We start from the raw sequence: 72,089 nt of genomic DNA, 5'->3' as shown, positions 1-72,089 counted from the left end.
TCAATACCACAAAGAAAATGCCCTCAAGTCATATCGACTCAAAACTAGCCACAGGAGACCCTTACTTTTGTAGAACTTAAGAACCTTGCGTAATTAATCTCTTCAAAACCTTGCAAAATTGCACTTTTTGTAGAACTCTAAAACTTTTTTTTATATACTATATAGATTATCGAATTTTAATGGTTGTTACTTGTTATGTAGACTAATTAGCCTTAATTAGCGTTTTCTTAAAACTTTTATATACTATATTTTGTATTATCCTACTATTGATACTACTTGTTTTTATCCTACTATTGATAAGTAGTAGTATATAAGAAGTTTGATATTTATACTTTCTCCCTCTACATTTTATCCTACTAATTAGCCTTAATTAGCCTTAATTAGAATATACTTTTTTCTTACATTTGATATTTATATATATATTGAACTATGCACATTTTATGTGACTGTATATATTGAACTATGCACATATAATGAATATACTTATATTGAACTATGCACATTTGATGAATATACTTTCTCCCTCTACATTTTATGCAATTTAACATGTTAGTTTGATATTTATATATTGAACTATGCACATATAAAAATTATAAGAAGTTAATAATATAAAATTATACGATTAGACGATTCAAACAAGATCCCACTTGACTATATTTTTTCTTACACATAAGCCAAAATATATAAAATAAGCTTAAAAGATGAATAGTGTCTATAACTGTAATATAACAAGTATTTCAGAACGGAGGAAGTATTATTTATCCAATTCCATAAGTTAATTTTCCTCCTATATAATATAGATGAAAAAAATAATTTTGTTTCATTTTCTAAATTTTGATCTTAATCTAATTCAATTGATAAACATGTCAAATCAAATCGACCTATTTAATGAATTGGGTCAAAAGTTTCAATCAAAACCCACTTATTCAAATTAAATTCAGATTAAATTAACAGGTCAAATTAACATTTGTTACGCCTACTTAGATTAAATCATGTGTTTCAAGTCAGTTTAAAATCGAATCTTGTGTCCACATTGATTTTACATAATTCTAAATTCATTATGAAGTTGAGTCAAGTCGGATTTTACAGTAAGATCGAATAAATATCGAATTATCAAATCTGTCTATTTAGAAGACCTCCACATAGATATGATAGATAATTAGGGCACATAGTTTGGAACAAGGGGATTCTCATCCTTAATAAAATTAATTTATCATAAGAAAAGGTAGACCCCACAAAAAAGCAACCTCTTGATAATTATTTCCATGATAATTCCTCCTTGCAATACCCAAGGAGAATGTGTGAGAGTTAGAAAGAGAGAGAAATCATGATAATGATGATGGTGAGATAACATAATGAAAGCTTGGAATTTTCTCCTTAGCCTCCTTCAATAAGTGGGGAAGAGTGTTCTTCAATGAAATTAAAAAAGAAAAAAATAATAGTACAACCTAAATACATACACTTTCATATGATGATGATGATGAATATAAGGCTCCTCCATAACAAAAGAAAATTATCATCATCATTATACATAATGATGTTCTCCTCATACTCATCATATTCCTATGTGTCCTACTCTCTGACTCTTCTTCATCATTATACTCTCACTTATTCTCTTCTTCATCATCATTTCTTCCACCATTTTCTTATCTTTTTCTTCTTATTTCAACCCTTAACTTCTCTTAATATCATCTACATACCATCATCATCATCATCAACATAATGATGGTTTTTCTTGATATATGAAGCAACACAAGAACAAGAACAAGAACAAGAAGTTGAAGTAGAAAAAAAGAAAGAAGTTAAAAAAAGAAAAGGGTTTATTTCTTTCCAGAAAGTTCTTTTTCTTTATTTCTTTCTCTCATTCTTGAGTTGCTTATTACGGGGAATCTAGCATCCTGGTCCGATCGATTATCTTGCCCTAGCTTCTGTTTGATTTTTTTGTGTTTTTATTATTATTAAGGTATGTTGTGTGGGTTTTAATCAGTTGTATGCTTTGTGCTTTTGTATTAATTTGAAAGAGATAATCATTATTAAGTTTTTTGATTGATAATAAATTTAATATTTTCTTTCGATATACAATAACCCATGTTTGATTCATATCAATATGATTATTTATTTATAAATAGAGCGAGGCTATTTTCCAATATAAATAGATAAACAAATAAAGACTATATTAATTGATCTAAAAACTTTTATAGTTTTTGTTAGAAATAATAATTAGTCCTTTTATTTTTTCGTTTTAGAATAAATTTCATATATTGTAATCCATATGTATCATTTATGTGCATGAAGTTTGAGATCATCCATAGGTGACATGGTGTTCTCATCAATCAACTTCCTAAGCATAAGAGTATTACTAATTAAGAAACCCTAATTCCTAGAGTGAATAAACTTATAAATTAATTAAGTTGATCACATGGGTTTTGGTATTAGCAATTCTTTGATATATATGATAAGTTCATCGCCCTCTTTCTTTCTCAAATCCATTCAACTCTTTTGCATTGATGATAACTAAATTTTTTACCTTAAAAAACTCGAACTTAATTCACAATTTATATTATGTTTATAGATAATTAAATTTTTTTTCTTAAAAGACTCGGCCTTCACAATTCATATTTTGTTTATAAATAATTAAGTTTTTTTCCATAAAAAAACTCGGACTTTACAATTTATATTATTATGTTTATAGATAATTAATTTTATCCCATAGAAAACTCGAACTTCACAATTCATATTATGCTTATACATGATTAGGATTTTTCCCTTAAAAAATTCCAACTACACAATTCATATTATATTTATAGAGGGTATAAAATAGCTTGAATTTACAACTATTAGCTTTAACGTTTGGTCAAGTTGATTTCTTTTCAAGCTTAATTGAGCTAGTTAGGTTTTTTCACGATATTAAAATATTTCATACTACACTCTGTCAATGTTTGATTCATCTTAATATCATATTTTAATTATGACTTATATGAGCCAATCTTAGATTATAGATTATGCTAAAGCTATAAGTATCTATGATGTTATGTTATGTGCATGAAGATTGAGATCCCAGCAGATACGGTGATTTTTTCATTAATCAACTTCCTAAGCTTACAAATTACAATAAACCCTGATTCCTAGACTTAATAAAGTTTGAAATTAATTAATTTAGTTGATTAGTGAAAACTATTTTTTATATATTTGGACCTTGATGTACATAGTAATTATAGTATCATAGATCTAGACTGATTTAATCAACCTTGTAAATATATCTCATCAATATATTAATTCTATTTTTTATAATTAGAAGACATATTTGTATGTACTTTTTCTATTTTTTTAAATTTACTATTGAAAGTGATATTTATTCTTACAATATGTATATATTTGAATCGCAAATTCAAAAGTGCATATGCTATTCAAATTGAGAAAATAATTATGTATTTTATTAAGTTGAAGTTAAATAAAATATCTTTTTTATTATTTTTTGATGGGATACTTATATTTGTGCGTAGGGATATGAATGTGGATGAAAAACATGCACATTTCATATCCCATCAACAATTATCATGGCATCATCTATGTCCCTAGATCACTAGATGGACTACATGAGTCATGCATGGAGGAATGGATTTAGTATATACTACTCCATCCCATAGGAATTTTACAAGCTTTTACATTTTTAGTTTGTTAATGTGATTTTAAACCGAATAATACAAATTAAATAAATTATGTGAATGGGATGAAAAAAACTAGTTAAATAAAATGAAATTAAAGAAAGAGCATGGGATCATAGGTAAAATTTAAAATATAGCAAAAATTTAACAATACAGACTAAAACAAAATATTTCTTTCGTTTTCTAATGTTCTTCTCATTTAAAATATTTCACCTTAAGAAGAGAGAAATTTAAATAATTTTTTGCACATATTTAGAAAATAAAATATATCCATGTGAGATCTCGTTAGATTCGTCTTAATGTATACTTTTTTATTTTGTATTTTGTTATAATTTTTTATCATGTGTATTTAGAAATATTGGGATTTAAAATTAGCATTGAAAACTGTGCAAAAAAATAAATGAGAAGAATAAAAAGAAACGAAGGGAGTATGTAGCAATTATATATTATGAAGAAATATGTCTTTTATATATGCATGAGTATAGTATATTTTCTTCCTTCTATTACATTTGCTATATTTTTTAAAAGGTAAATTTAGGAAAGTATGCAATTAGACGATTTCAACAAGATTTTATTTGACTATATTTTTTCTTACACATTAGCTACAATACACTATAAAATAAGGTCAAATGATAAATAGTGTCAATAGTCAATTTCAGAACGGAGCAAGTATCGGAACCATAATATGCTTATCTAATCAAACCTTAAGACTTTTTAAGAGTCATAAAACATGATAAGATTGATAGAATGATGATGTTATTGTTAATTTTCAGGTCTTTCATGATTTGAATCTAGAATAAGTTTTGTAAATTGTAATAACTTTATTGACTTTGGATCGATCGATGGAGACATTTGAACATAAATCAATAATATAATGTATAGAAGAGATAAGATGATGTAAACATAACTAACTAAAATGAGAAATATATAGCATGTCTTGATTATTGTTCATTGCTTTGGATCCCATACTGTTTCATCATTAATTTCTTAATGCATGTATATTCTTCCCATTTCTCTAGCTATTGGATAATTTTAGGAAAAAGTTTAGTAGTTTTTTAATTATTTATATCCCAAAAATTTGTTTATTTTTATTTTTTACTGTATTTTTTTTTCGTGCAAGTGAGTTTATGTGGAAATTCCTGTATGAAGTATCAATATTGATGAAAGTACAAATAATAATTTAAAAAATTATCAAAAACTACCTTATACTATGTATTTTTTAGTAAAAAATATAATTGTTTTTGTCAAAAATTATCTTATTAGAGGTTTTTGTTGGTGAAAAACTATCAACTAACAGATGATGTGAGTTGACTGTTAAGTTTTACTTTTCAATTGCCAAGTATGCACGCCAATTTTCCGATCTACTATATTATTCTACTCTAATACTCTATAAAAGAATAAGAAATGTAGTTATAATGTAAGGATAAAAATAATTAGAGCTTAAAACAAAGATAGAATTATAGATTTTGCAAAGTGCAAGCTCCGACTTCAGAAAAATCAAATATAATTTCACTTAAATCGATATAACTGTGTATAAACTAATTTAATACAATTTACTATATTCGAAACCAGTCCAAAAATTTGAATGTAAACTTTGTGCTTATTTCCCAAGATAAATTTTTTTACTTGGAATACAATCCTAAAACGATGCGGCACTGATTCATCACTTTCAATACAATTTACTGTGGGTGGTGAAATTTCATACATCGTTTCAAGTAACTTTTGCCGGGCAAGCTTACGATAATATTGTTCCCTTGCAAACCCAAGAATTAAAGGTGTTTATTTGGATTATTAAATAGATTTTGAGTCAAGTGGTTCGGATCGAGTCTTGCACAAAGTCTGATGAATATTGGGTCTATTTTAAACAACCCCTCTACAGGCAAGAATGTGTAGTTGATAGTTATACTAATTTGTGTCATTTAATTTATCTTATTTTCCATTTAATTTGTCTAAATATATTCACTTTATTTTTATTTTTGATAATAATCTTTTCACTATTATATTTTATATTCTCTTATTTAAAATATTCTATTAATTTATCTATACTTAATTTCTTAATTTCAACATCAAATCATCAAATGCGTCAAATGACTATAAGAGAGGAGTATGCAAATTACAGGAGGCATGAATGTACTTGTTGGTTACGTTCTTTCTTCCTTTTAGCTTTTTTCTTTTACATTAAACACTTAATATATTATCATTTATCAAGCCCCTCATAAAAGCTTTTGGGTTATAAACTATCAGTTGAGATTTATGGTGATTTGAGTGCACTAATTAATTGTGCATTTATATGTGAACTTATGGGATAGAATTCTATGAAGTGAGTTAATGGGTGTTTTAAGTGAGTAACTTAATGTGTGTTGAATGATGGTGATTAAAGTATGGATTAATTCATGAGTTATGAAGGTGTTGGAGTGTGACTTAAACATGGGAGTTATGAATCTTAATGAAGAAGTGGAAAAGATACTCTACTATGTTGGGTCGAGCAAAGCTGTCAGAATGTCCATTAAAGGCCGCTCGACCGAGCGAGCTCCAGGGTGGGTCGAGCGAGCAGACAAAATTTATCCAGTAGCTTCTTGTAGCACGTTCGACCAGGCCGCTCGACCGAGCGAGCTTTTGCTTTGGTCGAGCGGACCTTCTGACGCTCTTAAGATGCTGTTTTTGACTCTTCAAGTTCTTAAAGTTGTTTCATTGTCATTTATTCATAGCTTTAATGTATTGAATGTTGCTTAGTGTGATCTTCCCCTATAAATAGGGAGCTCATTTGTTCATCTAAACACATCAGACACAAACTCCTAAGCCTAAACACATAGCCTTTGCATTCTCTTACATCATTTGTAATGCTTCATTGTAAGAGTTGTATTTCTCAATTATTATAATATAAACAAGACACTACACACCACAAAGGACGTAGCCTTCATTAGGTGAACCTCCTTAAATCTTTGTGTTCTTTTGCATTGTTTTATTTCCTTAAAACATTGTCATAGTCATTAAAATTATATTGGTTCATCAAAGTTACTTCGTGCCTTTTCGATCTTGATAACATTAGAGTTTAAGTTTCATACTTACACTCTAATCAAGCAATTATTTCACCATCACAAGATTGTAAAGAGTAACTAGTCTTTTGATTGATTTTGGGGATGCTTTCGTTTTTACCTCCTAATCATATGTCATATGTAAAAGAGTTGAACCCTGAGTTCAAGGTGGTCAATAGACTCAATACTAGGTCATACTCATTACTCCCTAGTTCGTACCCACTTCTTGATGGACTCTAGGAATGACAAAATTGATAGGCGGGTGTAACTACCTCCCTTCTCGGGCCCCACCTGGCCCATTACATATTATGAATTACAAATTTTTGTAAGAGACGGTCTTTTTGAGAGACCATCTTTAATTGAGCCGACCCATAAAAAAATGTAAAGTAAGAATAGGCATTAAGCGTTAATAAACTGACTTGAGAGACTTCTCTTAGAAAGACAATCTCTCAGAAAATTGGTTGTATATGTATTCCTACCTCATATATGTTGTATGTGTACATTTAATAAAGCACGTCTCATAATATTCTATCTTTATAAGCACCTCATACCATGTCTGAACTGTAACTATAAATTATGATGTACTTGTTATTGACCATTTTAAAGAGTTTTTGATACTTTAAAATTATTATTATATTCCAATGAGATAGCATCAATTTGATTTTGGGCTTTTTTAAAACTTTTTTGTCCTTAAATGTAACGAATGTGGTATTAAAAGAAGGGAGAGATTCAATTGTTTGTAAGATATTTAAACAAAATTTAGATGTGTGGTTAAGATTAAATAAATGTAGTAGGATTTATGTCCAAATAAAAAAAAATACAAAATAACTAAAACAACTTAAAATAAAAATTAATACAAATTGAATAAGATATAAGGAATGTTATTAAGTAGATATGAAATGGGTGACAGGTGGGTATGAAACAAATATGGTGTGGGGCATGGGGCGAATGGGTACAGCGGTATAGGGTGGTAAAACTTGGTAACAAGTACCAAACATGCATGAAGCCACTATCTGTGGAGATAATACTCATATTCATCTACTATCCATCAAATTTATATTTATACTCGCTTTAATTCGGAGGGATAATGTGCTAAACCTATTAAACTTTACCCATAGTTTCCTATAATATTGACCATTAAGACGGCAACACCTTATGAATAGGTGACAATCAGTCGTTTAGATTGGGTCGTATTGAGGAGATTTTAATAAATAACAGTGATTTGTAAAGTTAACAAATTATCCTTTTGTGATAGATTTTAATAGGATGAGACTTCTATGATTTTACTTTACTTTTTTGGTTTTGTTTAGTTTATTATTTTTTTGTCTTCTTGTAATAATTTACAAATAATAGTTATTGATTAAGAATGGAAATTACACGATGAAATCAATTGAGTAGACTTTTGGACTTGAATTTAATCAATTTGATTCGAATATATTCATATGATTGTAATGTTCATATTGGTTTTAAGATGTGATTAACAGCTCATTTTGCGTTTATGCAATAATTCTACCGTCTCATTTGACGCAAATAAGTGTAAAAATTACTTCTTTTGTAGTTGCTAACCTGGTATATCAAGTGAGTTTAAAAAATTAAGTAAAGAATATTAAAATAATATATTAATTTGTGAAAGAAATTAAAAGAAAGTTATAAAGAACAAAAGAGAAAATAATGAAATTTGACCTAAAATAAAAATTAAGAGGTAACTATAAAGAACAGAAAGAGTACAAGGATACGGCCGGTCATATGATTGTCTGCCAAGTCACATAATTATTTTGTTCTTTTATTTACATTTTAATACACACAAGTATAATTGCATACACACAAAAACAGTATTAAAGTGTTAAGATATTTAATATTGTCCTGGTTTATAATGATATTACAAGCGAATAATGAGACATTAGAAAACAAATTAAAGTTTATACGTAAAAATATCATTAAAAAATGAATCAAAGTTTACAAGTAAAAGTATCGACTTTAAATTGATTTGATTAAAGCTAATCCAACACAAAATCAGATATGTTGGGGATTAGAAATCCCACATACTCGGAATACTCAAAATACCCTTGGTCAATGGTTAAAAGTACAAGTCAATATCGGCCCTTAAAGTCAATAATGGTCAAAGTCACGTGGTCATCCTAATCAGACATTACACAACAGTTTCCCACTTTCACTTCAACAAAAAACACTTCCATGGGTAACCGCCCATCATCTCAAGGTAACCGCCGTCACTATGTCACTTCCATGATCATATTCTTCATGAGACAACACTACAGAGATAACCACCAAGCAGTTACCCTTCTTATATTGAAAGTCTTATAAATAAATCATCCTTTTACAAAAATCGGGTTACGCAATTCTACTCTCATACTCCTACTTACACTTATTACTTACCTTTTCCGGTCTGACCTAAGTATCGGAGGGCTTTCCGGGACATCAGCCCCCGGTTTAGTCTTTCTTTGTCGTTGCAGGTACACCACTCGCGGCAATCAGATTATCTCACCTTCCTTAATTCAAAGGCACTTCTCTCTTAGAGTCCCTTTACAAATTTGACAGTTTTTTAACAGAAACAAGATCGACTGACCAATTTGACAGATTGACATAGAAATAAACAAGTCCATAATCGAGCTAGACAAAACAAGAAAATAGATTTAAAACGTGACTAAATTGGATATATCGAGTTCAATCATCGATCTGCAAAAAGTTTTCGGTTCCAAGTGAGCCCGAAATCAGTTCGTTTTTGAACCGTTGCTCACCCCTAGTTCCAATGGTCATATGAGCATATATGGGATTGGGCTAGCGGATGTTATGTTTAGCTCACGACCTCAGGTTTGCACACGAGGAGGACTGGGCTTGAGAATGAACTTTGTTGGGTACTTCGCCATTGGGCTGTAGGAGTCAAGGCTACGACCATACCAATGGGAGAAGTGTTAGGCCCAACAAGGTAGACCTTGGGTAACTTCACTAAGAAAATCAACTATGAATGAACGTGTTGCTAGATTTTGGGTTGCTTGTTTGGGCTGAAAATATTGGATTACTTTTATAAGAAACTGTGTCTGTAACTTCAAAATAAAGAGCTATATTCTCATAATTTGTACAAGTAGTTCTGTATGAATTTATCTTACTATGAGACAGGTCGATACAAGAAATCTATATCGTAATTAGTGAGATTTCAATTAAATAATGATGCAATAACACTAAAAAAATTTTGTTGGATAATTTTAATACACACAAATTCTTATGAGAGACCATCTCTAATTGAATCGACTCATAAAAAAAATATAAAGTAAGAACATATATTAAGCTTTAATGGGTTAAATTTGAGAGACGTCTCTCAGAGAGTCATGTCAAATCAAATCACATATCATCATATTGAGTATATTTGACCCACAAATCAAATAACCCGCATAAGAGAAATGCACAATTTACAGATACTCAATCACGCGACACACGTTACAACACACATGGTCGAAACCAAAGGACCCTAGCTCGCCCACACTATATACCCCCATATTTAAAAGTCCTTTGTAATGAATAGAAAATAAAAACAACAAAGAAATCTAACAACAGGGCTGAATAAAATAAGAAAACTAACTACTATTGACTAATTAAATAATCCTAAAAAATCTCCATTTTTCAAAACCCATGGCCAAGGTCCTTATTGGAACACTATAGGATATATATACTATGTCAACTTAAACAGAACGGACAACGACATAATAAGAGTTTCCCATGAAATAAGCTCATATAAAATTGTCGAATTTCTCCAACTATATTTAAAAGCTTTGGCAACAAAAGAACGAACACTATTATAAGTCATAAGATGTTGGTTCGAAAAACAAATCTTAAACTCAAATTGAGTATGAGTATGACCCGATCTTACCCATAAATATAAACAACGTATAGGAATTTTAAATTATATGATATAATATTTTATATATTTTGTTTCAAATTAATTTTTACAAACTTTTATATGTACTTTTTAATCTGTTAAACCCTAAACCTAACATAATATAATCCATTTAACCCATTTTTTGAACTCAATTACATTTTTTCATATTGCATTTAATTTTAAATCGAGAAAGCATGTATTATAATTATTGTAAAACACACCTCTTATTAAAGAGTAACATTCAGTGTTTCATTAAAACGTACGTTACCCAGACTAATGTGAACGAAGATAGCGAGTATTGTAAAACACACCCCTCATATAGTAAAGAATAATGCTCACTCTTTCATTGATTCTTACGTTACAACTAATTCGAAACACAAAATGTGATGTTATATATTTATCTTGGATAATTTATATGGCAATTCTGCTTTTTGGCTATTTTATATTGTGGATAAATGTTTTTGTTAATTTATGTGGAGATCCTTTATTTGGTAGGTAAAATGTTAAGATTTTTGTTAAATTTAGATTATTATTATCAATCATAACGACCTTTTTCCATAAGAACAAATGCCCCAATTAGCCTTAAAGAGCACTTTTTGGAAATTAGCTCGGCATGAGAACTTAATTTAATAAAAAAATTTAGCATTTTGTCTACCACGTGAAAAAAATTGAAATCTCAAGATCACCATGCGGATTAAAAAACATATGCCTACCACGTGGAAAAATCAAAACATAGAATTACCACGTGGACTTATATTTAATGTAAAACAGATCCTTTTGATCGAATTAATGTGTACTTTCTCCCAAAGTTTCTACTATATGACGAAAATATATGAGATTTTCTTGAGTTATATAGTGTAAATTCAAAAGAATAGGGAAATATGTTACTACTTACTATCAGTATTTTGAAATACTTAGCTTGTTACACAATTATCTTTGTTATTGTACATCATTTAAGCTTATTTTATATATTGTGGTTAATGTGTTAGAATAAATATAGTCAAACGAAATCTTGTTTGAATCGTGATCTAATAGAGATTCTCATAATCTAACTTTTTAATATATTTAGTTATACATAACTCAATATGTAAATAATTAAAATAGCATACTTCCTCCGTTCTGAAATATTTGCTACACACATATTTTTGACATTGTTCGTTATTCAAGCTTATTTTATATCTTGCGGCTAATGTGTACAAAAAATAGAGTCAAATGAGATCTTGCTTGGATCGTTTGTCGCATATTTTCATAATATTAAAATTTATTAAATTTTCATTATGGATAACTCAAGATATAAAAGATCGAGTCAACAAAATTGGATTGTGTCATAAAGTGAAATGTAGCTAATTTAATGAAACAAAGAAAGTATTGAATTACGTAAAAAGTGATTTGTAACAAATATAATGGAACATATGAAGTTTTTTCATTGATAGATTATATTCTAATGACCGGGTAGAAATGTTCATTTCGATCATCGAGTTGATTTCACGTCAGTTCAAAATCGTATCTGATGTCCACATTGATTATTACATCGTTTCAAATGCACTTGAAAGATAAATCAAAATCAAGTTCAATTACAAAATCGGATAAATATCATATTATTAAGTCTGTTTTATTCTAAGGCAATCAAGCAATCATTCATGTACATTAATAAGAGAATCTTCAATAGATTTGACATAAAAAATTGTGTGACCATGAATCTTCTTGCTCCTTCCACGAACTTACGTTCAAACACCTCCAATAGTAGCTTAAAGCACACTGCACTAACTGCATGCATGCAAATTCACTACTTTATTACTTTTGCATAGCCATATAACATATGGTCCCATGCAATATGCATACAGATACACCAAATGAACAAAAATAATATGGATTGAGGAATTTCACATGTTCGAATATACTCAAAATACAAAATAATTTTGACTCCTATAATGTGTACAAAATAAAAGCAACAACACTTGTTTCGTCTTTTGAAGAGATCACTTATTTAGTAAATGATACACCCAACTAATGACTGAAAATGTGAATCACATACAAGTATATATAAATATACTTCTATTATTCCTTTGCTTTGTTTCTTGCTACTTCTTTTGTTTAGAGTTGTTTAAAATTAATCTGGTTAACCAAGATTAAATATGATCGACCTGATCAAAAATAACAATTTGCCCGAACTTAAATAGACATTTCTATTGACGTCCTATTAAATTTCCTAAATTAATTTTTTTTTTCATTTTACCTAGTTTACAACTACATTTTCATTATGGTAACAGTCCCCAACATTTTCTTTAGTCGTCATCCATGTCCATGATAGTTTCAGTCCCAAGATACAAATTTTATCAAGTTACTTCTCACACAAGATCTCATTGTGCTTAAATCATGCTAAATATTCAACTTTGAATTAGGGGCAAGTGAGATTCGAACCAATGACGCTTTTGTGACGTTGACTTCTAATATCGTGTCATTGACTCATTGTTGATCAAACCAACTTAATCAAAAACTTAAATTATCGGCTGATTAAGTCACTGTAATTATTATCAACAAAATTTAAAAAATTTATCACAATTTTGCAATAACTAAATTAGTTCTTAATAGATGTCTAAAAGAAATAACCCTAGTACGTATGGGTGAAAATTAAGAAAAATGAGTCAAAATGGTAATATTTATTAAAATGTGAGAAAAATATGTAGATGAAGCTATAATGTAAAACCAAAAATAAAAGAATAATTTGCAATTAAAGTCATAAAGTTTAGGTCTTTTACGAATTAGAGATTTAATGTTTTTTTCAAATTATAGCCATCAAAGCATCAATGTCAATGTTTAGGCCAAATCACAAAATTTTGACCACTTAACTTAAAATTTTGACCAGTAAAATGGTCAGAATCTTGTGATTTGGTCTCAACGCTATATATTTTGATGCTTTGATAGTTGTAACTCGCAAAAAAAACATTAAAGTTATAATTCACAAAAGGTATAAACTGTAAATCGCAACACAAATAAAAATTAGACAAATATAATAAAAATAAAAAATGAGACTAATTAGGGACTAGGGAGTACCAACCCCTTGTAATACTAAACTCAAAAAGACATATCAATGTTGAGTACTCATAGAGTGGTATGGTGTGATAGTTGAGCTTCCCCTACTACTAGAAAGGTTACTTATCAAACAAAAACGAAGCTTCCCAAAAGATAGCGGCCAGTCAAAATGTCAGTTTATAAAGTCATATCATCGACTCGTTGCTGGCCACACACCCACACTGTTACCTGCATTTCATCATCGGTAACTTTCAGTATCGTATTTCAGATTTTATGCCCTTTCCTTTTCACTTCATCCTCAAGCTTCGTCTTCAATGTTAGTCAATCATATACTTCCTCTATTCTTTTTTTTTTTTCTCTACATTTACATGGGTACAAGAATTAAGAAAAAGTGACCACAATTATAAATTATAATTATACCCTTTATTTTGATTTTTAATTGAACAACGAAAAAAGTTAATGAGGTATAAAGTTGGATAAAAATAAGGGTAAAGTAAATATTTATATGATTGTTTTATTACTAAAAATAGAAATGTAGCAAGTAATATGAAATTGTCAAAAATAAAAAATATAGCAAGTATTATAGAACGAAGGAAGTATTTATTACAAGTATTACTTTGGTTTTTTTTTTTCCGTTAAAATTGCATCATTCTCAAAATTATGTGAGTTTTTGAGATATAATATTATCTGTCATTTTAATGGTGTTAGAGTATATAACGTAACATATCTCGGCGCCTCAACCATCAGTTTAAGTTTTTAGTTTAGTTGATTCATTAACACGTTGACTCTGAGACTATGTGTTAGAGTATATTATAAGGGGGATTCCAACATTATACTTCCTCCGTTTCATTATACTTGCTACATTTGACTTTTTACATAATTCATTGCGTTATTTTGTTTACTTATATTGAACAACTATACAAATCTTAAATTATAAAAAGGTAATATTATGAAAGTATGGGATTTAACATTCAAATAAAATCTCACTTAACTATATATTTACTTAAGCATATAAAAATATTAGGCGTAATATGTAAAATAAATTTGAACAATACATAATGACAAGAAACGTAGTATAGACAAAATGAAGAAAGCAATTCGTATGATTAGTTGGCAAGTCTGTTCCGATTCCGATGGCTACTTTAGTAAAAAGTAGTAGTGAATTCTAAATTCAGATATTAAACTAAAGTTGACTGAACAAATTACATTGGTTGTAATTCGTTTAAAAGGACCAAAACATAAACAAATGTCGGTTTCTTGTTACTAACAGTGAATATGTAAATTTTGTCTTTTTAAATATTACGACATTGTTTTTTTTTTGTTCGTTGTTAGTAACAGTGAATAAATAAAAATTTTATCTCTTGTTCGATGTTAGTAGCAATGAACAAACCCTAACCTTAGTCTCGAACACAAAGACGCTTATTTTAGAAATTACAATTTTCCAAAGTTTATTTTGAGAATTTTATTTAAAAAAAAATATTTTATTTAATTTTTCAGTTAAAGTATATAACTTATTATAACTTCAACCATCAACTTAAATATTTTGTTGCTTTGATTTCTTGACAATTATATATATACTCCTTTTAAAACAAGAAACATAGCAATGAATTTCATTGATAATGCTATTGTAAATTTCTAAAATAAGCTATCCAAATTAAAACATGCCAGTGGGTCCAACCCTTTGTGAATTCGTGATCAAGTAATTAGAGATGAAGTACTATCTAAGTATTTACAATGGTACATTTTTCCTACTATACCAACCAAAATTGATGAAACACCATTCACATTTCACGATCCAACCTTAAAGAATACAATCCATTATTTTGAATTACTACAACAAAGACCCCATATCATATTATCATACCCAGTAAATTCTGCTTATAAAGTCAGGGTTCAATGGTAGATAACATATAAATCATACACGTATCCCCTCGCAAAAAACATAGGAGAAATATACTCAATTAGACTCCAAATAATTACACCTGCCAAAAAAGCGATGAAAATCATCAAGTATGTATTAGAAAGCTCCATGTAATTGAAAGCATTGACATAAAAAAAATTTACTTTTAGGAGGCGCTAGCAATCGAATCTGAGAATAACAATGCGAGTATGTTGCGCTCTCACTGAACTATCAAACTTCTTTAAAAATAAGTGTATTCAATAATTAATATTCTTTATTATAATAAAAATATATATATTTATGATAATTCTAAATTTTTTGTTGAGTTTCAGTCCTAAATTCACCACTACTTTTGAAATAACATGATAATAATATATTATGCTCATTTAAGGGACAATTGGAATATAATGCAAGCATAATATATGATCTTTATGATACAATCAATAAATGGAATATTAGGGAAAATAACTTACTTTAGGGAAAATAAATAAACAAAATATATTTGTTATTAGTGGTTAAATTGAATTATTTACTATTTAATAAAATTAATTAATAATAAATTATTTTTTGATGAGTAAATGTAACTAAGCTACATTATTACTTATTAGCACACATTCATTATACATAGGAGTAGTACAAGACTTGATGACTCAATTGGTGTCATGTAGGCATTATTCTATTCATCTCAATTCTCATAAATTTTTTAACGTAGTGTTTGAAAATAAGTATTTTATTTCAAATTATGGATTTCAATTATGAAATCATAAAAGAAGAATTTGAGAATGACATGGTTTGGGTAGTTATTTTCAAATTCTCAACTTTAACGGCTCGTTTCATTAATAGTACTAAATAATGATAATTAGAATAATTTATAGTGTAAAATTTTATCAAAACTTCTATATCATTCCCATGGTAGTGAAACTTTGATCACAAAAATAGTTTTTTTGTTTTCAAATTTTCATTACCACCTAATACCACCTCTTCTAATGGTAATGCATTTGAATGAATTTTATGAAGAAAATGAGATGATTGGCGTTGGACAAGCATGTCCATCAAGGTAGCTAAAAGATTTTTCAATCAAAATTACACTAGTTTTTCATTCCCATTACCACTTTTTATTACCATCTACCAAATGGGCCATAAGTATTTTAAAAACAATGGTGAAATTTAATTTAAATCCAAATTTAAAAAATTTTAATTTGCCAAATAAAGAATTTAAATCAATTCTAAATTTATAAATAAAATCATCATTTCTAAATATAACATAAAAGAATTTTCAAGATTTTCTATAATTAAAGATTCTGTTAGCTTTTCTATCAAAAAAAAAAAAACTTGGCATTTTCATTAGAGATTACAATATAAATTAAAATAACTTGAATGTCGACATTAATGACAAAGCATAAAGAAGCTATCGTATATGATATATGCCATTAAATTAGCTTAGTTGAATCTATGTTATATGATAAACCCATATTATTAGGTTGGTCCAATTTTTAATGATGTTCCATTTTCACTTTACCAATTAGTATGGTGACTAAAGTAACTATTCGTTTGAGAATCAAGTCTTAATTTAGGAATGGTAAGTATTATATTCTTCGAATGAGATTTAAATTTAATTTTCATTAGTCCCTTCTTCAATCTATTTTGTAAGACCGTAACCCCAACAGAAAAAATTACTTTGATAATTAAATTGTCAATAATAAATCAACTTTTTTATATTTGCTGAAAATAGACCCACTTATTTTTTATTTAAAAATAAACTCATCTATTGAGTATAATTGTTAAAAATAAACTCACCTATCGAGTATAATTGTTAAAAATAAACTCATACATCTTTTAATTACATTTTGAGGCTTATTGGCAAATCAACCAATTAGGAATAAACTGTATATGTGTGTTGCAATCATGTTCAATAGGTTAGTTTAATTTAAATGAAACAATGGGTGACTAAGTGAATTTATTTTGGTTTATTAATGATAATTTCACTTAAATTTAAACGATTTTAAAAAAAAAAAAAAAACTAATTTTATAAGAGAGTGCCTCTTGATGATAACCCTAACGTAAAAACTTATTTTCTCTTATTGTATAAAGCGAGCTCTTTTAATATATTTATTACTCCATTTATAAAGCATATGAAACGACTTTATATATAAAAATTTAATTTGTAAAAAAAAAAATTCTGAGAAAACAAGTAGACGTGGACAGACAAAAAAACCCTCTCGTGACACGTCAGGCTTAAAAACGAAAATTACCGCGTTTGGATGAAATCTTTTTCTCTTTAACTATAAGGCTATAACCCATTAACCCCTCGTGTGGTGAATCACAATTCACAACAATTCCCCCCCTCATTTACTCTTCTCCAAAGACTAAAAATTCCTTATTAATATTGTGATTTGTAAATTATTATTAAAAATAAAAAAATAATATTTAAGTAAATAAAATAAAAAAAATAAATTAAAATAATAAAAATTTTCATCCTATCACATCCTATTATATAAAAGTGAATTATTAACCTTACAAATAATCATTATTTACTAAAATCAGTAGTCCCCAAAATTCCATCATTAACATCAATAAAAAATTTAATGAAAAATTAGTAAATTTTTATATATATTTTATCTTGGGAAATTGTTTATGGTGACACTTAGTTTTTAGCGTTTCTATAAATATTTTTTAAGTTCGCATAGTAATTTTGAGCTTCCAACTTTTTTATGTGGTAGACAAAATATTATTTTTTGGGTTAAATTAAGTACTTATTTTAAATGAATTTTTAAATATATGGTCAATTAGGGTGATCACGACGTTTTTTTTAAAAAAGTCATTACATTAAGTAAAAATAACGTAAAATCAACCAAAAAAACTTACTTTGTCTAATACGCAAAAAAGTTGAAAGATCAAGTTAACCCATAAATTAAAAAAGCTGAAAATTCAGGTCACCACTTGAATTTCACTTTATTTAAAAAAAGGTACTTTTTTTATTTTTTATTTTTTATTTTTATAAAAAAAATGAAAAATAAAATTACTCACTTCCTAGTACTTTTTTTTCGAGTAATAGAACTACAATCCAAAATGAAAGATGGTACAAAATCGTGAAGAACAAGGGAGACTTCCTTTTCTGTCAGTACTCTTCCTTCTTTCTATAATTTTTCGAGAAGATATGGAGAGATATAGATTTTATGTGCATAATAACAACAGTAATTGTTTTACTTTTGGATATAAATATTATCATCCATTCTTGTTTGGTATTTCAATTTCTTATTCTTATATTCAAGAAAAATATGTCTCAAAAACGAACCCAAGATGATTGTTCTACTTCTACTACTAAGATTGGTTTAGATAGTCTTATTAGCTCTGATGATAAGCGTAGGAAGAGTCTTCCTTCTTTTAGAAGGTTAGTTCTTTTTTGGGTTTTTGTTTTTTTGTTTGTTTTTGTTGTGAATTTGTTTGTTTTGGTGATTTTGATGGGATTTGGTTGTGGGTTTTGAATTATTGATGCCCATTTAGGAAAGCTTCTCTTTTTTTTTTATTATCTGAATTTTGATGGGTTTGGATTGTGAATTCTTGTGTGTTTTGAGGTTAATGAAGTGATTTTGAAAATGGTATTGTTTTGATTTTTTGAATGAAGTTAGATAACTTATTTGCGAATTCAAGATATTAGTATAAGATGGGCGAACCCTAATTCTGTCGAACGAAATTGATTAGGATGATGATTTAGGCTGACCCGAGCCTAAATTCTCCTTTCCATCGTGTTAAATTAGGCTGGACTTCAGCATATTATCAAAAATGAAATATGTACCATATGACCCTGCGAAGAAGGATTCCGATAGCTTATAAAGTGTGCACCCCATTTTTAATTTATCGATGCGAGATAAACCATCTCAATACCAGTATAAAAGAAGGGTTTTGCTTGCCTAGTATATGTGGTTGATTTTTGCACATTCTGTAAACTTAGTAATGTGCCCTTGGGGGGGGGGGGGGGGATGGATTGGTTGAATAGTCAGAACTCAGAATGAGAGAATTGGTGCAAGTATTTATATTCTCTGCATAGTCAAAGGGAGCAAGCCTTTTGTAGGAGGAAATTTTTTATTTGTTAAATAGTTGTAGAGTTTTTTGTCATTAAAAAAAATCATTTTCCTGGTTTTTATATGTATGGGATTTCTTTATACTCACAGAGTTACAGTAAGCAATTAGCTAGTGCATTTGTGCAGTAGTTTTTTCTTAGGGGTTGTTTAGTTTAATGGAAAAGCTTTTTTGTGTAAAATAGTTTTCCATGAAACATTTTTCTGATAGAATATGCAAATGGAAATCACAAATTCTCAAATTAGATGGTCTTATGGTGAGAGACCATCCAGCCCAATGTACACTTACAGTTATTGATGTGATCACTTATAACCTTAACCTCAAAGTTTTCACTTACAATCTTGAAATGACTATGTATAACCAAGTGATCACTTGCAGTTTTAAAATGATCACTTATCTTAAAGTTATCACTTACCTAACGATCACTTACAAATAATAACCTAATTGATCACTTATATAACTTAATGTGGTCACTTATAATCTTAGAAAAATTACTTACGATCTTAATATGACCAATTATAATCTTAAAGTGATCACTAATTAGAAAATGAGCTGATTATATGGATCCATCTAATAGTCAAACAGTCTCATACAAGACTTTCTGTGTAGAGGAAAAGGGTTTCCTTGAAATTTAGGAAGGAAATGTTTACAAAGAGATGAATCCTACCCATCTTCGATTTTCTTTTTAAAACCCTCACCAATTAATGGAAAATTAGAAAAGGAGTTTTCTTGGAAAATATTTTCTCCAAACCGAACACCACCTTAGCAAGTTGTGGGTGTGTTATTGATGTTCTTTCATGCCTAATTTGCATATGAAATGTGATTGCAGAAGTGAAAGGTGAGTGACTTGATTACAGGGAATTGAGTTAAATATGTTAAGAGTGAGATAGCTGCAATCTATGTTTGATTTACTCCTTGTGAATTTTCCTTTACACCAATCTCCATTCAAGTGAAGGATAGCACTTTCATGCAGCAGAGGGTGCCTCGATTGTTTGGGAGATGGACGATGAAATTTCACATTTGGTGTTAGAGTATATAACATATCTTGGGGCCTCAACCATAAGCTTAAGCTTTTGGTTGAGTTGGTACCTGGATATGGTATCAAAAGCCAGTGTGACAAGAGGTCACGGATTCGAATTTCAAGCACCCCTCATTTAAAGTTGAACATTTAGCGCCATGTATGAGTAGGGCATGTGCTGCATCCACACTTCTATCCCAAAGAGCTCTGGTGTGAGGAGGCATGTTAGAAACATATCATGGGGCCTCAACCATTCAACCATTAGCTTAAGCAGATGGTTGAGGCCCCAGGATAAATTATAAGCAGATGGTTGAGGCCCCAGGATAAATTATACACATAAGGTGATGTTTAAGGAAGCATGGAAACCTTGCTTGTGCTTAGATATAGTTTTGTTAGAAATGGATGTATATAGTTTTATTTGCACTAGTTCTGTTAGAAATGGATAGCTCTGGTTTCACTATTAGCATGAGTGATTGTTACTTATTTCAGTTGAGTGTATGTTGTTTAGGAGACATTATCTATGTGCAAGTTTTTAATAATGTCTTTATGCTATTGGATTTTATGTAAATTGACAAAGTTTATAAAAATTCTGAAAATGTGTTTTTCAATCTGTCATTACAGTGTGGTCCTGGAGGTGATGAAACAGCAGAGTTTCCAGAGTGCATTGGAGCCTATGCTTCGTAGAGTTGTAAGTTCAATGAGACTATTTTACATATACGTCGACTATGGCACTTGTCTCGACACTTATTTCAAGTTTTTTTTCGTGTTCGTTAATCGAACTTCAGTTCATACTTGCTTGGCTCTAAACATTGTGTTTATTGTATCTTGTGTGATAGTTTTAATTGTATTACACCAGGGCGTTAAATATAGGGTATGTTACCCCAACTCTTATATCCTTGTTTGACTCGGATATGTGACTCCAAATGTCCGACATGACTATTTTATTAAAAAAATTCAATATTTTGATCAAGAAATGAAGTATCCAAGTGTCATACCATGTCCGAGTGTTCAGAGTCTGACATGGGTACTTGAGGTAAAAAGACGAGTCTGAGTAACAAAGAAGCATATAATTGGAGTTCGTTTGTTATCATTGGAGTGATTGACTTGCTGCATTAGATGATTCAGTGGCTTTAGGCAGCCAAGGTCTCAACCTGAAATCTTGTCACTTACTGAATTGAAAATATGGCTACTTATAATGGATTTTGTTTATCTCTCTTTAGGTGAAAGAAGAGGTAGAATTGGCAATACGGAAATATGTCATGAGTTTGAAGCGGTGAGGAACTCGTATCTTTTGATGATCTTTAGTAGCAACTGTTGGAAAATAACTCGCATGTGATCAAATATAGGCTTGTACACAAGAAGAGAGTTGATTGACACAAATTCAATGATGTTTCATCTTAAAACTAATTTATCAAGTTTGTGTGCAGTCATCGGGATTATGTGCAATCCCTCTACTCTTGCGTGTGTCTTGTGTACAAGTCCAAATATATCAGCAACGATGATACCTATGAATTCAATGAAACTGATTTAACTACCGATGACGGATATCTTAACCGTTTTTTTGTTATTTCCTTTAGGAATTCCGATGAAGATATATTTTCTTGTGAATTAAGGAACCTACAACTTAAATTCTTGAGCACACTTTCTCTTCCGGTGTTTACTGGAACTCGAATTGAAGGAGAAGATGGTTCAGCAATTAAAGTGGCTCTAATAGATGCTGATACTCAAGAGCTCGTCAAAAATTTCCCTGAATCGGGTGCAAAAGTAGAAGTCGTTGTTCTTGAAGGAGACTTCGATGGCGATGAGGGAGAAAATTGGACTGTAGATGAGTTTAAAAACAATGTTGTCAGAGAACGAGAAGGAAAAAAGCCTCTTCTTTCGGGGGATGTACATATATATCTAAAGGATGGCACTGGTTCTGTCGGTGAAATTTCTTTTACTGATAACTCGAGCTGGACAAGGAGTCGTAGATTCAGACTAGGAGCAAGAGTGATCGGGAACTATGATGGAGCTAAGATTAGGGAAGCAAAGACGGAATCCTTCATCGTTAGGGATCATCGTGGAGAGTGTGAGTACTTTGTTTCTCGAAAACTTTCTTATTTGTTGTCGATATATTTAAATCGGACTATTCAAGACTTTTTCAAAAGATCACCTGGTCTTTTTTCTACACTTATATGTGATTTTTGATAAATTTTATTACTGGGTTTGTACACCTAAAGACCCGCATAAAAGGAGAGTTAACTGCACACAAACCCGATGAGGTTTCATCCTAAAACCAATTGGTGATAAAAGAAGTAACCCATCAAGCATATACGTTAGTTTACCTCTCTACTTTTTCGATGTGTTTCAACAATTTTCTATATTCATATGCACATAATTATTATATTGTATGCTCATTGAGGTGCTATTAGATGTTGATTGAACACAAAAATCTAGACCCATCATTTGTCTTATTACACCTTGAGGATCTAAGCAACCTTTGTATAACTGTTGTCTGAGACGAAGCTTGTCGACTTTCTTGCAGTGTACAAAAAACACCATCCTCCGTCTCTATGTGATGAGGTTTGGCGACTGGAGAAGATAGGAAAAGACGGAGCATTCCACAAAAGATTGAGCATAGAAAGAGTGAGGACAGTAAAGGACTTTCTAATTTTGCTTAATCTGGATCCTGTACGTCTCCGAAATGTAAGAATTTCGGACTTGCGTAGGCATTTTCTTTCTCCCGTAAATTTTCATTCTCCGATACATATACCTTTATGATTATTATCTATTGAAATCATTTGTCTTTTTTTTTCGGATTATTTTCAGATACTTGGTTCCGGTATGTCAGCCAAGATGTGGGAGGTTGCTATAGAACACGCGCGGACATGTGTACTCGACAAACGAGTCTTCTTATATTATTCGCCTATTTCTCAGCACCGAAATGGTGTGGTCTTCAATGTCGTTGGACAAGTAATGGGGTTTTATTTGGAAAGCCAGTTCGTTCCTATAGACAAGCTACCTGAAAACGAAAAGGCAATTTTTCATTCCTCGTGACCTTGAATTGTTAAATATGCTACACTAATTTTCACCGTTATATTACAATTCTTTGAATGTCATTCTTACATGATTATAATCGACATGTTTCTCAGATTGATTCACAAAGAATGGCCATTGAGGCTTTTCAACACTGGGATGGAGTGATCTCGTTTGAAGACATGGAATCTCTCATCGGGATGTCTTCGCACACCTCAAGCTCACCCATGACCGAGACTTCAGACGCAAGCAAACTTATGACGTCACAACAAATGGTAAATACAACCGATTATGCACAACCGAGCACACCTTCCGATAGTTTCTCCCCGCTCTATTCACTGGGCTGCTTGAGCAGCCCAATCGACTTTTCCCTGCAGTCTATAGATGCCTTGGACCTAAGATATGAGCATGATCTTGATATTCCCGTCCCTATAAGTAATTCTTTGTTTTGCCCTTCACACTCGATGAATCAACCGTTCAATGATGACGACCATCTAGGGTTTATGGATATCGACTACCCTTCGATTCAGTCAGCTGACATGGGTTTGGAATCTCAAGCTGATTTGCAGAGTGCGTACTGTGGCTTCGTGAGGTCTCGTTCTTCGGGTCCTACTGTCCGAGGACCAGCTCATAGAAGGTGGAGGGTTCTTTCGAGTATTCTACGATGGTTTCAGATACGAAGGCTAGTGGTCGCGAGAAGAACACCATTTTCTCGGATACAGAGAGCTTAGAGAGGTACGCGATTCTGATATTGTACATATCACATGTATATTCTGGCACTTCGGAGTCCCTATGGTTACTTTTCAAGGAATTACATGGTGCGGGAATTTGTCTCATTTCACTCGACAAATCAAAGCAACACATGTAGATGTTTATAAACCCGGGTTGTTTTTATGGTTGGGTGGAACCACATACGGAAATCCGGGTTGGTGATCGTATGACGGATTTTCCTACTTTCAGGTATATAGTTTTTTTCGAAATTGTAGGCGTTCAAGAAAAGGGTATTAAGATGTAGGATTAGAAGCTGTGAATGTGTCCAATTTATTGCCAAATATGTTTGAAGCTTAGAACTTTGTACATAAGCATTAGTGCGAGTTATAGAGCCTGCTCGACTCTATGTTCAAGTCGAGGGCTCGAGGCTCTCAATCTGATGAGAAAACAATAATTCCTTCTTAGTGATTTGATCTATCGAGCTTCGATTTATTTATTTTGGATATTGTTTATTTAACGTGTTTATTGTTAGCCAAATCTAGTAGTAATTATACGAGGAAAATGGAGAAAAAATACAATCGAATTTGAGACTTAGGTATGAATGATGGAATGATCTCAATGATTTAGATCGTGGCCGAGCCGTTTTAGAAGTGAGAAATGCAGCCTAGAGTTTCTTAAAATATTTGTTGGGTGAGCCTTTTCGGTCTGTTAAGTTGTTGGTATTTAATAGTGATAATATAATAATTTGTACTGTAAATAATCTTGAAATGTACATTATGTTATTCTCATGATAATAAAAAAAATTCATAATTTTTCGGTGTCATTTAATACTAACATCTCCGCTATTTAAAACTTTGAAAAATAGTGCATGCGGAAAATGTACTTCAATCTCCATATAGTATTTCATTCTTAATGCTTATAACATTTTGATTTTTGTGCTTTTTCATTTTATCTTTACTTGTAAATTTTTTTTAATAATTTCTAAAAGTAAAATAATAAGACAATAATATTATGAAATAGACATCGATGATATTTTTTTCTTATCTAACTATTACCTGAAATCGAATTTTATATATAAATTTGAAGGCAAAAGCTAATGAACACTATTATGGCGTTTGTTAATAAAAATTATAATATATTTAATAGAGTAAATTAAAAAATAAAATAAAAGATAAAAATAATATAACATACATTGACGCATGATTTACAAATTAATTTTTAAATTTTATGTTATATTAGGTAATATAATTTTTCTCATATAATTTAGTTTAAAATATCTTTTAGTTTACTATATAAATAAAGAAAATCAAATTTTGAAATTTCCACCTTTATTCTACTTGATAATTAAACTCCTACTTTTTAATTAATTAATTAAAAATTCACATTTATATCATTTATTCATTTAAAATACTTTTCAATTGTTTTACATGTTCAGTCCTTACAATACTACATTTATGCAGATACGTCATCTAATAATAAGAAAATTTTAAATGTAACTATACAAACTCTTCAAAGATGCCATAAAAGATCGAAGATACTTTAGACTATTAAATTATATAAAAATAATTTTTTTATTAATCTTTAGTGAAAATTTTATTAAATAGAAGTAAAATCTTCATTAATACATTTCATCTAAAAAAAATCTTTATTAATATATTAATTTATAGTAGTATATTGATGTGTTTTGAAGAGTAGTTTATTTTTGTTCGTCTATTTCGCAATTCCCTGATACGATTATTGGAGACTTGGAGAGTTTGTCAATTAGTATTCCTCTTTCCCCAATTCTTCCCTCTATCGCTTCTACCATTACAGAACCTTCAAATTCCTAATCGAGGTCCATCTATGGCGTCTTTTCTCAAAAGTTCACCTTTCTCATCAATGCGATCTCAATCTCAGGTACAATTTATTTCAACTTGTTCTCATGCTGTGATTTTCAGTTTGCATCACAACTTACTCTTTCATTGAATTTTCTGGGTTACAGAGGATCCAGAGTTTGTTTGCGCAGCCCAGCCGAAGTTTTCACATCGACCTTGGGGAGCGCGAGAAAGCTGTCAGTCTTTCTTTAATCGCGTTTTTTAAAGCTTTGATTCTGCACCAATTAGGTTTATTTGGTTGTTGTTTTCTCCGATTTGTTGATGATATTTGAATTCGTATCAATTGAATTGGTTAGTAATGAAATTTAAGTGATTTGTGCTCGCTTGTGATTGGATCTGGTTACAACTTATGACGAATGTGTATGCCTGGATTAAGTAAGGAATTCTGGGTTGATATATATAGTTATTGATTTTTGAATTGAAGACACTAGCTTTTGAGAACCACCTTGGACGTCATTTTGGATTTTTGTAACTATGATTGTTTGTGTGTTATTCATTGATGGAAATATGATTGATTGTTCTTCAAAGTTGATTTTTTTTAAAAATTCTCAACCATTCTTCTCGAGGACTTCATTTTCGGTGTGCTGATAGATGAATTTTTGCGGAATGAAGAAACCTGCTTTTGCTTTTTGGTAGTAATAGTTTCTTGAGGATGATTGAATACTTCTACATAGTACACTAGATTTTGAGAACCACCTTTAGACGTCATATTTTGTTACAATTATTACTTGAGTCACAAATGTCTTGTGAAATTGGACACACAAGGTACAGACAAGGATGCAAATGAGGAGAGAAAACAAAGTCAAAACACACACAAACAAGCAAAGTGAAATAACACACAAACACAGTGTTTGTGGTGACCTTAACATACCCTCCCCAAATCAAATGATTTGTATTTCTTAATGACAATTCAATCATTAGATTTATCATTTACTCACAAACACCACACCATGTAAGTGTTTGTATACAACTCCAATACACTCCAATGAAGTTTCCTCTCATACAAGTTCACACTCTCTCTCTATGGATCAAGAACCAAAAGTAAATTTTTTGTCCTCTACCTCATACTTCCCTTCGACCTTGGAAGCCCTCTTTATAGATCCAAGGAATCAAAAGATTCAAACCTTGGATTTCCCAAATTCATCGGCAAGCAAATCTCTAGATCAACATTGTGAGCTTTTAAGCATGCTGCTCGTTCTAGCAACCTTCCCCTGCATATTGACTCGTTCTTTGCATCTATCTCTATTCTCTTATATCAATGCAATCTATTACTTGGGTCTCTTTCATAGAACAATCATTCCCTTTTTCATGCTCAAATAGTCAAATGTCGCTTAAACATATCAACTCACTTAGTCTCATTTTTGCCAGTTTAAATTTTTTTTCAAGCTTTTATTGCTAAAGTCTTCACTCATGAATTCATAAGCATAATATATTGAGGATTTGGATTTTGAATGAACTATCTTCCTTTCAAGACAAAATACCTCATCATCGTCTAATGTCATCTTTTTGGCAACCCATATTTTTTTCATCAAATTTGTGGCCTAAGATACAGATCACCAACTTGTGGCACATACAAGTTGCTCTTACTCCTCTCCTTTATGAGTGTTGAGTTGAAAACGAACCAGTTTATATCCTAGGCATCTTGGACCCTGAACACATTTGAGAAAAAGTTTTTAAAATCAATTTTTAAGCTTAAAGCTTGGGTCTTTACTCATTTCTATATCTAGATAAACTGCCTGACACCTGCTCACTTTAGAAACCAGAACTATTCCAATATTTATTTAGTTGACTTAGTTAGATCCCTACATAATATACGCCCCTCGTTTTGTAATTCTTTATGCTTCTTAGTCTGCTAATTTCTTCCCTTATTTAATTCATATATTTTGATGCGTTCTAATATTAGTTGGAAAAAGTTTTTTGAATATTAATGTTAAATTATGAACTCTATAAATTGTGTAGTACTACATAATAATATATGGTTATCAATTAAGATTGGTCTAGATCGCTTTGAAGACAAATGTGAATACTTTTTATGTTACTGTTTTTCTTGATTTTTCAGCTGGGGATCCTTTGGCATGTTACTTGAAGTTTTTGTTTTTGGGGAAGAAGGGGGGGGGGGGGGGGGGGGGGGGTTGAATTTCCCTTTTATCTGTACGTATTGTTTGTCAACAATTTATGACCACATGGGTTGGTAGAAGATGTTAGGTTATTCTATTTGATACTTTGAAGACTTTATTCTGCTAGAAAGTTGTATGTCATAAGCCATGGCTAGAGACTAGAGGGAATCTTTATGGTAATTTACTTTAAATCTTTGAAAGGATTTAATTTATGCTATACTAATATAGTTATCTTATGTCCTCACAGCTATTGGAAAAGGATTCAGCATTGAGTCGGTTCAAATCATATAAGCAGGGTGCAAAACGTATTAGAAGAGTCGGCGATGTTCTCACTGTCATTGTTGTGGCAGGTTTGCTTCTGCTTTCTAATGTACCTTGAGATGTGTGTTGTACTTTTCTTGTTTGCTTTCATGTTCTTCATTTTCTAGGCGTATCATTTTCTTCTCTTTTTTTTGAAGAGGAAAGGTGCTGCAGTCAATGTTGCTGAGTAAGCAATAACAGTTTGTGCAGTACTAGTATCTTGACTAAATTAATGTGCGCGTATGGGTTGACAATGAATTCTGTAATGTTGCAAACCATAAGGCTATTTGCCTATGTTTTTCTCTTTGTCGTTTTAACTCTTTGAGTTTGCTGTTTCTCCCCTTGTACCAGATATTCTTACCCATCCCTGCAGGTTGCACCTGTTCTATTTCATATACATATCTTATGTAATTTGATTGTATTGGCTGTGGGAATGTTAAGATCACGGCTCTGGAAACTAGCCTCTGCAAACTAGTCTTAATCAATGATGTGTGCTTCTGTTGTCTTCCTTGCAGGCTGTTGCTACGAGATCTATGTTAGAGCTACAACACGAGCAGAAGCTAAGAGTCAGGAATAATCTGCTAGCTGAAGTGCATAACTTAGTGTGAGTTTTTGTTGCATCAACTACATACTCGATTGTTCTGTCTGGTTGGTACGTCGTACCCGAATAAGTAAAGCTCAACTATGTGACCGAGTGCTTGTAACATACAAAGTTTAGTGGCATTTTAGTTCCTGTAGTTTTGTTTGCTTATCTTTTGAATCCCGATCAAATAAAACCTTTGATTTGGAGTCTTAGTGGAATATTTATCTATTGTTTACCATTGAACTCTCCTTTATAAATCGCCCAAATTTCAGCAATTTCAGTTGCTGCTTAGACGTGTAACTGAAGCTCAGAAATACATGTTTGGCCGTAGATCTGTTCATCGTCATCATATCCAGCCTACTCCGCTCATAGGCACTAATGAGCAGGGTCTGTGGAGGGAAGGCTGATGACGGATTTATTATTTGTTTAACATGATACTTTGGTACCTTTTGCTTCTAAATGCTACTTAGTACTCGCTCCATGCATCTAAGTTTGACACACTTATCAATAAAGCTATTAAGTAGTAATGGAAAATTATAAACAGTCAAACGGACAAATCAACACTATGGATTTAACATGGTATATTTCCTAAAAATTTATACGATAAATAACTCATCATCATTTATAATCACTACACTTCTTTTATTTTTTTTATATAAATTTAATAGCTTAAATGTCATAGTAAGCTGTACTATTCTGTTATGCTTTGGCTTAATCCTGTTGTAATTAAAAAAATTAGGACAGGAGAATGATTTAAACCTACTTTCGGCTCTAAAAAGGAAGTTGTAAATTGTAGTAGGCGGATTTTGAACTTTTGGTATCACTTTTGGATCACACAGGTGAGCACTAGTTTGATTAGACTAAACCAACTAAAAGCATTTTAGAGCATAGTGATAACCTTTTTAGAGGTCATATAACTAAATTATGGCAAAACTATTATTAATATTGATCTAAAATTAGGTGAGTCATGGAAAAGGTTGGGCAATTAGATCAAGATATGACCTCTTAAATCAACTGGTCATTTTTTTTTTAAACCATGTGTCATGTGTCGCCATATAATTGGATGGTATAGAAAAATAAATTTTTCTTAATAGCTATTTTCAAATCAAAAATAAATTTTAAAAAATTAAAAAAATATATTAACGATTTTATTTTTTTGAGATTTATTAAATAAGATATCTTTAAAAATCATTTTTTTGCTAATTTTCTACCTCTTTCTTTTGATATAAAATCTCACAAAAATCCTTCAAATATTAAAAAAAAGGAATCAAATAATATAAATTTTTTTAAACAAATGAATTTAATTTGTTTAAAAATAAATTTATCTTGTTTACGAAGATATAGTTATTAAGAAAATAAATAAAAGAGGTAGATAAAATAAGGGAGAGAAAGTATGGTGAGGTAGATAAAATTAAAAAGCAAGAGAGATAACATGATAACCTTTTAAAAAAGGTTATTGTTAATAAGATTAGATTGAAAGATGAATTTTTAGGAAAAAGAAAAATTATGAAATTGTAAGATGACTTTTCTAGGTCGTGAATAATAATGCTCTTATATCTTCATTCAAAAGTTTTGGACAAATTTATTTAAATTATAGCAAAAAAGCATTGTGTGTGCCTAGCTAATTTTGCACTTTGTGGGGTCATTTATGAAGAATTTTGAAATAACATATCTTTTAAAAGTTGTGAAGCGAAATGTCAAGTTAAGTATATGTCCGTCAGGTTCCATCTATTCGACTCGTAAAACGAGTAGGTTTAAAAATGTTTTTCAAAAGAATTTAATATTCTGCCAAGATAAATAAACAGGTAGCGACACCATAAAAATTACCTCGGGTATACCCGCCCACTTGATTTAATATATTTATTATTAAATAAATAATTCTATTAAACTAGTACTACTATCAACCAAACTTTGTTACTGCTAGTCTGCTATCCATGTTCTATACCCATTACTTAACTTTCTTAGATGTCAGATTCAAATTGGTAGTTTAATTTGTTAGAATGCGTTGATTCGGTAAAACATGAATGATTTTTTTACATATTACAATATTTTGAATATAAGAAATATCCATTACCAACCTATCAACCAAAAACCTAACTTTATAATTTGTATTATATTTTTAACTTTTATATAAAAAATACTCGACTACTCACAGGTCCCACCCGCTTTAAAAATGGGCATGTAATGACAAAAAAGATATATCTGCTAATGTGGGCGGACTTTTGAATATTTAAGCGTGCAGGGAGCTTTCTTAGCACTATTCAGTTTGCTACCTGCTCAAGCCTGCCACCTGCTCAAGCCCGCCTATAAACAGCTATATTGTTAAGGTGTTAACTATACAAACATAATTCTACTGTTGTCATGATGCAATGTGCTTTAAAAAATTCGAAAAGATTTCTCAACCAAGTATGAAAAATCAAAACCCAAATAATAAAATCATGATCCAGACACAAACAACATGGAAGTGTCATTACAATAATATACTCCATTATCTTTGAAAGTTAATATATTTTTTTGCCTCTAATACTCCAATTTCTCAATGAAATAAAGAAGTATTGCTAAAAAGATTAAGGTATATTGAATAAGATTAAAATGATAACACAGTTAGATTTTTAAATTGATTTAAAAAAATCAGCAAGTAAATGAAAAATGTCAAGGTTACACACCCTTCTTTCATATTCTCTATTTCTTCAATCGGTATGATTTCAATATTTTGGAAAAAATGTAATAACCAATTTAAAATATATATTAAAATGAATAAATCGGATTTCGAATCATATGCAATTTTTTTTATTGAGATAACTTTTTAAAGTTATACATCACTAATTTTCTTATTAAATTTAAAATACATAAAGATTTTAGAATTTTTATTTTAGATATAACTTTTGTAATGATCTCCTTAAAAATTAGGCCGTATTTCTTGGATTAAGGTTCAAGGGAGACTTTCAAATTTAAAATCTAATTCTTAATAAACGTGACTGTGTTACGATAAGATCATCTTTATCGGATTGACCTAATTATATATTTTTAATCTCAAAGTGATCACTTATATTATTAAAGTGATTACTTATAATTTTCAAATAATCACTTTTTATAATCTGATTATTCATAACCTTAAAATAATTAATTATAATCTTAAAATAACTAATTAAAAAAATTAATTAATTATATGAGCCCATTTCTGAGGAGCTATAAAAATACACAATAAGAGAGACTTTATAGTTGGCGCGATTTTTAAATGAAAAAATATGATGATGATTGATGGGTCAAAAATTGGCTCCGATTTTAATGAAATTTTCTTGTTTTCATTTTATAAAAACGACAAATCATTATTTAAATTTTAAATCATTCTTTCTTGAAATAAATTAATACGCCTAATGACTTTATTCTTGAGCCGTAGGTTTTACAAGACGCTATTTTAAACTTATTGAAATTTTGATAATAACTTTTATTTACATAGCACTGAATATAATGAGGATGGACAAAAAATATTGTGACTCTTTCGCAAACCAAATCATCTAAAAAAATTTGTTATATCTTTTATTACTCATTAACTATTCATTTTAAATTTGTTATTTAGGACAATTATACACTTAATATTTTTTCTCATACAATATACGCATTTAATATTCTATTCTTTTTCTTTATAAAATCTTTTGAAAATTTAAAAAGAGAAAAAACAACAGATAAGAGAGAGAATGTACACTCTTAATTAGGATATACTCCTAATGCTTGTATCCCTCTCATTTAATATCGTCATTTATTTTTGTTATTCATCTTATTTTGTGTTATTTTTATTCTTGAAAATTGACTCAACACTTTTCTTAAATCATATTCATATATTCAACTCAATTCTTAATCACTTTGTCAATTAAATACGGATATCTTTAATGTATGCAATATATTTTAAGAGAAAATTATTTAAAACTACCTTTTCTATACCCTTCTTTGCAAAAAACTACCTTTTGTAAATTTTTTTGCAAAAAACTACCTTATTTAAAGTATTCTTTGCAAAAGACTACCTATTAACGGTTTCTTAGTGTTTGACCGTTGAAACTGACGTTGACCATCACGTGCAAATCACGTGATGTATTAAAAAAAATTTTTTTTTTTAAAAAGTAACAATAATAATAATAATAAAAATAATAAAAATAAATAATAATAATAATAATAATAAAAATAATAAAAATAAATAATAATAATAATAATAATAATAATAATAATAATAAAAATAAAATTTAAAAATAAAAAATAAAAAGAAAAATAAAAAAATAATATTAATATTAATAAAAGTAATAATAATATAAATAAAAATAAAAATAATAATAATATTAATAATAATAATAATAATAATAATAATAAATAATAATAATAATAATCATAATAATAATAATAATAATAATAATATTCTTATTATTGTTGTTGTTATTATTATTATTATTATTATTATTATCATTATTATTATCATTATTATTTTATTTTAATTAATTTTTTATTATTATTTTTTTTATTTTATTTTATTTTTATTTTTATTATTATTTTTTTATTTTTATTATTATTTTATTTTTATTTTTATTTTTATTTTTATTTTTATTTTTATTTTTATTTTTTTTATTATGATTTTTATTAGTATTATTATTATTATTATTATTATTATTATTATTATTATTATTATTATTATTATTATTATTATTATTATTATTTTTATTTTTATTTTTATTTTTATTATAATTTTATTATTTTTTTATTTCTTTTATTTTTATTTTTATATTACTATTACTATTATTATTATTATTATTATTATTATTATTATTATTATTAATATTATTATTATTATTATTATTATTTTTATTATTATTATTATTATTATTATTATTATTATTAATTTTTTATTATTATTATTATTATTATTTTATTATTATTATTATTATTATTATTATTATTATTATTATTTTTATTATTATTATTATTGTTACTTTTTAAAAAAAAAAAATTTTAATACATCACGTGACTTGCACGTGATGGTCAACGTCAGTTTCAACGGTCAAACACTAAGAAACCGTTAATAGGTAGTCTTTTGTAAAGAATACTTTAAATAAAGTAGTTTTTTGCAAAAAAATTTACAAAAGGTAGTTTTTTGCAAAGTAGGGTATAGAAAAGGTAGTTTTAAATAATTTTCTCATATTTTAATTTCTATTACTCTATCTTAGGTGATAGTAGATCGACAAGAAATAATTTTCATGTTTGCATAAAGTTGGTGTAATATATTATTTAAACTATTTTATCCCGTTTACAGTTAATAACATTCTATTATAGTCCATTCTCTTTAGAATGAAATATAAATTTAATTTTTACTGGCTTTTTCATAATCTTTAATTTTTCAATCTACTTTATATTTTCTCCATTTTGAAATTATCTCATTCAACTATAACATATTATATTAAAAAATATTACTATAAATAATAAGTATGATAAAATGGCGACTAAACATGTGAAAAAAAAAATATTATAGCAAAACCAAAAGTGGAGACAAAGTAGTTCTACAACCAGTTGTATGATTTCCAAAAAGACACCCCATTAATCTAAAAAAAAAAAAAAATAGAGACACCCTATTTAAATGACAAAAATAACCTCAATAGACATGAGTGCACATTAGTTTAGTTTACTCTATAAGCCAAAACCCTGAGCTGTAAGGCTGTAACCCCATATGCATAGACTAATTACTCCCTAATTAGCACCCAAACTAATAATTACTACAAAAAAGCAAAGGAAGAAAAAGTCCAACAGAAGAATAAGGAAGAACATAAAAGGGGTTAAGAAAACATCAAAAAAAGATCAATAATTTTGGGTTTTCTGCTTGAATTTCTTTTGGGTTTTGTGAAATTCATCAGAAAAATTTATTTATTTATTTTTGGGTTTTGTGAAATTCATCAGAAAAGTTCATTTATTTATATTTTCTGGTAAAAAGATGGCAACTTTTGGAGGAACAACCCAGAAATGCAAAGCCTGTGAAAAGACTGTGTATTTGGTTGATCAGCTTACTGCTGATTCCAAAGTTTTTCACAAAGCTTGTTTCAGATGTCATCACTGTAGAAGTACTCTCAAGGTTTTTTCTACTTCTTTTCTTAATTTTTGATCACAAAATGAAAAACTAAAATTTCAATAATTTGTCTGGGCGGGGTAGAAACTGACAAATAATTGTAAGATGTACGTGCTCAGAACTTTTTTGTAGTTGCGTAGTTATGTTTGTCTATATTAAGTTTATGAAAAAGACTTGAGAAAATGATGTTTGTATTGTTTGATCGTTGGTTCATTATAGTAGGGCTCAGGTCGTTCTGATCGTAGTTTTTATGAGCGGGATATATTAGGTATAATAACGTTAGGTATAATAACGATGAGTTGATTTGATGAAGATGGTGATAAAATATCATTTTTGATTCTTTTGAATTAATTTTGAGTTGGTCAAGATGGAAATTTTCATCTTTTTTCTTGTTAGGTTTGGGGGATTTTGGAATAAAAGCTAATTAATCAATTAGAAATTAGTGATCATTAGAGGATTGTGCTTTTGATGTTATAGAAGAGAACAAAAATATCAAAAAGGAATTTCAAATTCTGAAATCACGATTAGAGTTACATCATTGAGAATTAAGAATCATCTTCCCCTTCTAAATTCAGAGAGATTTATGATTATAGTGTTTTTTTGCAGTTCTTATTGCTAATATTAATTAATGTTCAATTAATTGGTAATTATAGATCACTTATTGCAATTTGTTCCTTACTTTTCTATCATAAAAATGTGATTATGCATTTTTAAACATAAATAAATACTTCAAGTTATTATTGGTCTTAAACAGGGTTGTGTTCTTCTACTGTTCCTAGTGTTTTATTTGTAATTTCGAAACTCATGTATGTGGGGCGATTAGATGATATTGGGTAATAGAAAGTTAGAAACTGATAGAGTACATAAGATATTCTAGAATACAACTAAAAGTCTATGCTGATGGTTATTATATCCCTAATCGTCGTCACCATCATCATATGATTTATATCCGGTATATTCCGGTTATAGAAGCTATGATTAGCTTCTTGAGAGGGTTGGATGACGGCAAACCATATCCTTATCAAAAGTGATAAGTGGTTGCTGACAATGAGACCCTCAACTCGAAAATGGTAGTACTTTGGGCTAGAAATATATACCGTATCAGAAAAATGGAAACTATTTCTGATTCGAATTTATGTAGGGTGTGGTGGGGACCGTGGGGTCAGATGTACACAGTCTTACCTTTGCTAGTGATAACACTAACAAAAAGTATTTTCGATTGACTCTTAGTAGCCAACATCATGTGCAAATACACATACGATACAGTATCGTATATAGTATGGATTGAAAATACATCATTTCTACTATATAACTTTGTATTGTTCATCTTTTGCAGCTTCACAATTATAGCTCCTTTGAAGGGGTGTTATATTGCAAGCCTCACTTTGATCAACTTTTCAAAATGACTGGCAGTTTAGACAAAAGCTTTGAAGGTTCATTTCTTCTTACTTTTATAAGACACTTTCTTATTTACAGTTCTGTCTCTTTTTTGATGTTTTTATTGGTATGAATTTTTGCAGCTGCACCTAGAATTGTTAGAGACAGATCTTCTGAGCAGGTATGCTCAATGCTATTTGTTATTGTTGATACTCATCGGCTTAAGTTTTTGATTGAGTTGGTTCCTTGATATAGGGTGAATTAGATTTGAATCTGTGACCTTCTGTCACGTTGTCTTCTGATATAATGTTATTAAACTAACTTAACCAAAAGTTTAAACTAATGGTTGAAAATCAGCCGATTTGTTATATACTATGTCATGTAAATGCCTTAATGATAAGAATATAGGCCTATAGGGGGCCTCAACCATGATCTTAAGTTTTTAATTGAGTTGGTTTCTTAACATGGGGTGGATTAGATTTGAATATGCGACTTTCTATCACGTTGACTTCTGATGTGATGTCAATGAATTAAGTCAACCAAAAGTTTAAATTGATTGTTGAAAGTTAGACTGATTTGATATATACTATGTCATGTAAATGCCTTAATGATGAGAGTGTAGGCCTATAGGGAGCCTCAACTATCATTTTAAATTTTTGATTGAGTTGGTTCCTTAACATGGGGTGGATTAGATTCGAATCCTTGACTTTTTTTCATGTTGACATTTGATATCATGTCAACGAACTAACTCAACCAAGAGTTTTAGCTAATTGTTGAAATTCAGATTGATTTGTTATATGCTATGTCATGTAAATGCCTTAATGATAAGCGTATAGGCCTATTGGGGCATGGGGTGGATTAGGTTCCAATAGGTGATCTTCTGTCACGTTGGCTTCTAATATCGTTTTAAAGAACCAACTCAACTGAAAGTTTAACTTGATGGTTGAAATTCAGATTGATTTGTTACATACTATGTCATATAAATGGTGTTCATTGATGATACTGAGCAGGGTCAGACCAACAGCAAAGTCTCTAGTCTGTTTGGTGGTACACAAGAAAAATGTGTTTCTTGCAAGAAAACTGTTTACCCAATTGAAAAGGTGAACCTCTAAAACTGATCAAACCAATCTCTATAACTCATTCTATGTGTTAAAATTCAACTTATTTTGACCTGTTTGGTTATTGATATTCGTTTTCAGGTGGCCGTAGATGGAAATGCATACCACAAGGCATGCTTCCGGTGCAGTCATGGAGGATGTGTCATAAGCCCATCGAATTACGTTGCTCATGAGCATCGCCTCTATTGTCGCCATCACCATTCCCAACTGTTCAAACAAAAGGGTAATTTCAGTCAATTGGCGACTCATAATCAGGTAAACGGAGCTTCTAATGGTGTTGAAAATGGAGTTACTACTAATGGAGTTACAATTACGAATGGTGTTTCGGATGGAAGTGTCGATGGGACGACTGAGAATGTCGTAGCTTCCGCTTGAAAACTATCTTATGATTGTGTGCTATGTTGTATGTAATCTTTGCATCAGAAGAAGGTTACTGTTATTTCGAAGTGAAATGAGAGTTTTATGAGCATACTGTGTAGAGAGATTTTTCTTATAAAGTATATGTTTGAATCATGAAAATCAATACTAGTGTTCTGTTTCTTGGCTTTGAACCTTCTAAACATCTAATCTTTCTTAAAATGTCAGCGCCTTCACATATAGGCAGTGGTGCCAGCAGGATTGTTTTGTTCATGCTCTTGGGTGAATATTCAGATCACAAAGTGTTTGATTGTCAAGTTTCATGAATTGGTTGGTTAAACAATTGATTTCATGAACTTGTTGCGAGAGATGTAGTAGAATTATGATGAAGTATGATTAATATGTGGAGTAACAAGATTTATAAATAATCAAAACTAATCCTATCATTTTAAGGTGCTCACCCCCTCTTGTCCAAAATACAGTCCTTTGTATTTTTAATTTTAGCTTATACTAATATATGATATATAATTTAAAGCGTAAATAAATACCACAAAACTACTATACCTTAATGGTTACGTCGTCTATGTCTTTATTTATATATTGTTAATAAGTCGATTTATATGGTATAAATGGAAAAAGTGAAATAGATAAGCTAAATAATTAAAAAAAGCACGAAATAAGACGCAAATCAACTTATTTTCAAAAATAAGTGTTTGATTTCTAAACCTAAGGTTTGGTTCTGTTCACAGTTAGTAACTGCGAACACGTGCTTAATTTTTAAAAAGGCAAAGAAGCTGTTCGCAGACCCTGTTCCCAGTCACTAACAGACCCATTATACTCGATGGTGTTTGCATTTACTAACTGCGAACAGGGTCAAAAAAGTCAACATCCCTGTTCATAGTTACACTAACTACGAACAGCTTCTTTGCCTTTTTAAAAAATTAAGCATCTGTTCGCAGTCTGCGAACAGAACCAAACCTCAGCTTTGAAAATTAGACGCTTATTTTTGAAAATAAGTTGATTTGTGTCTTATTTCGTGTTTTTTTTTTTTTTTTTTTTTTTTATAAATTAGCTTATCTATTTCAATTTTTCGTATAAATGTATAATACTAAAGTTACTATACTTTAGTTTTGGGCCCCAAAGGAAAAACTTTCAAGCCAGCCCAAATATACTTGCTTTTTATGATGGTATGAAGAAATCTAAATCTATGTTATCAATTACTCCATTGTACATTGTTGATTGTACCATTGATCTGTTACATATTTTATTTATTTCATCTCACTTAATTAGAAAATAATCTTTATCATTATAACTCATACACTTCTCCTTTTTTTAATACTAACCAAACAAATAAAATTTTATTTTATTATATAAAAAAACTAGACTTTAATTTTGTGTCAAGTTCTATTAGCAAACTACTTAAGCTTTAACTACTTGTAACTTTAAAAGGGTGAATGAACGATATTTATAGACGATAAGTCGAATGCTCGTCTCTATACATTTGCTGAAACAATCTGATTTTTAATTGGATTATGTAGTACATAATTTAATAGGCAAAAATTTTAATAAAATAATCTAGGCCATATGATAGGCCCATGGCATGAGAATTTCTTTCTAAGTATGTGGCGTCCCATTAAATCACAAGTTCCCGCCAAATACCACCCAACTAAATTTACCATGTTCATGGGAGTTGTCCCACGTCGGAGCATATACATTAGTAACTTCCATTGCTACTAATTGATTGTAGTAATAATTCTCTTTTGAGCTTATTAATGGGCAACCTTATTTTCCTCCTTGTTTAGGTTTTCTAGACTCATTTTTTAAATTCAATCAAAACTTACTATGGCATGTAGCTCATGAGTTTCGTCTAGATGAAACAACTACATCACCCTATAAAAGCTAGGAATACATAATTCGGAACTCAAAATCATATGTATCAACAATATGTTGAAGTGAATAAAAATTTCTGAAGCAGAGAAAGTAAAAGAAAGTTGCTGAAATGAGACAAAGAAGTGAAAAAGAGCTAGTGAAAATGAGACAGAGAGAATGAGAAAAAGTGAGTAAAAAACCAACTTTTAAAATATATATATATATATATATATATATATATATATATATATATATATATATATATATATATATATTTTTAAAGCATGGGTAGCACGTGCTACCCATTGTTAACAAATAAATCCGCTATGAGTGGAACACCCATCTTTACATATGTGCTGACCAACTTAACTATAGTTTTTTATAAAATGGCACGAGACATGACCTAAACACTAGACAAACCCGGACATAGATTCTCATGGTAGTAGACTAGTACAACTGAGGTGACATTTGGTCAGAATTGTCAAAAACCTAAAGATATGTGAAGATTGTCACTTGGCGTTGAAGGTTATTTCTCTTGTTTTTGACTTTTGAAATTATTATCCATGATTGGTTGATCTTATTTCCACACCTTTAAATTGGGAACTACTTTTGTATTGAACGTTGGTAGTCAACGCAGTAATCTGAATAGCATACACAACAAACACTCATGGTGCAATGTCATCATCGCATATCTAGAGGTTCAAAAAAAAGCTAGATGGTAGGGTGAAAAATAGTGAGAAATATAGTTTACATGTCGTGAGATAGATTATCATAGTAAATTGATAAAGATATAATTCATGTGGACTGTAACACTAACAGATCGATAGATATAAGTTTTTTCCAGCATAATTTGGCCTCACTCGTATGCACTCGGAAAAATTTCCCATGAGGTCATCTATCTTAAAATTTCTACCCGTCAAACATGTTTAGTTGTAGAGTTCTTATCAATCCTTTTGAAGCTCAACCCAGGTATTACATAAACGCCCTTTAAAACTGATTCATTGATTAGTACATACAATTGATCCTAATCTCTTGAAATTAAAACTTTAACTGACATACTAATTACTAAAAATCTTTTTTATGAACTTCATTAAAGATGAAATTAAGCTAATTGGGGATGTTTTGACCATTTAGAAGGCATGAGCATTGAGCACCAAAGAGCCACGCTCATAAGGTAAAGCAAAGATTCCAATTATGATTGCATGTGCATGGTTATCAACTTCATATCATGCTTATACTAACAATCATTGCAATTTTAGTCAACTGATATATATTTTATATTAAACAAATTTCTAAAGTATATAATGACAAATTTTTATTGATACAAGAATATGGAATAAGATTAATGGCCCACAACCAGGATTTTTGTTTATCTCAGTGCTAAAAAGCATTAGTATTATTTTTTAGTCTAGCTCATAAATTTATCTTATTTAGACTATTATAACACATATAATTTTTTTTTTATTTTTAGCTATATACTCCCTCCTATTCAGCTTATGTGTTTCATTTTCTTTTATGGTCAAGTTCTTTAATTGTCCCATTTTTATTTTTGGTATGGGTTTTTAACTTTTATGCCCTTAATAACTTTATCCTATTTTCACTTGTACCCTCCATTACCCATACTAATTTTCTTCCCTTACATTAAAAAATCCATAATACCACTCTCTTTCCTACCCTTAGCGTCCCACTTTTGACTCTCCTTAAAATCCGTAAAATGTCAAATGGGACTCCTAAGATGAATAGGAGGGAGTATTATTTATCTTTTTATTCCACAAAATCAATTTTTATCTTCTTTTTCAATTGGTTTTCATATGGGCCGCCAAATTTAAAGGAATATGAGTGTTTGTGTGATGGTTGTTAGGTTCATTTAGTGCGGGACTTAGAATAAAAGTTATAATCGAAGTTATTTAATTAAAATCTGTTTAATATTGAATTTTGTAACATAACATATAAAAAATGCAATGGGATTAGTTTATTATATATATAAGATTAGTGTTTGGCCAACCTCATAATAATATGTTGAATGCCAACCTCATAACATATAAAAAATTTTGTTAGGTTCAATGGGTTTTTTTTTTCAAGATTAATGATCCATGTTAAAAGAAATTGTTAATTCATGTGGACGTATTTTCGTGTAGAGCCAAAATGGTGTTTGCAACTACTTTTTATGATCAATAAGAAACAAGTTTTTTATTTAATCACTAACAACGTGTGTATAGATTCTTCCTAATTTTGATCTTAAAGGGAGCCACATAATAATATTATAATTTAGGATAATATATTTTTATTCTTAAATCTTAAGAATCTCGTGTAGTTATCGGGTTTTAGAGAAAACTAAACAAGTTTAGTGCAATATCTTTATATTCCATAACTTTAGTTGAACATGATTCTACCCATGCATTTTAAACACCTACTCACTATATTCTCTCTTTCATGTCTAAATAACCCTGCTATTTTAACACACCAAACCAATTTCTTAATTTCTTTGTACTTGTAAATGGAGCAAAATAATTTGGTTAAGCATGTACAACATGTTCGACTGTATAGGACCTTGCAAAATTAAAAGTCTCAATATTAAATTATGTAGTATATGTTAAATTTTTAAATATATAAAATTATTAGAAAAATATCATAATTTTTAAAATTGCATAAGACTTTTAATTTTTACTCTTTCCTGAGAACGGTTTAACGTGACGATGAAATTCAATTTTATATTTACTTGAAAGTACACAATTTATGGAGCTTCTAATTATAAGAAATTAGGAGTTGATATTGATTTTGCTTGTTTAACCCAATAATGAAGTTTGTTTTGGTCCACCGGTGGTAAATGATATACGTTAATATGATATTATTCACTTTAACTCAAATCAGCATGCATCTATTTTTTAGCATATTTAAAAGGTTCTCATGCTAATTTAAAATTATATACTCAACTTATCAAATCTTTTTTATTTTTTTTATGTAGACCTTAAAATATACGGTCAACATATTTAATTTTTTGTCTTCCCTGATTTCTTTTCCGTACTTATTTTGCTAAATATTGTGTGTGTGGTTGCAAAGCATGGATTTGTGACACAGAACATGTTAGAAATATCCTAAAACTGATCATTATTCATTTTTTTATCACCTCGTTTATATGAGACCGTCTTATTATGATAAGGGTCTATACAAAACGCCTATTAAGTAAAAAACATAAAAGAAAAAAGAAAAGAAAAACATTGACAACTGAATTCTCACATGTACCGAAAGCGGTTTTTATTTTTTAAAAATTCAAGTTGACTCAATTGAAATCGTCTCACGATAAGATAGTGTCGATACAAAATTAGTGTTTTTTGATTTGTAATTGGCTTGATTAGCAAATCTTATGATCCTAAGTCCTAACTAGTAGTCTTGTTTTGAAAGGGAAAATCTCAGCATAGGCAATAAAAATGAACAACTTAACCCTCATAATTGTTGTAAAAATGTGTATCATGGCCCATGGGATATAACTTATAAGCTAAGCCTACTAATTATATTGTGACACAGGAATCATTTTGATACAATAATGTGAATTGCATTTTCTCTATCATCTATGTACAGTTTGTTTCTGAATTCTGATCATCTTCTAGAATCTTCCCTTTGAAATTTGGATTCATCAGCTTGCAGCTTCAGAAATGCTGTTCAAAGAAGGCTGCCATGCAGGTTTTGGCCTTGTCGTTCCTCTATTTGCTCCTGATTTTGTTCTAGATCGATTCCCATATCTATTACCCTGAAAATTTTTGACTTTTAGATTTAAGAATATTATTCAAAATATGAAAACTTAGACGTACAAAACCCTTATCATAATTTGCTATAAGCGAAATAGCATTCATAATAAGTTCGACTAATTACCTGATAAGCCTTTTCCTTGTGGGATGTTCTTACAAATTTGTCAGCTTCTTTAAGTCCATCTGAGTCTGCTAATTCTATACCATTCTTCATCATCTTTGCTAGCTTCTTTGCTACTAAACCTTTCATCACTTCTGAAAAAAAAAAAAAAAACCCACAAAAATATCAGTATACTGCTCTTAACAATATAACATAATTCGATATAACATAATTCGCCGGCTAATTTATTTTTAATGAATCATACTCCCTCGTATTTTTCCTAATTCCTATTAATCTCATTTACTTTTATTACTATTCACCTTTCACTCTTAATATGTATTTGTCTTTAATTCATAAGTTAAAATATAGTTAAATGAGATTTTATTTAATTCATCTTAATGCAAGGATTATTAATATCAAATTTTCATAATTTTTAATTTAGCATAATTAGAGATATTAAATATTAAAATATTACCTGTGAAATATGAAAAAAATAAATGACACTAACAAGTTGAAATGGAAGAAGTAATACTCTTACAGCTCGTTTCTTAATTAGTGTTAAAAGATGAAAATAGGAACAATTTATACAATAAATTATGGTGTTATGTGTCATGTCATTCGACATAAAAAAAAAATTTCATTACCAAGTAATGTCATATATTCAAATTATATGGTATATTCAAATTGGAATAAATTTCACGAAGAATATAAAATCATTAAAGAAATATAACAATAACTATTAAATTTGTCAAAACATATTTCTACTAAAATTACACTTACATTTCATTATTACTTTCACTATTTAGTACCGATTATCAAAGTGCCCATTAATATATAACATATTGAAGAAAAGGGAAGAAAAGAAAAAAGGTATAAAGAAAAAAAAGCAAACCTTGAGAGCTAATAAGCCTATAAACATGACCCAAAACCAAAGAATCGGTTGGGCGGAGAAGCTTAACACGAGTAATCCTTAGTGTATTCCGGCCATCTCCTTTATTATTGTTGTTGTTAAGTCCTTGTTTGGTAGAAGTATGGCAAATAGTGGTAGTAATTAAAAGAGCAACATAATAACCAGGATTCATTTTCATGATTTGACTTGCAGGAACTGGTATTAACATTTTATCTACCCTACCATTTGGGTGTTGAATTGCTAGTGTTGCTGCATCTATGGCTTGACAATTTCCCATCTTTCTCTCTTTTTTTTTCTTTTTTTTCTTCTTGTTTTTATGGAGTTTTTAAAGACAGGGATACAGGGAAGATAGACAGAGGAAGTAAGCCAGGAAAGGCAGGCTTACATATCAATACCTTTATTTATAGTCAGTACCCACCAACACTATTTATTTATTTATTTATTTATATTTTTATATTTTTATTTATTTAGTAGTAATTCAGAAGCTAATGCATGCCCACCTCTTATTTTAATACTACTAATTACTAGACTCACACTCACCCATGTGTTGATACTTCGTCTGTTTTGATATATAGTTGCTACAACACTTTTTATCGTTTAAACTTATTTTATATACTAAAGTTAATATATAAGAAAAGTATGATAAAGTGAAATTTTATTTGACATAATATTAAGTTTTTATAATTTTTAGATATGTATAGTTCAATATATAAAACATCAAAATAACACATCTGCATAAAAGTCAAATATAGCAAGCATAGTAGAACGGAGAAAGTGCTCGATAATAATATCTTTAGCAAAGTTAAAATCTGAAGATTGAGTCTTATCTAATTAATTATAATTAATCCCTTGAATTGTGATTAATTCTCAACTCAATGTCAATTTTTTAAAATTATACTCTTGAGAATAGGACGAGAGAATGAGATAACCATGTATGAATTGAATTTAAGATCTTATTATAAAAAGATGATATATTTTACTTCAATTAAGAAAAAACTCGATACTCAACTCAATGTCAATTTTAATAATGTATTTAATACTTATGAATATTAAAATTGTTGGGATGAGTTATCCCACATCGATAAATTGAAAATGGTATGCATGCTTTATAAGCTATTAGAGACCTTCTTCCCATTGCCATATGGTTTTGGGATAGTATATATCTCCTTGGCTTATGAAGTGTGTGCAATTGTGTCCCTCGTTAATATGCTGGCATTCACAATAAGTCCAGCCTAATTTAACATGGTATCCGAGCCGATGGTTCGATCAACAATTTAAAAAATGGTAGGTTCGAAAAGAATGGCGTTCCTACCCTAATTGATTACTCCCACATGCGAACTTGACGGGGGTTCGCATGTGAGGGGGGTGTTGGGATGAGTTATCCCACATCGATAAATTGAAAATGGTGTGCATGCTTTATAAGCTATTAGAGACCTTCTTCCCATTGCCATATGGTTTTGGGATGGTATATATCTCCTTGGCTTATGAAGTGTGTGCACTTGTGTCCCCGTTAATATGCTGGCATTCACAATAAGTCCAGCCTAATTTAACAAAAATGGAGTTACATAAGGTGTTCATTCAAGAGATCGGGACGATCTCAAATCAGATGTTTGGGGGTGGTTCAAAATTAAGTATTTTATTCATGTTGTTTTTTACATAATTGTAAAATTTATTTTTAAATTCATGTCAAATCAAATTTAATTATAAAATCAAATAAATATCGAATCATATAATTTATTTTTAATACCTGAAAAAATAACCCAAAAGATTTTTTTTTAGCCCATGAGGAAGAAAAAGCAAGGAAAACGAAATAGCTGGGGGCCTCCTCTGGTAAAAGCGTTACTTAGGGTCCGTTGCTAGTGCCTATTTCCTAGTGGGTGGTAGTGATTATCACGTGACTGCTATGCGGAACGGATTGGCATGCTAGCATTATAACTTGGATTCTTGTTCGTTCTTTATTCCCTGAGTTTATTGGCAAAAGTGTTGGTATTTTTCGTTCTTTAAAATTGTTCTTATTTGTCATATTTTGTTATTTTATTTACTATTTTTTTAAAATAATTATATTTTAATTTTAAGTTTTAATTTAATTAACCTTATTTATTTTAATTTAAATATTTTATTAATATTTTGATGTTATTATTATTATTATTATTATTATTATTAACCTATCAAATTTTATGTGTAGGTGTAGCATATTTCTTCTTAAAGTTTGACTTTTACTTCTAAAAATAGAATATATTAAATATAATAATAATGAGAAAGAAATTTTAAACGACATATTTCATAATCCATAATATTGTGCTAGTTAAGTACTTAGTCTTTTGATGATATGAGATATTTCAAGATAATATATATACATATATTAGAGCAACATTATATAGAGTCTAAACATTATTTTACTATGTAGAGAATGAGCAATATTATATAGAGTTTAAACATTATTTACTATGTATATAAAACTTGGCTATTAAGTAAATTCATTTATTATTTATAATAATTTTTAAATCTTATCTATAAGGCAAATGAGTAATTATCTAGAAATAAATAATATTTAAATTTATTTTTTATGAAATCAATCAGAATTTAAATATATTAAATTATATTTGACAATTTCTCCTTTTAACACAATGGTATCTTTTTACAACGATGTAGAATCAACTTTGTTAATAGTGGTAGACAATGTAACATAAGACAGTGTCATTTTATGCATTACGGCAAGACACGACGTCGTTTTCTACTGTTTATTGGTCTTATGGAATTTACTTTTTCGTTTGGTATTTGTAAGACATGTTTCTTTTCATTATATTACTTTTATGGTTTTCTACTTATATTTCTGCTTCCTCCCTTTTAATGATTACATTTTTGGTCTTTCCTATATTCAATATAATATTTTAATATAAATATTTTAAAATATATTTAATAAAAAATTTAAAAATATAATGAAAATATACATTTAGATGAATCAAACAAAATCTCAAAAATATAAAATAAAGTTAATTGATTAATAGTTGTTACTATTCAGATGTAGTCATTTAAAAATACAAATGAAGTATTTTAATATTACCTTTTTTTTCATTTTTTCTAGCTTAGAGAGACTAATGTCAGAATCTTAATTATAAAAGATTTGAGTCATTAACCTGAAACAATATATTAGATCCAACGTCATTCACATGGATTCTTCTTCTCCTTTCGTTCTAATTTTCTACCATCTTAAGACATATATATCTAGATTTTTCATATCATTTTCCACATACACTACCTTTAATTTACATATGTCTACGGTCTATAGCATATAAAATTATTATATAAAGTATTTATCAAAATATTGTTGTATTTGATCTCACTCTTAGAATGTTAGCAAGTGATGATCATAACGGGAATTCAGGACAACAAAAGTGCACATTGGCCTAAGTATATCTAGAGTTTATGTTGATTCAAGGCTCAAGCATTATAAAGCTAGTATTATTAAATATATACACAAATTCTTGTGAGAGACGGTCTCTTTGGGAGATTATGTCTAATTGGTCCGGGTTATTATATATTTTTTAAAATATTGTAAGTAGACATTAAGAATGATATAAATTGACATTTAAAATACTGTAGTTAGGCATTAAGGATAGTGTAAGTAGGCATTAATCTTTATTGAGTTGGGCTTGAGATATGAGATACATCTCTTAAAGAGACGGTCTTTCAAGAGACTAGCTATAAATATTATCTTAATCCTTATCATAATCAAACGTACTAATATACTAATACATCTTGATTAAATAAAAATATATATAATTAATACTAAATTACAGATACATTTAAATTAAACAATACATTTGTATAGTTCGCATTCTCTCTTAAACATGCTTTATTTATTGATTTAACATGTCTTTCAAGTTTCAATGTTGACTCTTATTCATTAAATTGTTTTATCAAACTCTTTTTTAATAACGTAGAAGAGAATAAAATAATAAGTGTGCATTACAATTTATAATTAAAATGAAGTAAATTTAATATTACAAATTAATATTCTTTGGATAATTAATTAAGTCAATAATAAAAACCTAGCTCGTCCACCTGAAGATAGCTTACTTTTTGCTTATTGTTTTATTGTTTAGTCCTATTTGTTTATGTACGTTAATTCATATGTGAGTTAGCGTTGATCAATTAGTTATGGACAACCTAATTTAACGACTTATCTACTCTAATGGCCTATACCCTATTATGATTCTCTACTAATTAATTGGATTATAGTTTTTACAAAACCTTATAGTATCATGTGAATTTCTCTTCATACACATGTTAATCCTATATAGAATTTTTTTTTTAAGAGTTCAATAATATATTTGCATTGAGAAGAGTATTAATTATACTTATGTTTTATAATAATCACAATAATGTGACTTTTATATATTTAGTAATCACAAAAATTTAAAAATTTAAATTTTGTTAGTTATTGGTGCATAAATAAGTGGCTCATCAGCTTTTACTGTTTTATGTTCTGAATGTTAAAGCATTGGACGCCGATTAAGAATTTCAATTTTATATATCTATATTTAAAAACCATACATCAGCACAAGATTTTAAATTATCTAAATTTTGTCGATATTTAAAATTGTAGTGACTTATAATTAAAGTAATTGCATTATTGATATTAATAAATATAATAATTGATCCAAAACATAAAAATAGAGATTTAAATAGTTTGTACCTCCTTTAAGACTTTTAATCTTATTATGTATACAAAACTTCAAGCATATTAGTTCCAAGTGTAGTGACTTTAAAAATTAAGGAAAATTTAATTAAACTAATCATCTACACGTGTGCCTCATCATCAAATTTAAATTGCAACCTTAGAACAACTAACCTCTGACAAAAATGAATAAAATCTTGAAGGGACTGAGTAGAGTACTCTTATTATTTTTTGGTTTTGTCCAATTACTGTGTAGAAAAATTAGTGTGGGTGTTTTACAAATAAAATATTTCTTGATGGTGAATTGGATTATAATAACTATTGATGTATATTAATAGTGTCTCATTCTAGCTAGACTTAATACTATTACTAATGTCTTCATTTTAATTTTTAATTTAGGGTTTTGTTTGACAAATGACTATTATTTGATTTGACCGGTTAAAAATATTAACTATGAGTCAGATATTTAAACCAATTATTATGGATATGTCGTTTGGTACAAATTATTTTTTAATTGTTGCATGTTAGTTGTTTTTAGAAAAAAAGTAGGTTATCTAAAAAAAAAAGTAAGTCTAAAGCCGGTGCAATGAGTAGCTTTTGGGTTTTTTAACCGGCTTAATAGCTAATATTAAACACATTTTTTGTTCTTTATCCAACAAGAAAGAATTAAAAGTCAAAAATCAAAAGTCAACCATAAAATTAAGTTAGAAGTCAGTTGAAAGGCTCCTATTTATGAAAACAACTTTTATAATTAATATATATTTTTCATATTATCATATCTGAAAAATATTTATTATTTTAATTTATTAGTTACACTTAAATTAAAATTATATATTTTAATTTATCAATTACACTTTAATTAAAATTATAAGAGTTTTTTAATTAATGTGTAATCAGAAAACTGAAACGAAAAGTAATATTTGTAATATTGTTTTTATGATTAAAGTGTTAATTAAGGTTGCGTGACTTGTAAATTTTGCACCCATCATAAATTCAATGTGATGCCAAAGAATCTTGCATTAAATGCTGCAAATTCCAGGGTAATTAAGTTTTTCCCCGCTACAACCTTCACAAGTCTGTAACATTTTTAATGTACTATTAGTACAAAAGATTATTATTTGTTTAATTATTGATGCTATTCAGCAGAAAAAGGGTTTTTTTGGATTAAAAAATATTGATTAATTATTATCAAATATCAATAGTAATTAAGAAAATTTGTTCTGAATAATCTTATTTATTGTTCATCTATTATGAATAACCTTTATCATTAATTATTTCTAAATTATCTAATATTTGTATATTATTTACTGACAGCACCCTTGTTACATTTTAATTGACTATTATAAATAAGTTGAGGTAAACCAATAAAGAAACAGAAGAGGAAGGTGAAGTGTAATAACATGGGTGTCAAATTAAATAGGACACATTGAGAAAAATGGAGGGAGTATGTTTTTTTACATTTGGTTTTTTTACCTTTGCAGTTTAATCTTAATTTATATTTTATTCTTAATTTATATGTTAAAATATAGTCAGGTAATAACTTGTTTGATTCGTCTCAACAAAATGATTATCAATATCAATTTTTTATAATGTTCAATTATGCACAATTAAAGATATTAAAGCTTCAGTAATTGTCTAGACAAACGTGCTCTAACTAAATAGGGTAAAATCACTGAAACGAATAGACTATTGTATAAAACTAGTGGGATCAAATTCCAAAATCAAAATGAAGTAAAATCAAAAGGACATACTAAAATAAAAAATAGAATAAATTAATACTAACAAATAAGTCATATTATTAAATTATATATTAATTAATACTGTTTCGGTTGAAGAATAAATACCACTTTTTAAAATATGTGTTAGGTTTAATTCTTATATAGTTTTTTCTTTCCACATTCTATTGGTAACCAATAAAAAAAAAAGAAAAAAAAAAAAAAAAAAAAAAGTACTTGTACTAAGTAAGTACTCTACTCCTTAAATTGACATTGCTATTTGAACATATCTAGGATATCCATTTATGATGTACGATTTCTAAAGATCTTCTAGCTTTAGCAAATTTGTTCTACTATAAGATTTCTTACAACCTAAAGATCTTTTCATTTAATTTCTTAAATTAACTTTAGAGTAAAGCAATATATTAAAAGCAAAATTAATAGCATGTCAAAATTCAACATTACTTGAACTACACAATTGGGTTTTATTTGGCAATAGGAATATATATGGGATTTACTAATATAATTATGTATTATTTTTATTTGATTTTTGTATGGATCTTTTGTATAAATTTTGTAGAATCAATTTGAAAAACCAATTCTTTCAAGGTTCACTAACTCTAATTAATTAGTTAATTTATGAATCCTATTGACTAATTAATAGTATCATCAGCAAAGTACAAGAGTAACGAATAGATGTTTCATCGACTCTAATCAATTGTTTAGCATATAATAATAATAATAATAATAATAATAATAATAATAATAATAATAATAATAATAATAATAATAATAATAATAATAATCATAATAATCATAATAATCATTCAAAAAACTCAAAACATTAATTTTTTAAAATGTGTGATACTCAAAGGAATGTAAAAAATATAAAACTCGCAAACTATTATTGTGGTCTTTGATAACCCAGGTTAAGTTTTAAAAAGAATTGATAGACAATCATATAAAAAACGTGCATCTTATTTTCTAGAGAGTTCATTTGCTAAGAACTTAGTTTAGCGTGCTTGATGGGGAGCAATCTTAAAATATGTGACCTTCCGAGAAGTTTTCTCGGGCGCGCACGAGTGAGGCCAATGAACGAATTTTTGTGTGGCCAGTCTGAAACCTCGGAAGATAGTTATTGTCGGAATGTTACAATTGCTTTATTATTTTTTGAATAAAACATTTTCCCAATATTTGCAGGATAGTACTCAAAACTGAAGTTTTTGGCAATAGCTAATAAAAAATTAAAGAATTAATTAGGAAATTAAATTATTGAAGGATCTCCCTTTTTGTACAAGATTATTCCAATTCCAACTCAATGGCATGGCCAAGTACAGGAAAAAGTCTTGACTTTTATCCTATGTGGGACATCAAATGTGACATATCAAAAGGAAGAACACTCAAATGTTGAAGTGGAAAATAGAGAGGAACAAGTGTGTCCCATTGTCTTGTAGTCTTGTTTGCCTAATCAACATTCTTATCCTACCTTTCACTAACCAAAAAGAATGAAGACTACATTTCATATATTTCTTTCTAATCCGTTCATAATATCATATTACATGAATAATACAAAACATTAAGCTTGATTTGATAGCCTTTTTAATTGAATGAAAGAATTTACTGAAAATTAAACTCATAATCTTACATGAAAAAAGTGAAATTTATTTTCTTTGATGAAAAACCCAATTTATAATAAAAAAAAAAAATTTACAAAATAAGGTCAACTATATTAATCATTAGATCAGTTTCAATAGTTATCAAACACTAAGTTAGGGTTAGATCAGTTTGCTATTACAAAGACAAACCGAATAAATCAACTATTCTTTCTATGTTTCTTCACGTGGCAGCATACATATAAAGTAGGCATCAGTAGCATGCACAAAATAGAACCATTTCTATGTTTTTGAACTACAATAAAGCCAGACCAATTCATTGCTTATGATTCTTGCCATTTTAAGGGAAGATAATTACTCCCCAAATCAAGAAAAGTAAGAGCATTTTTTATATATATAACATGGTAATCCATAGTTATATTTTATGGATGACCAATCCTCAGAATCACATGATATTGCATTTTCTATTACAAAATTAATTCGGATATTTATAAAGTTGAACTTCAATTATTTTATTTGTTGGCTGAACTTTAAACCCAATTTTTATCCAATAACTTATTATCTATAAATGAGCCGAATATGTAAATTAATTGATACCTAAAAATATTAATTCGTAGGAGTACCGCTCAAGGAGAAGCAAGATAATTGTATATTGTTGTGATTGGTGTGACTTGAGTGCACAATTGAAGTGTGTATTCATGTGTGTGACTCTTGGTTTGTGGAAACCAAATGGGTGTAATTATGTGGAGAGTATTCATGAAGAATTATGGGTGTTAATGAAGATTAATAAAGAAGTAGAAAGGGTTTGATTTATTGTAGCTCGATCAGAATTCTGACAGAGGAAGCAGAGAGGTCGCTCGACCTACCTGCTCGACCGAGCGAGCCATATTGGTAGGTCGAGCGATCAGACAGAATGCTCCAGAATGCAGCTGATGCTCGCTCAACCGAGCGAGCTCTCTGATCCGGTCGAGCGGATCCTGTGATGTGCATGGGATGCTGATTTTCGACCTTTCAAATCCTTGGAGTTATTTCATATTATTCATTACTCAATATTAACAATGTATTCAAGTGAGCTATTCTTGTATCTAGTACTATATATAGAGCTCTCATACTCACATTGTAATAATCCACAAAACTATACCCCACGCCAAACACTAGCCTATATCTCTTCTCTATTGTAATTCTCCATATTTGAGAGCTCTTTGAACTCCTTTGATAACATAAGAGATACTACACACCGGAGGACGTAGCCTACGTTGGGTGAACCTCGTTAAATCTTTGTGTCGTTTTTATTGCTTTATTTTCTCCTACAAACATCGATATTATTGATAGCGTAATTTGTTTGTCACAAAACTTCATACACTCGATCTTGGCAATATTGGAGTTTTGAAACACATTATTCTAACTCTAATACATCGTCGTTTTCAGTATATACAATCATTTTCAACTAGTTGGCTCTTAACACTTAAGCCACAAAGCACACACTTTGGTACATGAAATCAGATTATATATGCGAAATATATGATGATGATATAAACACAGCTAATTAATAATTTATAATGATATATGTTAATGACTTTGTCCACTCCTTGGAGGGAGCATCTGTATGATCTGTCCGCTATTCTCCTACTTCGAATTCTCACTTATGCGTGATATTGGGTTAATAACTCTTACTCTATGGGTTGCTTGGTAGTTAGCATTTATATTATCTTTTTGGTTGACTTTTGGCTTGTTGGTTAGTCAAACAATCAAAAACAAGTGATTGCTAAATGGCTTTTAAGCTAAAATATAAAAGCTACTCCAGTTAGCTTTTTATATTGTCTTTTGGCTTGTGAACCCACTTTTTCTCTAATAAACAGTCAACAGACAATGTCTAAATTTACCAAACGTCTCCACAAACAACTAATTTTTCAGCTAGCTTAAAAATCAACAAAACAACCAATATTTTAAGCTGGTCAAACAAGCCAACGTAAAAAACCAACAACCAACATTCAACAGTCAATTGTCAAACAACCCTATATATTAATTAATCAACTATACAAATAAAATAAGAGGCCGGCCGGCTGGCAACAACTGGAGAATAAAATGGGATGCACGTAAAATTAATCGCTATACAAAAACCTAATCAAGAAAAAATTAATAATATGGATGAATAAAAAATCCATTATCTTATGGTACGAGACTAGTATAAATACAGATTTGGTATTGTATGTATGTCCAAACATATTCTACTGTGAAGCTAGCTAATTATCAATAAACACCTTTTCCTATTCAAATTATACTAATTATTACATCTAATTACTACTTAATTATAAGAAAAGATCAAATGGCGCAAAATCAAAGGCAAATTTTAATGCTGATGGCACTAATTGTTGCGATTAGTGTTAATAATATTGCACAAGCCTTAAACATTAATCCTGATGCATGCGCGATACTTTTCAACAACCTAAAAAGTAATTTTAGGCGAGAATTGGCCAACAATGACCCACAAGTTGCAATACAGTTTATTATGAATCTCCTTAAAGGTGAGTTTTTTTTTTTGCGCGACCAATGCATAGAAGATTTTCCGGAATTAGATCAAAAGTGTCTGAGCCAAATCGCTAAACATTTCCTTAATTTGATAAGTAATTCTGGAGATTTTAATATCAGCCCAAATGAGGTTTCCACAATTATTGATCAAGACAATGAATTGCCCCGATTCTGTCCATCGGCTTGATATTAATACGTTTACTCCCTTCGTTTATGTTTTGTTGTTGTCCAGTGTCTTCTTTCTATTTTATTCAATTGTTTTGGTCTTATTTTTACTCGTTTAAATATAAGGTTTGCGTGCATGAGCGCGCCTAACGTCAAATGTACTACAATCTTTTTTTATTCAACTAAGTGTGTGTCATTTGTCTACTATATATTGTACTAATTTTGTTTGAAATTTTTAAAGAATGAAAATTATAATTATTTGATGCTATATTAAATGCCATCTCTCCTCTTTCTCATCAATTTTTCTAATTTTTATTAGTAATTTTTTTTTTTTGCCTTTTTTTTTATCGATTAGATCACTATCCCTAATGTGGGTAGAATGCAAATCAAATGATCAAAAGTACTCAAAAAAATTGATGATTTTGATTAAAAATAGTGACCATGTGTAAATGGAAAGAAATCCATCCCATGGGTGAACAAGAACTTGGTATTAATTCTTGCCAAGCAAAGAATGTTTTTTCTTATCATGGTAGTTGGTATAATGCAATGTACTTAAAAGATAGGAGTATGTTCTCCTCAATGCCAATGTGTTATAGATAGAAATGTGATGGTAAAAATATTGGTTCAAACAAAAATGAGTTAGGTATGGAAGGTGACATCTATTGGGTAATAATACCACTTACCATGTTTAAGGTTTCATCCAACTTGACAATTTCCTTTGAGTGTAAGAATATGGTTAACAATCCAATAGGTTTTACCTCTCAATTAGACTATTTGATTTTTAGGTGAAAATTAATGAAAATATTATTTTTATTTAGGACATAAGTTTCATTTTTTCATTGGGTATTGATTACTCTTAATTTATGTAATATTTATTTTTAGGGTATGTTTGGAAAAAAGTAGTGGTCTGAGTAGATTTTGATTGTCTAAGTAACTGTTAATTATGGATAGTTGTAGCTTATAGATGTATAAATGTAGTTGTTAGATATTTAATTGTTTAAATATTTGTATAAATGATTATTATTTGGTAAATATATCGATTATTATAGCTATTGAAATATAGTGTGTTGAGAAAAAAGGTAGAAAAATTTTTTATAAGTTATTTTTGATTTTGGAATCCAATAAATTGTAATGTTACTTTATTATATAATGATAATTTTCAAATTTAGTGATTTAGTCTTAGTAAACCTGTTGCGCTGAACACATTCTTAATTTAGTTAGAAGTTAAATTATAGTTAGCTAGAATTTTGTTTGATTTATCACAATACAAAAAGGTAAGTTAGATGAGAATCAAATTTAAGACTTTACTTGAAAAGGTAATATTAAATGATCTTCAACTGAAATAAAATATGATTCTCGACTATTCTATTACCATACATGCCTAATAATTCAAGTCTTCCATGCATTCATCATGAATCCAACCAATTATAGACCTCAATAATTGCAATCATTTGTATGATTATCATGAATCATGAGTCATGACCAACCTCCCAGTTTAAACCAAATGATTGATTTGTTCAATCTCAATTTATTTTTCTTTTACCATCTATAGAGGGAGCATTTATTTGATAAAAACAAGCAATATCTCATGTGGTCATAATGGATTCTAACCACTCAATAAGTGGATAGTTTCATTCAATGTACTGCTCATCCTGAAATGATCCATCATATGAAGAGCTCTTAGGATCTATTATAAATAATAATTAGAACACCCATTGTAAAAAGTAATTGGAGGTATTAAATCTATAAAAATAAAAATACTATAAAATTGACCTATTCAGTAAAATCCGACCAATTGAAAACCGACCAACATGAAATCGATCGATCAAATGGTTTGATGGGTTTAAATTTTACTGAGCAAAAGTAAAATAGAAGTATTACTCCTTCTGAAATAGCATTACTTAACTCAAATATATGAGAGTTTTTTAAGTCAAATGGTGCTATTCCAAAAAGACAGAAGAAATTTATAAAGTGGACCATATTTAAAAGCAAAGCATATGAAAAAAATAAAAGCTTTGCTATTTCAAAATAAAGCATATATCTTTTCCTCATACGATCCGTTGTTCCTAATCTTTAAAATAATAAAATTTGAGTCTAATTTTTAGTGATTTGTAGAGAAAATAGTGTTGTATAGTGTTGTGAGACTTAATGAAGGGAATATGAGGTATTTTTGTACTTTATTTTAAAAGTGACGACCCAATAAAAAAGATAATGACATAACAGAAAATAAGGTAGAGTTTCCTATACAACACCAGTGCTTTCATTTATCCAATAGTCGATCAAAACCACTTATTCAACATAGAACAACACAATTATTTGAGTGAGAGACCGTCTCTTGGTGAAATGACCTTAAAATACTCATAATTTATATTAATTAAATAATTTAACTCATATACACAGAGTATATCTTACTGTGGGAAATCGAGCATAAATGTGGAATTAACATAATGGCCCACCAATTGACCCAATTTAAAGGCCCATTTGGATCCAGCTTCTCTTCTTAGCTGCCGGCTAAAATAGTGATTCACGAATTCTAAACAGTATATTTGCTACGTACAACCTCTCATAAATCTAGCCAGCGGCCCAATAAAAATGTTTTCTGTTAACCTCATCATATCTCTTCATTATATTATTTTAATCAAAATTTGTAATGTCGATTTTTAGTCCTAATTCTAGACGTAATCAAATGCTTATTGGGGTTTGATCGTTCATGACTCATGAGCTATGACTAAATTTTCAATGTTGAGAGAGAATCTAAGCTTGAATCAGCGGCTAAGGTTCAGATGATTTGATTGAACCCTGTTAATATGAAATTGCTCAATATCATCATATCCGATGTATCCCGTTCATAGGGACTATAAACAGAATCTGAAGAGGAAAGAAAGACGACAACATTACCCATAAAAAAGAATGCGACCAAAGAGTCCATCAACTCAAGAGATAGGTCCTCAAAAAAGTTAATCATGTAACTACTCTGCAAACCTGCATCTTACACCAAAGTATTCAATACATAAAACATGTCGTATTCAATACATTAGTCGACCGACCCTACACCGTATTCATGATTCACCCTTAATTCATCGATTGCAATATAGAAAACTTCTTTGTCCCGTTCGTTTAGCCATATTTCACTTACAAAGTAAAACTATTTTCTCTTAATTATAACAAAGTGAGATAGAGTATATAACACATCCTATAAGCTACAACAGCACAAAAAGTCAAAATAGAAAAGATTTGTGGCAAAAGAACAAGATTAAAAAATCAGCTGTTATCCATAATCCAAAATAAGTTGCTTGAATCAAGACATATGTGATTTAAAAGAACTCTTACACTATTAAATCTTACATGCAACCAGTGTGAATAGGAAAAAACCTGCAGCAAAACTGATCATAACTTTCACTATAGATTTCCAACAATGAACCCCCATAAAATGCTGTAATACTGCCCCAAACAACAATTTCGCTCAAGCACGGGTTACATTCTCCGCAATGGCATGGCACCGAGAATCCGAGATGCGCCTTCATTGTTATATGGTTGAGCAGGGTCAGCCAGAACAATAGTAGTTTTCGCCTTAAATGCTTTGCTTCATTACAAATAACACACTGAATTTACAAAACATAAAGAAACAAACAATTGTCCTAAAGGCAACCTACAAAAAGAGTAACAAACTCGTAAATATACCGCGAACTATAGTGTATTGTTGTAAGATACAGGATTGAATATGATTATTGTAGAGTGTAGAGGAAGATGATAATCATCATACTTGAGGAACACTCGTGCTTGAAGGCGGCATCGTCGTTTCGTAACTCAATGGAGATTTCACACGGATGGGAAGTACTTGTTGAGATTGAAGGGAAGAGAGTAGAATTCTTCACTTCTCGTGTCTCCCTTGAAAGAACGGAACTTATCCCACCAATGCTTACCACGATCCTTCCTCACCGAGCTTTCTTTCTTGTGGAGGGTGTTGTCTAGGAAATACGCCACAATTCCCGCAACAAATGCTTCCGAAGAGAACGGGACATTCACCATGTCATTGAACTGTCGTTTTCAAGAACACAAGACAATCATTCAATCCATTAGAGAACCATCAAAAAAGATCAAAAGATGGAAAAATGTTGGTCGAGAAAATCAAGTGCATTACCCATCGTGCCCCAGTATGGACGGGGCCAAAACCCTTGATTGCTTCGTACTCGTTGAAGTATTGAGGTATAGACAAACCCAAGAAAATAGAGAATCCTAGTATGAATTTTGTTCGGAAGCTATTGAGATTGCAGAACTGAAGGAAACTTAAACCAACAGAACCTGTGCCAAAATATGATAATAGATGTGATTAAGTGCCCATAATCGTGTTTACGTTTATCACGGACTCTAATCACATGAACTTACCGACATAGGCGAAGAAAAGGCAGTACAAAGCAGCAATAATTGGTGAAGGTATTGACGCAAAGACAGCTCCGAATTTCCCTGCATATGCGTAGTTAAGGAAGCTTAATATAAAGAGCGGGAATGAGATAAATCGTAAGTTCACAACGCCGAAGGACAGAATAGATACGAGATATACAGACCGAGAATCGAGAAGAACAACATAAACCCGGCAGATATTTGGACAACCCGTCTACTACCAACACGAGTCAGTGTTAAAAGGCCAGCGTTCTCACTGCATTAAATATCAAAGAACAAGCCTTACCAAACAAATTACGCCAAAATTCATCAAAATGTTCAGGCTCATAAAATGAAGTATCAAAAAAGATATCTAGTCTTACACAGAAACGGAAGACCCAATCCCGGTTCCAAACAATCCAGACAACAAAATGCCAACACCCTGTCAAGAGGAATGAGAGTTTAGCAAACAGCCACCTAGATGAAAGGTATATGTTAGGATGGTTTATCCCACATCGACAAATTAAAAGATGTTGCGCACTTTATAAATTATTGGAGCCCTTTTCGCCATTGCCATATCGTTTTCGAATGGTATATTTATTCTATTGTTTTATGGAGTGTGCACACCTCGTGTTTCCCTGATTATTTGTTGGCATTGAAAATAAGTCCAGCCTGGTTATTTGCTGGCATTGACAATAACTCCAACTAAACTAACAGTATACAAGAATTTTGAAGTGGAAATTATTTGTGTAAATATGAGGCAAAGAAAATTCCATGTATTATACCTGCCAGCCAATACCACGACTAAGAACAGAAGGGGGCATCATCGTTGCACTGGCAGACCTTGAAACCGCAATGAAGGCGCCAGTTGACTGCAGATGAAATAAAAAAAAATATTTTTATGTATTAAGTACAAAACATAATGATAGCTGTTCTCGTCTAACTTGCACTAAATTGCATCAGTTTCTTTCTTTTAGAGACGATGTTATGTAGCAGAAGATAAACAAACCTCGACAAGAGCAACAAACGAAGCAAACATCATAGCGAAGGCTTCACCGGCATCAAATGTGGGTGCTCCCCATTGAAAGGGATATGGGATTTTAATCCTGCCGCATCAGACCGAAACTTAAGATTGCAGTAACAATAAAATTAATTTTAATGCAAGGAAACCGTCTTTTTTCTTTTTATAAAGGTAACCTGTCAAAATTTGGAAAGATTGGAAGGAAAAACACAAAGCTCGCCTTTCGTCACCCTTATTTGATTTTCGAAAAAAAAAACACAATAGGAGCATAGCGTTCCTACTTCCACTTCTTGAAAACACTACTAATTCCTTGTGAACGGAGTTCAACAATACTAATTCCCATTAAAAGGCTAAGAGAGTTCAATTATTCTGTTTTGCTAGTAAATAGAACAGCATTGGTGGGTTCATGGCCGGTTCTTGGGGCATCCCTGATAGCCGACTGCCTAGGGCCTCCCGATATAAGGGGCCTCAAATATTAAATGATGCTATTCTAGTCCGGTTCCGAGCAACATTTTTTAAGTGATTTTTTTGTAAACCTTTTATATATTTAAAGTAACATAATGTTACAATACATTTTGTCTTGAATTATTTTTCTTAAAGTGGAAGAAATTTTATCTTTTAATATAATGAAGGACCCTAGTTTAAAAGACATCAAAAAAATAAATAGGGCCTCCAAAATCTTTGCTCCGCACCTGGGTGGGTTATTACTTTTCAACTTATAGTAGAACAGAAAGATGTATAGTAACGATCAATTATTTTGCTTCAATGAATAGCTTTTCATTATCTACCACCTCGTTCTTCAATTTGGAAACAACTAGGGGTGTTCAAGGGCCGGGCCCCCGTTTTCAACCCTTATCCGATCCCTTTTTAAAAGGTTTATGCAAGGGTGGGGCTGAAAACGGGCCTTTGTAAATTTAAAATGGGCCTAGTTATGTACAGTACAACACTTGCTGTCTTGCTGAGATACCACATCTCTGAGAAATTACGACACTTGCTGCCTAATATATTCTAGTTATATACCTTGTAATTTGCATTCTGGCTAGTACAAATTATGCTCAATGCACTAAAAAGCATTGTATAATATTTTGTTTATTTTGTCAGCTAACCAAGTTCCGCCATATTCGCTTATTTTGCGTTCTGGCTAGTAATATACTTTGAAATTTCAGATTACATACAGAATAATATCTGTAACAGTTTGAATCACCATATTTGCTTATTTTGCCAGTTAAACAAGTTCAGCCAACACTTGTATAATATTTTTTAATCGTAGATAAGGTCGGAGTATCCAATACGTCTCTAAAATTTGAAATAAGATAAAGAGGCCCATTTCTACTAGAGCCCGACCACAGCCCTTGTCCAGCCCATTGCACAGGCCTAGAAACAACCCAGAACCGATAATGAACAATGGACGTTTAAAACACGTAAACTTAGCTAACGTGTTGAGGTAGTACTACATCAACATAAGGTAAACAGGGAAGCAACTCCGGTTTCCCCTTCTTAAAAAAGTAAAAACAAGAAAATATGATCACCGACATATGGTTCCCAGATGGCTATCGAAATAATTAACCATTATGATACCCAAAAAACCATGGGCTACAACTATATGATAAAGCTCTAAAACAGGAAGTGTCGAGAATAAAAACAAGCTCAAAACAGTGAAATACATTAAGATAGAAGGATATAAAGAACTAAAAGGAGTATTTCAAGTGCAAAATTAAAGATAAATTAGAAGACAGAAAAAGGTAGCTGCGGAAAAAGGAGGGAAGAGAAAGTATATTTACCATGGAGCACCACTTATAAGTCCAGAACGGTCGGTACGACAAGTAACTTGTGTTCTTGGAGCAGCATGATTATATGCTCCACCCACTGTAAGAATGAGTGCATATAGCCAGACGATAGCCACAGAGATTAGAACAGCAAAACGCTCAAAAAAATGCTTTCCAACTTTAGATGCTTGCGATACATACTGCAAAAACGGTATCCTGAATCAATCTACTGAAAGTTACAGGAATAAAGGACGAATTCAAGTATACTACAATAACAACAAAATGTCAAAATCATAATCCCATGAAAAAGGGACGGGTGGACGGCTATATGAACCAATAATCCAGTTCTAGTGATTGTCCACATACATTCTTCTTAGTGATGCCCACAGCGCGATTGGGCAGGGTTCCGATTCGACCTAAGTGGAAGTCCCAGACGCTTTCGGTTCCTCCCACTCATGTGGTTTGGGTGGGTTGAACACCAGTTCAGCTTATTTTAGTTGATTTAAATATAGTAAGAACATCATAAAATATTAAAGTAACGCATGTCATACCTTTGTTGAACATTATAGAAACTCAATGCACGTCAATTGACAATTAAAGACTTAAAAGAAAAAAACAAATATAGTTATAAACAGAGTAATAATAAAATAGATTAATTAACAAAAAAGGGGAAAGAGAGGAATTGAGCTAGTATTCCGAAAGAATACTAAGCTACCTACGTATACGAATGACTCAAAGTCCACGTAGTTCTTGTCATATCCTTAATTGTAGTTGTTGGCCGTTGTCCACTTGTAAATAATCCTATATGTCACCGTCATCACCATCGCCATCGCCTTGTTTGGTCATTGTACTCACTTCTGATAATCCATATGTATTCATTAGCAATTATGATCATCCTCACCCTGATCATCATTCCTCTATAGTCATTGTGTTCTTATATTTGCTTGATCTTCAATTTTTTTGGCAAACACATGTATAATATGTGGAGCAAGACGAAATTTATTTCCATCGAGTATTCTCTAACCACTCCGACGCAACATTAGAAGTCGAAATTGCAATGATAACCTTTGTAATTCTTGCAATTCTCGAAAAATTAAAAAGTATTGGAGATTTTTCTTTTCACCATGCTAAGATATTAAAACAATCAGTTGCAATTTTCAAATGATAGTGAACATAGTTATCAATTGCAAAACTATCATCTTGACAACTTAATATGTTAGTTATGACGGGATGAAACCTAGCACGTCAAGGTGGTAGAGTTATTTCACATGTTGTGGACCTATTTTTCGAAGCAAGAAATTGACATTTCAAGAAATTTCAATAATTTAGTCAAAATTGTCAAATTTGCAAAAAATTATACCTGCTAGCGTCTCAATATTTTGACTAAATTTCATCCCGACATAGCTAACATATTAAGTAGTAAAAATAATAGTTTTGCACCTTCTTCACTTGTAAAAATAATCTAACATGTTCAACATCTTTTTAAAATTGCAACCAATGTTATAATATCTTATACCAGTGAAAAGATAATTTCCAAAAATTTTCAATTTTTTCAAGAGTACTCTTATTTTCAATTTTCAATTTTCGATTTCCAAAAAATTTCAATTGATTAAAAGCGATCTCGTCTTGCGCCACATAATATATAAATATATGTTTGCAAAAAAAATTGGGATCAAGCTGACATAGGAACACAAGGACTAAAAAACGATGATGAATAAGACGAGGATGATCTATGGATTGGATGATAATGGATACATGATTGTAGAGCAATGACAATGACGAATAGCAATAATTCGGCCCAGCAAACAACTATTTACAACTACAATTATAAGTTATGGCAAGAAATGTGGTTTTGATTCCTTCAGGATACATTGCTAGCTTACTATTCCTATTCCTTCAGGATACTAGGTTCAAATCCTCTCCCTATGTTAGTCCCTCGTTGTTCAGTTTATTAGTCGAGTTTATTATTTCTTTGTTATTGAATTTATAATTGTATTTGTTTTCTTCTTTCTAGTTTCTATTAAATGTTTAAATGACAATTGACATGTATTGAATTTCGATGATATTTAAACAAAGATATGACATGAATTATTTTAATAATTTATGTTGTTTTTGTTGTTTTTATATTATATTCAAATCAAAAAAGTTGTTTTTGTTGTTTTTATATAATATTCAAATCAAAAATAAAAAAATAAGTTGAGCTGGTGGTTCACCCCGCCCAAACCCACCTCTGAACTGCATGGAATTGCCTCTAGTTCCACTTGGGTGGGAGGAACAGAAATCGATTGAGATCACCGTCTCATGGCCATCACTATTCACTACCAATGGTCAATCAAAAACAACTTATTTGTAATCACTAATAAGGGTAAGGTTGTATACATTTGAACCCCCAAACCACCAAAGGTGGAAGCACTTAGAAGGCATTGGGGTAATAGAAAAAGAAAAAAAATAAAGTAGCTTCTCAATCACATAAAACTCATGTTGCACATATTCATCTGAGTCTACCACACTAAATTAGATCTCACATCTTGTGAATATAATGTTTATCTAGTTGACACATTCACTAGATTGTATTTCCTTTATCCTGCAAGCTTACCACGCCTCTACTTAGTTCCGCAATACTAAATTGACATTCCATATACCTTGTCTTACTTCAACTCGGTCTAAATCTCCTTGATTCCCGCTTGTTTCTTCAAAATTCCAAGTAAGCATAAACAAGCAAACATTATGCACCACGACACTAGATTTAAACCTATAGTAAATACACAGGTTCTTCTTTTGGAGATCCAGCATAGATCTATCCTATTACATCCCCTGGGTTTCATTGGATAACTCAAACTACTCCCTCCAAATATCATTGATCGCCTCATCATGGATATAGAATTTCTAAGTTCTTCCACCATGTATTTTTATCTATAACTAAAGAATGAACACAAACTAGATATAATTCCAAAATCCCAAGTACAATCAAAAAGTTTTCTGCTAACTAATCTTACCACGGCAATAAATATTAGAATCACAAGCTCGGGCAAGCCAATCTCCACACACTTAGCCACCTAAAGCAACAGAAACAAGTGTCATAAGTTATAATAAAAAAGATGTACAAGTCATTAAAGGAAATACAAAAAATCTTCACAAAAGGAGAAGAGAATGAAGTAACTGCAATGAAGATATTACCCCAGGAAAACCAAGTTCATAGAGTCCAAATCCAACCATAGATATCAAGGGAACCACTGAGAGTGGGCTCAGAAACCTGCAATATATTAATGGTAACTGTCCGTTAAACATGCCATAAACAAAGAGTTGATCCTGGTCAAGGTAAAACATAACAGCACATGAAGCCAAAGTCCTTAAGAACGTAAAATTTTTAAGTCTTTTACGGATGTCATACATTTTTACAGGGAAAAGATAAGGATATATTCTGCAGTATCCGTTATCCTAAATGCAAAATAAACTTGATCATTGTAAAATGTATTATTAGTAAAGTTTCCTTTAAGCAACCGCTGAAGCCAGCAGCAAAAAAAAGAAAGACGCCAGTACAAACTACAGTCAATAATGAAAAAAAAAATTTAATTTAAACGCACCTAGTGACATTACGCCAGAGACCACTGAAGCCAAGAACTATTTGAAGGGTTGAAGCAACAATCAGCGCCCCTTGTATTCCCCGCATTATTCTCTTGAACTTCTGTTGTGGCATAAAAAGGTAATTGAATTAAATGGAATATAGTTCTGATTTAAAAATTGATAATCTTTCAGCATCAAGCTGCGTTTATACGGGCATTAACATGAGTTGATCGATCAACTTAACACATATATTTAAAAGCCGCACATTGCTCAAACAAGACCAGTCTTTCAGAGTATCTGACCCAACAGTTTTCGTTGCACTATATTACTAATCGATGAGAATTTTAGCTAGCTACTTGGTAGAGACATAATAGCGACCCGGTTCAACCATTCAACCAAATACCGAACACATCAAACTTTCAATAAAAACACCTTCAAACAACTTCTAAGGATTAAACTCTTTGATTTGTACACTTATTGTTGAGGAGATCCATAAAAACATTTCCCCAAATCCTCAATTTAGTTCACTCGACTTACAAGAGTCAATAAATTTTTTATAATATATATAGGAATTAGTATTCAGGAACAAACCACTATAGGATCGGGAATGTTACTGTAACGACCAGCTAGAATTATGGAAATAGTGGGCGCAACAAAGGTGTAAGATCCTCCAATCACAGCCGGAAGCCGAGTTCCGAATGTTGTCTGAAGTAGTGTGTTCAAACCAGCAACAAAAAGCAATGTCTGAATAACTTCAGCTTTCTGTTCCTATTGAAAGATGCAAACATGAAACATGATTAGATATTCATGATTCACCTGTCAAAATCGCCAATGCTTAAAGAGTTAACTTTATCAAGAACCATGTTATAGGTATCGGTATTTTCATCCTCGTGGCGTACACGGTACACCTACCTTTCCTCCTCCCATCTGAGGAACAAGAGAACTAGGGATGAGAACGGTTGTGCCAAGCATCACAATGTAGTGCTGGAAACCAAGAAGGATGGCCTCCGCTGGAAAACAATCGAAACTTCATCAGTCTAACAGCACATATCATTCCTTCAAAACGACATACGAAGATCTTAATATCCAATAAAAGATGCCGTAACGGAAGCAACAAAATCATTAGTTTGCTAAAATGTTTCATTCAACATCAAAACGACACAGATTAAAACAGATCACTGCAGATACTAAAAATTCTCAGAAATTTCCCAAGTTCACTGGTTCCAGACTTCTAGCCGTAAGAATGCAAGATACTCGAGCATGAATATGGTCCAAGAATAAGAGCATCGTTTGAACTTGAAGAGTATGGTAAGCCACAATGACCAAGGCATTCTAGTCATTGGGTATCTCACCTAACAGGTGATAAGGTATGGGTTTGCACTTTGCACTTTGCAAGAAATCGCCGAATGCGCAGTAGAACAGACCCTAGAATACTCCATAATGTACAAAATTCTTCATATTCAATAAGAATCAAAATCAAACCCTCGCTAACACTATCTTAATTAGAAAGTTCCACCAAGATACACAAAAACAATGTCAAAGCTTAATCCCAAAAGGTTAGCATCGGCTACATAGACCATAACTAAACCCTCAACAACAATGCCAAATCCTTAATCCCAAAAGGTTAGGATCAACTACATAAACCAATAGATCAGTCCCGATACTCGTCCTTTTTTAGTATTTAATAAATAATCATCATATAAAAAAAGAAGCCAACCCACCAAAAATAAACAAGAGAATCTATCAACATAAAAGATGAGAAAGAAAAACATGGCATACTTTAAACAAAAGAAGAAAGCAAGTTTAAAGACATGCATTACCACTACCATAAATCACCTTCACAAAAATCCTAATTATTTCACTTTTTATTAGAATTATCACTACTCCTAATTACTAAGAAAGAACACTAACCAAATATAAAAAATGTAACCCAAAAATGGAAAGACAATATAGAAACTCACGCCATGGAGGAGGACTTGTAATGCAATAAGACACATTTGGCAACTGATCTTTTGGTGGGTGTGGTGCTGGCTCATCTGCCTTTGCTGGTGCTGCACCTCCTGCCATCTTCTTTCACGCTTTCTTACTCACTTCACACTCTATAATCTATAAAAAGTAACATAAAACAACCAAAAAAAATCAGGGAAATTTGCAAAAAAATCAATGAATATTGCAAATCTGAACAAAACCCAAATCCAAATTTCCCTTTTTCTAGAAACCCAATTCAAAAAATACATCAATTTGTGGACAGATAACAAACATCAAGAAATTAATTTATATTACCCAGAAAGAAAATAATAATAATAATAATAATAATAATAATAATAATAATAATAATAATAATGAGCTAAAAAAAACTTCATTTTCTTACCCAACTACTCAAAAAGACACTGACTTGACTACAAGGGAACACACCCACATGTATAACCACTACAATTGATTACTCCCAACCCCCTCAAAAAACAAAATAGCAAAACAAAATAAAAGTGTAAAAGAATACTAAAAATCAAATTTTGCTAACTAAGAAATAATAGTGAAAAATAATTATGGAAATGTAGTATGTGAAGAAAGCCAGGAAAACTACTTTTTCATAACTTTAAAGAAAAGAAGTAAAGAAGAAAAACAAGTGGTAATGGAAAAATGAAAAAAAAAGTAGAGCAAAAAAAAGGTCAACAAAATTTGTGTACCCCACTTGAGATTTTCACAAGTATATAGTTGAGTTGTTCTTCAAATGTTGTTCAATCTTTCTAGGGTTAGTAATTGCCAACAAACTTGTTTAGCTTCACTCTAATGAAGTAATGAAGTATAAATGTGATATGCCCTCTTTCTCAGGCCTCAGCTCAGCTTTAGAGACACACCAACTCTCTCTCTCTCTCTCAATTACACTTTCTCTTTCTAGAAATCACTCATTTTCAACTTCTTGTTGTTGCCAAATGTTGTAGTAGTTGGATTAAAAATCAAATTTGTTTGTTAAGTGATAATAAATGACAGTAATAGAAATAAAAAATTAGTTGAATTTTTGATTGAAAATATCTAAATTACCTTGCAGTTATGTATGTTCAACTTTAATCATCTCATTTTCTTTATAAAATTCATTCTAATGCATTATCATTGGGAGATGTGGTATTAGGTGGCAATGAAAATTTATAAAAAAAAAAAATTTTGTGATTAAAATTTCATTACCATGAAATGATATGAAACTTTTGATGAAATTTTACACTAAAAATCATTTTCATTACCACTATTTAATACCACTAACCAAACGAATCGTAAAAGTTAAATTGTGAATTAAATAGCGTACAAATAAAAAGTATATTGATTAATGGAAATTGGATGATTTGTATTTTTGTCAAGTCTTAGTTACTTTTTAAACACACATATAGATAAGTAAAGCAAACGGCTTAAGTCTATAACTATTTCTTCTTATTTATCATTTAGTTAATTAGTTTTGTTTATATTATCATTATATATAATATTTTCTGCTAATACACGTTATTTGTAAATAAGTGGAAGTATGCTATTCGTCTATTTAAATGAAAACTAAAACTAATTTAATAAATAATTATTATTTTGTTTGATTATCACCTAATTAATAAATAATTATTATGATGTAGGATATGTTTATTCTAAATACCATAAATTATTTGGGTGATTAAGACAAGCTTATTTTGACAATTGCTATGTATCCAAACTTTGTTAAGAAGAGAAAAATAAACAAAATGTATATTTATTAGATTATACCACATATTTAGTATCTTAATTATCAGTGTTGAATTAATTCTTTGACAAGTGTATATATTATATATTCTCATGGTATCTAAGATTATTAGCAATAAAAATACATGTATAATACATGATTATCTTTTTTTTTGAAAGAACATGATTGATTACTTATTATTTTGAGAACTTATTCATTATTGTCACAAGATGAAACATTAATAAACATTATAATATTTATTACTATTATTACTATCATTATTATTATTATTATTATATAATACTATAAAGTAGTACAATCATATACTCCATATGCTTGATTGAAGCTAATTACGTTCGTTATTTAACATGCAAGTATAACTTAATTAACGTTATTAATATGGAGATAATCATTTTTTTTTTCGTCCTTCTTGTAGACCACACGTTAATCCTTTCTTTGAGTATTAAAGATATAATATTTGATTTAACGGAAAATATTTTTATAAACATAAATGATAATTATTTTTATCTGGTAAATGAAAATACTTTCAAAATAAATGGGAATCTAGGGTAGAGAAAAAAGGAAATATTATTAATGTTAGAAAAAAAATTATTAAAATTTTTTGAATTTAAATAAATTGTCAAATTAGATGAAAAAAAATAATTTATTGAAAATATATATTTTTCAAAACAAACACCTTAGTTGTTATCTAAGGTTTGCTTCATAATGTATATATAAGTTTTAGCAATTGTTAGGTTTTAAATAAAAGTGTTGCAAAGAAGTCAATATTAAGCTACAAGACACGTAGATAATTCTTAACAATTATTCGCACATGGAGAAGTGGAAATTTTTGTAATTTTTCTAAATGAAAGTTAGTGGTAACTTCGTGATATTTTCTTCATTTTTTGTTTTTAGTTATATATATCAATTTTTTTTATAAAGCTCTCAAAATTATAGAATGATATTTTATTGATATTTTTTTTTGTTTTATCAATTTTTTTGTTCAATTTTTTGTAATTTTTCTAAATGAAAGTTAGCGATTCTTTATTGAATTTTTTTTATTTAAAAGACTTATGTATTTAATAAATATTTTTAAAAATATACTACTCTCTCCAATTCTTGTAAGTTGTCCCATTTAGTTTTTGACACTATTTGTCGATCACTTTTAATTTGTATTTTTATTCTTAATCTAGACGTCAAAATGTAGTCAAGTGAGATCTTGTTTGATTTGTCTCAATGTAAATTTTATTAATATAAAATTTTTATAATTTTTAATTATACATAATTAAAAATATTTATAATTAAATTAGTGCATTGAATAGTGTGTTAAAACTAAATAGAACAACTTGAAAAAAATGGAGGAAGTATTAAATTGTGGAATGAACCAACGTCAACTAATCACAATTGTTTCAAAGGGAGATTACATTGGTGAGTATTTAATTGAAGATTACTTTTGATCCTATTTTTAATTAGTGTGGTAATTATGGGATAATTCTCCTATTTGAGGATGGCTAATAAAAAAGTTATTCTAGCTCAGAATAATACCATTAACTTTTTAAGAATCTTAAGTTAGCTTAATAGTTATAGTATTTTATGTTCATCTTTATAATAGAGGTTTAATTTTAACAATCTATAAAAATACTTTATTTCCTCTCCTACTTGTTTATTGGGATTTTCTAACTTGATGTAAATGCAAAAAATTGTTGAATATTTTTTTTAAATTGCATAAATTAAAATAAGAAAAAAAGGCCAAGTTGATAATACCTCATTGTCTAGATAATAAAAAAATGAAAAATGAAGACTATCAAATCAAATGTTTTAAACTTTCCACCATTGTCCAATTAGTTTTCCAAATATGCATGATTGTTAGAATAATTCTTTCTCGTGACCCAATCTTAATTCAATAATTATGCATTATGAAATCACATTTGCTTCCTTGTCTTCATTTGAAAAAGGTAATAAAAGGTGGAAAAGATTCTCCATCAAAAAATTAGTGAAAAAGGCATAACCCCAAAAGCATAATCTTCAACCCTCTTTTTCTTATCCTCGCACTTTTGAGCAATGCTTATCTTAATTAATTAGGGTTACTCCCTATTGTACTAATCACCAAGGCAACAACAATGTCAACAAACCAAAATTTTAACTTATTGATGTGAGA

The 72,089-nt window shown here is 29.9% G+C and overlaps 5 protein-coding genes across 9 annotated transcripts; 3 read left to right on the top strand and 2 right to left on the bottom strand.

Annotated features, from left to right (window-relative positions):
* Window positions 1-18,577: 18,577 nt before the first annotated feature.
* On the top strand, window positions 18,578-25,238 carry LOC130800323 (calmodulin-binding protein 60 A-like). 2 transcript variants are annotated; one of them, XM_057663795.1, is made up of 7 exons: window positions 18,578-18,642; window positions 21,245-21,311; window positions 21,844-21,896; window positions 22,201-22,691; window positions 23,148-23,308; window positions 23,432-23,638; window positions 23,755-25,238. In XM_057663795.1, exons 1-7 carry the CDS (start codon window positions 18,602-18,604, stop codon window positions 24,367-24,369), a joined length of 1,635 nt encoding a protein of 544 aa, XP_057519778.1. In that variant the 5' UTR covers window positions 18,578-18,601; the 3' UTR covers window positions 24,370-25,238. The 2 variants fall into 2 exon arrangements, with proteins under 2 accessions (XP_057519778.1, XP_057519777.1); XM_057663794.1 differs by having other exon boundaries at window positions 18,583-18,916.
* Window positions 25,239-25,975: 737 nt separating this feature from the next.
* LOC130800322 (succinate dehydrogenase subunit 7A, mitochondrial-like) lies at window positions 25,976-29,514 on the top strand. The gene is made up of 4 exons (XM_057663793.1): window positions 25,976-26,245; window positions 26,331-26,399; window positions 28,588-28,690; window positions 29,156-29,514. Exons 1-4 carry the CDS (start codon window positions 26,192-26,194, stop codon window positions 29,215-29,217), a joined length of 288 nt encoding a protein of 95 aa, XP_057519776.1. The 5' UTR covers window positions 25,976-26,191; the 3' UTR covers window positions 29,218-29,514.
* Window positions 29,515-34,804: 5,290 nt separating this feature from the next.
* Window positions 34,805-38,735, top strand: LOC130800321 (LIM domain-containing protein WLIM1-like). Its single transcript, XM_057663792.1, has 5 exons — window positions 34,805-35,329; window positions 36,660-36,756; window positions 36,844-36,881; window positions 37,711-37,800; window positions 37,900-38,735. The coding sequence occupies exons 1-5, from the start codon at window positions 35,192-35,194 to the stop codon at window positions 38,191-38,193; spliced, it is 657 nt and encodes a 218-aa protein (XP_057519775.1). The 5' UTR covers window positions 34,805-35,191; the 3' UTR covers window positions 38,194-38,735.
* A 4,439-nt stretch (window positions 38,736-43,174) lies between these two features.
* LOC130800320 (uncharacterized) lies at window positions 43,175-45,188 on the bottom strand. The gene is made up of 3 exons (XM_057663791.1): window positions 44,783-45,188; window positions 43,915-44,045; window positions 43,175-43,792 (listed from the first exon to the last, which is right to left on the bottom strand). Exons 1-3 carry the CDS (start codon window positions 45,075-45,077, stop codon window positions 43,679-43,681), a joined length of 540 nt encoding a protein of 179 aa, XP_057519774.1. The 5' UTR covers window positions 45,078-45,188; the 3' UTR covers window positions 43,175-43,678.
* Window positions 45,189-58,736: 13,548 nt separating this feature from the next.
* LOC130800319 (nucleobase-ascorbate transporter 6) lies at window positions 58,737-69,169 on the bottom strand. 4 transcript variants are annotated; one of them, XR_009039397.1, is made up of 16 exons: window positions 68,922-69,169; window positions 68,196-68,340; window positions 67,147-67,244; window positions 66,826-67,002; window positions 66,255-66,355; window positions 65,848-65,923; window positions 65,667-65,726; window positions 62,686-62,870; window positions 60,893-60,989; window positions 60,669-60,755; window positions 60,267-60,325; window positions 60,069-60,160; window positions 59,890-59,967; window positions 59,645-59,805; window positions 59,267-59,541; window positions 58,737-59,152 (listed from the first exon to the last, which is right to left on the bottom strand). XR_009039397.1 is itself a non-coding variant. In XM_057663788.1 (15 exons), exons 2-15 carry the CDS (start codon window positions 68,299-68,301, stop codon window positions 59,323-59,325), a joined length of 1,596 nt encoding a protein of 531 aa, XP_057519771.1. In that variant the 5' UTR covers window positions 68,302-68,340; window positions 68,606-69,169; the 3' UTR covers window positions 58,737-59,322. The 4 variants fall into 4 exon arrangements, 3 of the variants coding, with proteins under 3 accessions (XP_057519771.1, XP_057519770.1, XP_057519773.1); XM_057663788.1 differs by having other exon boundaries at window positions 58,737-59,541; window positions 68,606-69,169; XM_057663787.1 differs by having other exon boundaries at window positions 58,737-59,541.
* Window positions 69,170-72,089: the final 2,920 nt, after the last annotated feature.

Source organism: Amaranthus tricolor, chromosome 14 (genome assembly GCF_026212465.1).
Source record: "Amaranthus tricolor cultivar Red isolate AtriRed21 chromosome 14, ASM2621246v1, whole genome shotgun sequence".
In the NCBI taxonomy this organism is placed as follows: Eukaryota; Viridiplantae; Streptophyta; class Magnoliopsida; order Caryophyllales; family Amaranthaceae; genus Amaranthus; species Amaranthus tricolor.
Note: the sequence above shows the minus strand (reverse complement) of the source record. Positions and strands in the feature narration are given on the sequence as shown.

What these genes read in the sequence shown, in the direction of transcription:
- LOC130800320 (XM_057663791.1), bottom strand. Translation starts at nt 45,077, where the DNA reads ATGGGAAATTGTCAAGCCATAGATGCAGCAACACTAGCAATTCAACAC. An exon ending in TAGGCTTATTAGCTCTCAAG is followed by an intron (nt 44,046 to 44,782) that starts GTTTGCTTTTTT and finishes TTTTTTTTTCAG; the next exon opens with AAGTGATGAAAGGTTTAGTA. An exon ending in ACAAGGAAAAGGCTTATCAG is followed by an intron (nt 43,793 to 43,914) that starts GTAATTAGTCGA and finishes AAAAATTTTCAG; the next exon opens with GGTAATAGATATGGGAATCG.
- LOC130800323 (XM_057663794.1), top strand. Translation starts at nt 18,702, where the DNA reads ATGTGCATAATAACAACAGTAATTGTTTTACTTTTGGATATAAATATT. An exon ending in AGCCTATGCTTCGTAGAGTT is followed by an intron (nt 21,312 to 21,843) that starts GTAAGTTCAATG and finishes ATCTCTCTTTAG; the next exon opens with GTGAAAGAAGAGGTAGAATT. An exon ending in TAGGGATCATCGTGGAGAGT is followed by an intron (nt 22,692 to 23,147) that starts GTGAGTACTTTG and finishes ACTTTCTTGCAG; the next exon opens with TGTACAAAAAACACCATCCT.
- LOC130800322 (XM_057663793.1), top strand. Translation starts at nt 26,192, where the DNA reads ATGGCGTCTTTTCTCAAAAGTTCACCTTTCTCATCAATGCGATCTCAA. An exon ending in CAATGCGATCTCAATCTCAG is followed by an intron (nt 26,246 to 26,330) that starts GTACAATTTATT and finishes TCTGGGTTACAG; the next exon opens with AGGATCCAGAGTTTGTTTGC. An exon ending in CACTGTCATTGTTGTGGCAG is followed by an intron (nt 28,691 to 29,155) that starts GTTTGCTTCTGC and finishes TCTTCCTTGCAG; the next exon opens with GCTGTTGCTACGAGATCTAT.
- LOC130800319 (XM_057663788.1), bottom strand. Translation starts at nt 68,301, where the DNA reads ATGGCAGGAGGTGCAGCACCAGCAAAGGCAGATGAGCCAGCACCACAC. An exon ending in CTCAGATGGGAGGAGGAAAG is followed by an intron (nt 67,003 to 67,146) that starts GTAGGTGTACCG and finishes ATCTTTCAATAG; the next exon opens with GAACAGAAAGCTGAAGTTAT. An exon ending in ATTGGGTCTTCCGTTTCTGT is followed by an intron (nt 60,161 to 60,266) that starts GTAAGACTAGAT and finishes TATTTAATGCAG; the next exon opens with TGAGAACGCTGGCCTTTTAA.
- LOC130800321 (XM_057663792.1), top strand. Translation starts at nt 35,192, where the DNA reads ATGGCAACTTTTGGAGGAACAACCCAGAAATGCAAAGCCTGTGAAAAG. An exon ending in ACTGTAGAAGTACTCTCAAG is followed by an intron (nt 35,330 to 36,659) that starts GTTTTTTCTACT and finishes CATCTTTTGCAG; the next exon opens with CTTCACAATTATAGCTCCTT. An exon ending in TTTAGACAAAAGCTTTGAAG is followed by an intron (nt 36,757 to 36,843) that starts GTTCATTTCTTC and finishes GAATTTTTGCAG; the next exon opens with CTGCACCTAGAATTGTTAGA.